The sequence below is a fragment of the Helianthus annuus genome, chromosome 17, assembly GCF_002127325.2.
Source record: "Helianthus annuus cultivar XRQ/B chromosome 17, HanXRQr2.0-SUNRISE, whole genome shotgun sequence".
Lineage (NCBI taxonomy): Eukaryota > Viridiplantae > Streptophyta > Magnoliopsida > Asterales > Asteraceae > Helianthus > Helianthus annuus.
The window spans coordinates 167,196,285-167,268,373 of NC_035449.2; the positions used below are offsets into that span (position 1 = coordinate 167,196,285).

Here is a 72,089-nt window from a genome sequence, read left to right on the forward strand (position 1 = left end):
AGGCATTAGCCTTCAGGGTTTAGTTTCTAGGGTTTAGTCTTTTTTTGTTTATTTCTTAGCATTTAGGGATTAGGGTTTAGAGCTTTCACATCCCTTCTACCAAATTGTGTGAGTGGGTTTTTATATTATAAAAAGTATAAAAAAGTGGTTGTAAGTGGAGGAGAGACAAAATGTTATTGTCCATCTATATATTTGACGGGACACTATTCACCCTCTATAATATTTTAATATATTTTGAAAGTGGTTATAAGTGGAGGAAAGAAAAAAATTATTGATAAAAATATAAAAATATATTATTAATTAAAAAAAGAGAAAAAATATAGTGTTTTTTAATGTAATATATGGTAAAAATTGTGGAACAGTTGCGAATGCTCTTAGTAATGATTCAATAGAGTTTTCTTATGATCCCCTATATACACATGTGTGTGAGAGAGAGGAGTTACTTTTATAGAGAAATAATATATCAAAAACCCACTCAAGTTTAAGAAACCCTTGAAAACTCTATCAAACAATAAAATAGTTTATATAGTTGTATATGTAATAATTGTAGTTGTTATCAAACAATGAAATAGTTTATATACATGTATATGTAATAATTTTAGTTATTACAAAAAAATAAATAATGATTAATTTTTAAAGATATGATAATTAATAAATCGTTAATTAATTGATTTTAAATAAATGGGTTTGATATTTAACAAATAAATTAAGATGAATAAATAGTAAATGGATTATATGATAGATATATAATTACTAGGTTATCACTCGGGATTGCTCCCCGAGTTAAAGAAAGTTACTTATATTAAAAACTATGTTTTACTAATACATAATTGTAATCATAGAAAAAGTATGGCAATTAATGTATTCACCATAAGAAAAGTTATAAAGTTTTCATAAACTTAATTAGAGGTTGTAACGTTGTAGACAAATTTATAAACTTATTGCCTTCTTATGATTCACGTTTACAAACTATAAGCTTCACGGGGTGGAGAATGTTATTTACCATAAGAAAAGTTATAAAGTATTAATGATTAATGATAAGTGTATTAATAAAACAAATGCAAATAAAGAGACATTAAAAAAATTAGGAATGTATTGTTTTTCAAAAGAGGTTAAATATCATGATACCAGAAAAGCCTAGTCTCATAACCATATTTACAATCCACCATGACACTAATAGTCCACCAAATTAACAGACAAACAGAGCCACATATTAATAAAAACTACAAAACTACGAGCCAGTTTGTGCAGTTTAATTCCATTCCCAAATCCCTTGTTTGGCTGCTTAGACATGTGCCAGACCCACATAAAACTCAGCGCATTGATGTCTTCTACTGTTTTTTTAACCGAGCACGGGACTTGTACAAACACAACAACGTTCCAAGCTTTCCATACACACCAAAAAGTCGTTAAACACACAACATGCAACCCTGTAGGACCGTGTTTCGGGACCGAAACCGTGATTAGTGTGAGATCGGTTCAAGACGGGAGAGATTAGAGAGATAAACAAACACTTCTTTGTATTAATCGGTAATAAAACATTACAAATCGGCCCGATTACTAGCTAACCGAACTTTGACTGTTTCACTAACTGTTACATATTCAACGTAAAATAAAATCTAATCTACTCGACAAGCATCGGACACAAAATCTGCATCAACAAATTCCCCCTTGTCCGTTGCTGTCGAATGCTGAAAATGCAACTGCAATCGATCTTCAGTCAAGTATTTATCTTCTATGTGTCAACAAATTCCCCCTTAACCGATGATCCAGGTAAGTAGTATCTTGACGCTCCTTGTATAATAGTCCCCCCTTAAAGTACGCGTATCCGTGTTGGGTGTTGTGCAATTTCCTCAATTGACCGATCTTTCGCTGATCTTCCAATACTCCAACCGACATTTGATAAGGGTTCCATTCTTTAAGAACTGCATCAAGTCTTGATCTGTCATAAGAACTCTATTTCATACAAGCATACTACATTGGTAGAGGTTTCTGGTGAACTGTCTTCTGTAAACCGTCTTTGTGGAATCGACCAAGTAATGCACTTTAATCTTCAGCATCAACACTCAGGAAGTCAGCTAGACCAAGTGTATCCCTTGCAAGCTCAACCAGCATGCTTAGTTGAACTACATCCAGATCTCTTGTCTCGCCTTTGTGAAGTTGACCACGTAATGCACTACGGATCTTCAGCATCAGTACTCAGGAAGTCAGCTAGACCAAGTACATCGTTTGCAAACTCAACGAATTGAGTTACCCCCAGATCCCTGTAAAATCCCAAAGAAACATCAAACCCAAAACCGAATCCTGCAGGTCTTCAATCTTGAACTATCAGCTTTCATAAAGATTCCCCAGGTCTTCAGTGAACAGCGCTTTTGTAACTACTGTAGACTTAAGAAACTTGTATTTTTCCGTGCAAAACCCTTCACGCTGGCTGGAGAATTAATTAAAATCCTCAAATATGTGTATGTGCAAAACATTCCACGCCGAACCGTTTGTATCACTAGAAAATCACAAACTCTACCACCTGTGATTGCGTTTAGAAATTTACCGAAGAAATTCAACATTTGAAAAATTTTTATCCCCCCATTTCTTTGGTAAAATCTCTAAACCTTAACAGATTCTCTCCACTTCAAGGAAACTGTCGTCAAATGTTCACCAATTCCCTCCACTGAGCGTAACTGTCGTCAATCTTCATTGAATGTTCTCGGTTCCGAAAAATCACGAAAACGACTTTCTTCTTTGCATATTCTAGTTGAATAAGAACGTCCCCTAGTACCCCGTAGGATCCGACTTGTATCCCTCCAAAGACTTTGTGAACTCGTTAGGACCGGTATTGACATTCTAGGTTCATTCATTCGTAACCAAATGCGAGAATATGACAATAAACAAAATGCTTTCGAACATTTACGAATAACCGATAACAATCATAAACATTGACGTGCGGAAGTGAACATACCGTTTTTGTTTTTGGCCCATAGTAGTCAAGTCACCAAAATTTGACGTTTGCATCGGTAACCGTGACTACCCCACATTTTTCAAAAATCAAGTTTTCACCATCTCTTGTTTTCATCATGCCGCATCATCCCGCGCGCTCCCAAATTCGTATGAATTTGATGTTGAGATTTGGAAGCCCGGTTCAAATAATCTTCGCGAACACCCGACCCCATGTGCATGTAGCTACCTTTGAATCTTGGCCCAAATAAAATATGTCATAAGAATGGATCCAATTTGTAAAAGAAGCCCAACTGCGACTTAATTATATTCAACATAAGTGAGCCCAACTAGAAATTGTAAGGGTAGATAAAGCATTCTTAAACATCAGTGGACCCTTACAACTTGTAGAAAGCCCAAAAAAAAATAATGCTCCATGTAGAACCGTACACCACCAAAAATTTCTAGGATCCATGTGGTCCAATAACAAATCAAATCATCAGCCCATGTAGTGATCATGTAGTCATGATGCCATCCAACCATTAGTGGAGCCCAGCCCATTTAAAACTTTCACTTTTCAAAAAATAAAACCTAGCTGTTGCAATTATCTTCAGCCGACAATATCATGGTCATCATTTATTTCTCTCTCTTCGATACACAGCAAGATCTACAACAGATATTCATGTCTCTCTCTCCTGTGATGCACACCTTAAACAACCATCCTCTACCTTCAATCATCGACACACTTAGCAGCCAGAAACTACCATTATCTTTCTTCGATACACAAACATCAATCCCCCAAAAATTGAGCTGCCGTAAAGACATCATCTGTCTTCCTCACTCTCTGCGATACCAGCCGATAATCAGCCGCTAATCAACATCATCTTCCTCATTTGAACAATCAGCAGCCGACGAAACAGATCTCTGGTCTACGAAACAGATTTGAAATGAGTTGAACGACGAAACGGATCTTGAATTCTTGTCGACGAAACAAGATGATGTCTGAAGTCGACGAAACAGGATCTGTTTCGCCAAAGGATTTCGTTTCGTCATGGGAAGTGGGGTTTCGTCGGAAACCCAAAAATTTCTTTAACAGCCGCCAAGAACATCAAGAACAGAGCCACTGTTTATTCCCAGATCTGACGAAAACTCTTTAGAAACAAGATGAAAACTTGATTTGTTTGGTGTAAAACAGAAAAACTAAACCTCGGGTGTGATTCGTTTCAGCACAGATCTGAATTTCGGGTCCAGATCTGGGTTTTTCTCCATTTTCACCATTTTTATATCTTGAACAAAAAGCACAAAAATCACAAATCTAGAGCACATGTGACTTAGTAAACGGTTAGATTTACTAAATCGAGCACCATGGCTCTGATACCAATTGTAGGACCGTGTTTCCGGTGGATCGATAACGTAAACCTATCCTTGTTTATCAAGAACACGGTAACGGGTGCGGAATCCCCGTGACGATGCAAACCAAACAAAGTTTAAAATAAGAACACGCGTAACCAAAAGATTCAATATCTATTGATTAGGGATGAGTACAACCCGAAACATATAGAAACAATGTTTACAGAGTTTCACTAAGTCTCACAGGTCTCTCATGTGCTCAAGAGTTTCACACAGAAACTGAGAGGGGTACTTATACTAAACAGACACAAATCAATGACGAAACGCAACGAAGCCACGACGAAACACTAAAGTTGACGAAACACTATCTGTTTCGTCGACAAACATATTAAATCCACTTCCTGTTTCGTCGATTGTAATTTGGCCCAAATTCAAGGAAGTTACGGCCCAAATGCAAGCCCACACGACATTTACATAACAAACTGATTGGCCTAGCACATGTTTCGTTCAACAATTTTCACAAATTCAATGACCATGACATCATCATGACATCACAATGATGATGTCATGGTGATGTGTCACCGGGACTTGGTTTGCGGCGCTCCGTGCTTCGCGTGTCGAACTCTGGGGCGCATGACGGAGGAATGTCGTGACGTCGGGCTTGAGCCGGACCTAACCGTGTCGAAACCAAGTCGAACCGAGCCGAGTCAAACCGAGCCGAGTCGCGTCCACACAAAGTGTATCAACAAACTCCCCCTTGGACGCTACTCGAGATGGTTCGTCTTCTGTGATTGTTCGTCTTCTGTGTCTTTCATGTCGGTGGATCTTCAAAGTCTTCACGCGTCGTAAGAAGAAAGTGTATCAACAAACTCCCCTTTTCATTTAGGAAGTGTGTTAACAAACTCCCCCTTAGAATGAACTCTCCATTGAGTTATGCTCGTGAATCTTTTGATCGTTAATTCTTCAGATCCTTGTGGTGTTGATGAAGGGTCATCGGTAACTCGATCATCTTTATCCTTTGAGTGCCTTCATGTCGTGTCTTCATTCCGAAGCTTGTTATCGAACATGTTCTCCTCGCCTTTAGCATCTGCACATGCAAGAAATCTAAACGCATAATGAGAACAACCGCTTGGAATATAGTTTCCATAAACAAACGACACATGTGAGATCAAATCTCAATCAAACGCCTACCGACAACAGTTTGAAAGTTTAAAAAATTGTTCAACTTTAATCCTTTAACTTTCAAAACTCGTTAACTTCGACTGTTTATGAAGATGCAATTGTTTTCCGGCTTAAAATCAGGATTTTGGGTAGGATAGACTCGAGTTCCAACATCGGTCAATCAAAAAATAAACTAGAAGCAAAATCTTTTTGGATTTTATAAAGTTTATATTAAAACACACCTAAAATCTATTTGGTATTTTTCATTTTTCAAATGTAAAGACGGAAAACAATAAATAAATATATACAAAGATGCAGAAACTAAAAGCAGTAAATAAATATTTACAGACATTCTTTTTGCGAGTTACGAGGGTAAGAGAATCATATCAGTGTACGGTCATGCCAAAACGCTCTTTTTGTTCAATTAGTTAACATTTAGATAAGCATCCTATAACAATTATCGGTATTGTTGTCCACTTAAGCTCAACTTATCAGATGTAATCATGTTTAGGGTATACGTTAAGGTATGATTTATACTTACCGACCGGTGTTCATCCACACACGACACATTCCCGTATCAAGGTATGCACGAGAGTTCATCTTACCGGTGAGTATACCGATTATCATCTGTTTGACCGTATAAAAGAATGTGAGAAACTCACTTATTTTTATTGAAAACAAGCCCTATGTGATAGAATCACTTATTGATGAGGAACTTGATTTTCGATGCATGAGGGCACAGGAGCAAGTCCGTGAACAGGTCAGTACTTTCGTACAGCAAAGAGACGAACTTGACTCCCGCAAGAAAGCTGTGATATATTATCACTTATTTTGTGGACATGTGATTGTTGATCACTTATTGAGGTCGTATGCAATATGTACACGTATGTATGGTATCATGGAAGATCTAGACTTCGTCTCCGTTTTGTTTCGGTTTGATACAACCATGATACACAGATGATAAGCAGCATAAAGACCGAATATCTCAGAACCTCGGCAATCTATCAAACGAAATTTCGGTACCAAGACCATATGCCAATGAATGGTTCCCACCTGACTTGAAGTCTGTTAGGTTTGTATCATCCTGCACATTTTTGTTTGATTGTGAGCCTACCGATACATCTTATATAGAGTTGCTTATCGTTCATTTTGCATTCAGTTCAAAGAGTTTTTGACAGACCACTGATGTACTATCATTTTCTCTTTTTCTCGCCAGGAAACTCATTTTTTATTTTCTATTGTTGTTGTGTTTTTGAAATTTTTCGATGTTTTTGGATTTTTAAAATTTGGATTTACTCCCCCTAAAATCAACAAACTAAGATAAATTTAAAAACACAAAGGTATTTACAAAAACGATTTCCCGATGTCGGTTAACTCATGTTTTACCTCAATGCCTGTTTACCAAAATTAATGTTTAATCAGAAATGATTTATCGAATTTTGGAAAAATCTGTTGGCACGTCGGTAAGCGGTGTGGACCATGACAACATTGACGAGTTTCATAGTGAAAAAAAAACAGGTGTGAGGTGATATTTGAGATCAACGTGTCAGGTCAAAGAGTGCTGTACGAGATGATAATTCATAAAGCAGCTTAAATATCGACAAGGATAGGAGAGATTAGAAATTCAAAACCGTATCCTGCAACTGCTTCATGCATTGCAAGAAATCTGAGTGCTCTCCCAAACTGGATATCCACCCGGTATGGACTGCAAAGTCGATTTTTGTTGCTACTTCAATTGACCGAGATAGCTCTATACACCAACAAGATCAGAAACCTCCAGGGCTGGCTGGTCTTCCATATTGCACTAGCGAAGGTCTTTGTCTTTCTCTTTGAGAAGTAGTGTGCGGTTGTTCAATCCAAGCCAAGGCATCCGCACACCCGGTTGGTTTGTTCAACGAACACATTTTCTTCAATCACACCGCGAAGAAATGTACACTGCACGTTCATCTTGTTGATTTTGAACTTCATACGTGCTGCAGGTGCTTACATTTTGATTTGAATCTATCCCTGGGGACCCGATCAAAGCCTTTAACAATCACACTTTTGGAATGATTTTTCATTTTGTCAAAGTTATCAATTTCTTTCAACAGACAACTCTGTTTCCCCTTTCTTTTTCTCTCCATCAAAGGCAACAATTTCTTTTGTCGCCTATCTTGTGCAAGGACGCTCCACTATCAACAATCCTATGACTATCGATAGTTCCTCCTGGAACTTCCTGCACACTCACTCAGAGATTAGTTGGAGAGGGGGACCCAAGCCTTCATAGACTTGGGTTGCCCCTGAGAATCAAGAAATGTAATTTCAATTTCCTGATGATTTTCAAACACAGCACCTCCCCCTGAACTTTCACCTGATTTAGGTCTCCAAGCTTGTTTCTGTTTACCAGATTGTGTATTATGTACAATTTCTGGTTTTAATGGTTGTGACAAACTAGGTTTCCTTTTAACCGTTTTGACTTCAGATTTTAAAGCCTTTTCAACAGCTCTGATGTTATGACGTTGTTGTTTCGTTTCTTGTTCCTTAACTGTAACATCTCGAAAATTTCCGTCCAATAATGTCTTGACACGTGTCATAAGGTTCCGGTATGTGAAAACATACTTTAGAGGGACTGAAAGTGACAAACAGTGAAAACTATGGAACGTAAGGGTCCAAAGTGTCAATAATGGATAAATAGACTCTAAGATAACCCAACATAATGTTTATAACCTTAAACGGATGGTTCATGGGTCATACGACGCGGAAATTGCACAAAAGTGAAGTATTGTAAACTATAGGGGCCAAAAGTGTCAACATGTTCAATTTATACCTCTGAGTGAACTTTTGGCAGACCCGAAGCTTTGTAAAGCTAAAATATACTCACTAGAATATGTGGTAAAAATTTCGTGAAGTTTCGTCAACGTATGAGAAAGTTATGGCCAAAACCGTACTTAAGGGACTAAAAGCGTCAACGTCGAATTTCGTGGCTTTTCGGTTGAGCGCAAAGTTATCCGAGGACATTACCATGTTGGTAAATGTCCTAAGGTTCTTACAAACCAAGTTTGGGGGTTTACGAGTCAAGAAAAGTGGCCAAAACCTCGTAACCAAAGTGCAGGGACCAAACTGCAACATTTAACAAAGTTTTGGGGATCAGACAAAGCCAGGCGGCCCGCCTGGCACCCCAAGCGGGCCGCGTGAGACCCCCAGTAACATAAATTCGCGAATTTTGCATTTCTGGTCCGAATTTGAAGTTGGTAACAGCTCATGGCACCTCCAAAAGCTCCAATAAACACCCTTGCATGCCTATGGCAATAGTAACCTATCCTCAAACCTCTGAATCCATCTTTAAATCAGATCAAAACCCCATTTCTTGGCATTTCCTTTTGTGATCAAGAACACTCTCAACTTGCAAAACTCTCTCAAGCATTTCTGGAGCATTTCTGATCATCAAGGCAGCATCCTAGTGTTATCTAAGCACCTATAGGACCTTTGTAAGCTTCCAATTCGTTCTCTAATCCGTTCTTGCTTTGATTATTGCTAAAAGTCAAACTGTTTGTTCATAAGCTTTGACCTTCTGATTAAACGGATTTCTTTCAGTCATTTCTCGAATTGAAACCTGATATATGTTGGTATTTATGTGGGAAACAAACCCTCTAAAGGGTACTATCTGAATCCCACTATATGCATGCTAATTGTCGAGTCAAACATGTTTCTAAAAAGTCAACAGAAGTGATTTTTGCGAAAATAAGCTTGAATGTTAATATAATAGACATGCAATCTGTTTGATCATCATAAATAACTTATAATAAATATAAGAATGTGTTTTATCATAATCAACTCGACAATCTTTAGTATAAACTCGGATCGGAACCGAAAGTCTTATAAAACGACTTTTTCGTAGACTATCGATTCGGATTCACACATGCATGTTCGAGATCTGTATTGGAAAGTATTTTTGACCATTTTTATTTTGGTTAAACTTTCTGGAATTTTTGTTGATTGAGTCTATACTTAGCCGAATCAAATGCATGTTTCCGATTTATACATAAAGTTGACTATTTTGCCCTTTTTGAGATAAAACGTGATTTTTGGAAAAGTGAAAGAGTAGAAATCTTTATTTCTAATATATAGACTTGCACCGAAAATTTCGGATCAGTTGGTGGTCCAGATTTTGAGTTATGGCGATTAGCGTAAAACTATATCTTAAAGTTACATAAACGGCCCTTTTCGCGTATAACCCATTTCTGGCCACGTTTTGATATAAAACTTTTTACCCACTGATGTATTATAATATTTTGGGATTTTTGATGATTTTTAATTAATTTTTGGCTGAACGTATCTTAGATCGCTTAGTCGATTCGGTTTATGTCGGTTTTAACCGTTAAAGCCATAAAATGAGTTTTATACCTTCTTTTGACCCGAAACCTTTTCCTACTGTTTTTATTTGTTGAATAAAGTATTTTAAGTATTCTGGAAATATAAAAATCTCAGCTTTTCTTTGAAAACCCGAAAACGCGCTTAAATCGCATTTTTAGCGTTTTAAGCGCATAGTAAGCGTTATACTCGTTTTAAACATATAAGACTTATACCTACTGATGTAATTAGTATATTTTCATATAATAACAGTAAGTATAAGTATATGAACTCAGATTTCCAGTTTTGGCATTTTTAGCCCTTGTGAAATTACTAAAATACCCCTACGGTGCATAGTTTGATTTTAAATGACAAGTTTGGCATATGGGTCATACCCTACTGTTATAATATGTTAAATGAAGTATATTTACTGTATAAACCAGACCCGTAACTCAGATTTACAATTTTGCTCATTTATAATCTTTTAAATAACCAAAATGCCCTTCTAAGGCATAAATTGAGTTTAAAATTATTCCGGGCAATATAGAACATAACTTACTAATATTATGTCATATTTAAAGCATATTATCTCAGGGAACTTGCATTTGACTTATTTGGCTACCCGTAACGCCCTTTTTGCGTTCGGTTCGAGTTACGTAACTAGTTTGCGTAAATTGACCGAAGCGGGTCAAACGTTATCATTTTTATCTCAAAATCCAGAATGTATTTAGTATACCCATATTATACAAGTATTCAAGCTTGTCGGGTCTAAATCACATTCCATCCGGTCTTTCGCTTAATCGTGCGTTTAACCGTATCATCCTTAAAACTAACCGGTCAAAGCTTAGGCTTAATTAAAGACCCGTTAGTATCCTAATTGGTTATTTATACCATCGTTCCAGACTAGAGCTTTCCGGTAAATTGTACCTACGCTTACTTAGGAATACGGCTGAGTTATTATTCTTGCTATTTAAGACAGGAGCTAGCTCAGGTAAATACTTTTAACTTATTTTCCCTTATACGGGCTTGGGATACGGTATTATAAAAATACCGCTTGGTCGGGTGTAGAAACCTTTTAATCGGAGATGATTAAATTGCATAATCCCGTTTTAATCTGTATTGATTGATAACAAATAACATTGGGGGTTAATGACCGTGTCCTGGATATCCTTGGCTCATTTTAAAAAGTGAATGGCCACGACGTAAGCACAAGGTGTAGACAGAACACCTCCTGTTGCATATGTATAACGTATACTCACTCGTGAGATTTTCTTCTTGTGAGATTATATTTGTGGTGTGTCGATTAATCTTGTCCGGCTTGTATTGTATAATCACCGGCCCTAAATGTTGGACAACCATGTAAATCGGATACAAGATTTTTATTAATAAAATTGTCCCAAGTATAAAGATTAATTTTGCCTCTGTGCATTTTAATCAATGTGTCAAAATAATTTGTGCCGTTTGCACTCAAATCACTTTTCAAACTCTTTTTCCAAAATGAGTCAGTTAATTGTATTTACCAGTGTAAACTGACGTATTTTTCCAAAAGGTTAAGTGACAGGTACTATGCGTAATTGGCTGGGAGCTCAGGGCGTCACTAAGGAGTCTTGCGAGTCCTAGATGCCTAAAGTCTATAGGACAGTTTTCTTTTATTGATCCGCCTGTGGATCCTCTACTTTCCGTTGTAATACTTGATATTACTTATATTCGGAATGTAATATATTTATTTTCTGCTTCCGCTGTGCATTTATATATATTGTGTTGTTTGTCTATGATGAGGCCAACTACGTCACTATACTCCCCACCGGGCCCACCGGTGACACGTGGAAAATTGGGGTGTGACAGGTTGGTATCAGAGCCAACATTGAGTGAATTAAACACTATCCTAATGTGTTTAATCTCAGTGACACAATTGCACATACTTGAGTCTAGACTTAACATAGGAATACTCCCGATTCTAATCTGGAATTTACTGCTTCCGATTATTTTTATTGGATACGTCGCCAAGCGAAGAAGCCGTAATAGGAGTTCTCCACACCGGAGCCCGAGATGCTGAGTCTTGTACCGCGGCTAAAATGGAACGAACATCCAAGGAGAAAGCATTCAGAAATAAGATGAAGAAGAAACTCCTTTTACTGAAAATCGTTTTCCTTATTAGTCCTTATAAGGACGTAATTATCTTTTAATGCCTACGGGCCAAACTTATTTAAAACATCCATTAGCGATGTAGTGCCTACGGGCCAAACTTATTTAAAACATCCATTAGTGATGTAGTGCCTACGGGCCAAACTTATTAAACATCCATTAGTGATGTAGTGCCTGCGGGCCAAACTTATTAAACATCCAATAGTGATGTAGCGCCTACGGGCCATACTAATTGTCATATAAGACAGAAGGCAGTGGTGGTCTATGACTCCCTGTCAAGAAAAGGTAATGAACTTTGATTCACACCTAAATGCCTTGATCCCAGACGATCATGGCTTATAAATTAAACTTGTCCGCGTGACTAAGCCTTTTGTGCTATTACTAAATGCCTTGATCCCAGACGATCATGGCTTATAAATTAAACTTGTCCGCGTGACTAAGCCTTTTGTGCTATTACTAAATGCCTTGATCCCAGACGATCATGGCTTATAAATTAAACTTGTCCGCGTGACTAAGCCTTTTGTGCTATTACTAAATGCCTTGATCCCAGACGATCATGGCTTATAAATTAAACTTGTCCGCGTGACTAAGCCTTTTGTGCTATTACTAAATGCCTTGATCCCGGACGATCATGGCTTATAAATTAAACTTGTCCGCGTGACTAAGCCTTTTGTGCTATTACTAAATGCCTTGATCCCGGACGATCATGGCTTATAAATTAAACTTGTCCGCGTGACTAAGCCTTTTGTGCTATTACTAAATGCCTTGATCCCAGACGATCATGGCTTATAAATTAAACTTGTCCGCGTGACTAAGCCTTTTGTGCTATTATTAACTTATAAATTAGGATTTATGATAAAATCCTGAATAAAATAAATATCCTTCCTTCCCTGCCAGTAGGCATTTTTAAAAAAAGAATCTTAAAGGTGAAATCTAGCCTACGCGGCCAAGATGGTGAAACCTACCCAAGGGATTCAGATCCTTGTTAACACCTAAGAACGTGTTAGCACTCCTGACAAAATGTGATTCGATAAATCACAACAATCAAACTTATATTGGATTCTTCCAATTTTCTTATCTAGCCTAGTGATTTAGAAATCATGGCTTGTGTCATCCTATAAGATGATCACATTATAAACATCCGATAGTGATGAAGTGCCTCCGGGCTAAACTTGTTGTCCGATAAGACAACGACGGTGGTGGTCTTTGACCTCCTGTCTAAAAGTGTTGGACCAGGTCCAAGCATAATAGTCGGTAGGATCCATACGATCTCGACAAATAGCATCTGATAAGATGATCATATTATAACCATCCCTCAGAAGGGGAACGCCCACGGGCTATACCTATTGTCATAAAAGACAAACGACAGTTGAAGTCTACAACTCCCTGTCAAGAGAAGGTAATGAACGTGATTCAAACCTTAATGCCTCGATTCTCTGAAATTATGGCTTACAAAAATTTAGAACTGTCCTTGTGACTAGGCCTTATGCGCCACTTTAATATCCTTAATGTTTTATAACTAGGATAAATCATAATGGAAAATATTAGTTAAATATAACTAACAAAGTTAACTAATATGGTTTATATTACCATGGTTGATAAATCGTCAAAGATGATGATTCCATAATAATCTCTGAATAAATCATTGTTAATAATTATGTAGCAATCAAGCTACATGGCTGGATTAGATGAAGTTAACAGTCGTTTGAAGGAAAGCAATGATACTACCAGAATTAGTGTAACTGGAGCAGAACTGCAGGCAATGATAGATTATGCTGTTACTCGAGCTCTTGATCGACAGAATGATGAATCAAATGATACCCACTCCAAAACTCTATCTATGGCTCATAGTAAGCCCCCTCCTGAAACACATGAGTCAAGGAAGGACGATGACCATAACTTGTCAAATCAAAGGAGTGTTCCGCCTAGACAAGTTTTGTTTCATCAAGAGGCACCAGTTAAGACCTGTTCGTATAAATATTTTATCTCCTGCAAGCCCAGAGACTTTACAGGAGAAAATGGGGCCATCGATTGCATGACATGGCTCGATGAGATGGACGCTGTGGTTGACATCAGCGGTTGTGCGGAGCAAGATGTTGTGAAATTTGTTTCACAATCATTTAAAGGAGAAGCGTTGGCATGGGGAGATCATTGCTCCAAGCCACGGGGAAAGTTCTACTCTACAACCTATCTTGGGGACAATTTGTTGCTTTAGTCAAGGAAAACTATTGCCCTCAGCATGAAGTAGAAAAGATAGAATCAGACTTTTTGACTTTGGTCATGAAAGATTTGAATTGTCCGGCATATGTGACAAGTTTCAACACTATGTCCCGCCTAGTTCCTTATCTAGTCACCCCTGAACCTAAACGCATAGCGCGCTTCATTGGAGGCCTAGCACCAGAGATAAAAGGAAATGTTAAAGCATCTAGGCCAACCACATATAGGTCCGCGGTGGACTTATCCTTATCTCTCACCTTAGATGCAATCAGACTTAAGTCTGTTAAGGCTCCTGGCGAGAGAAGAAGAGAAAGAGAGGAGGAAAACTCTCATCAAACTAACAAGAAGAAGAAGGGAAGCTCGGAGCGTGGGAAAGATTCCGAGTTTAGGAAGAACTCGAGTCAGTCTGATAACAGACCCAAATGCAATAACTGCAAAAAGCAGCATTTTGGAAAATGTACAATAGACCCACGCGCTAAACTGTGTGGAATTTGCAAGACCAAGGGCCACAAAACCTTAGATTGCAAGGGGTTAAAGAACGCCACATGCTACAACTGTAACGAGGAAGGGCACATCAAAACCAACTGCCCAAAACTTATAAAGAAGCCTGAGAGGCCAGGAAAATCAAATGCATGAGTCTTCCGGATGAATGCCAGGAAGGATAACTATATAGCAGGTACTTTTCCTTATCAAGCAGTTTATGCAGAAATTTAATTGATACTGACACATGTGATTCAATAATGAACAATCACTGTTGAGAACTGTTTTCTCCGTCTTAGTAGGACTTCGGTCATTTTATACGAAGAAGGAACTGGCCGATGATACTTTAGAAAATGCTTCAACAAACCTTAGGTGGATATTTTATATCTAAATAGGAATCACTCTTTTCTGATATTCCTATGGCAAGCTTTCAAGCTACCTAAATTCTTTAATATAATAAAGTCAGATGTGACGTTTTGATCCTCTGTCAGAAAGGTAATGGACTAGGTCCAAACCTTTAATGCCATTGATGGTCTTTTGCGACCTAGGCTAAATAATATTAATATATCTTAAATAACGTTCATTAAGAATGTTAGTGCTATAATAGCCTGTATAGGTGATTGACACCATGGTTAGTATATATTAAGGCCATCAGAGTAAAAATAGCAGTTGTGGATTTCAACTAAGAAATTGTTTTATTGGTATTAGGAACCAATATCGAGTATGGCAAACTCGGGTAAGATAACAGTCAATCGCGCCATTGATGACGCGACACATGCTAATGATGCTGAAATTGTAAACCTTAGAATTTCCAAAGATGTTCTTCAAAATATGATAGACGCAGCCGTTGGAAAAGCTGTGAAGAAGGCTGTGAAAAAGTTAAAGGAGCCCCATGCTGCTCGGTCCAAGTTTTATCTAGGACCACATTTCCTTGCTCCTGAGGAGGATCTCGTTCATGCCTCGGATGCAAAGGATGAACTAAAAAGGAAAAGGGAGATAGATAACTCCCAGAGTTCTAAGAAAAAGAACAAACAAAAGTCTGACAAGAAACCAGTATGTGAGACCTGCAAGAAGCGCCATTATGGGAAATGCAGGTTCGAACTAAGATCCAAATCACAGCCCAGGGTTTGTGGGATCTGCAAGTCTAAGGGGCATAAAGCATTGGACTGTAAGGACATGAAGAATGCAGTTTGTTTTGGCTGTAATGAGAAAGGCCACATCAAGACTACGTGCCCTAAATATGTCAAAGGAAATGCGGCGGAGGAAGTAAAGCCAAAAAGTGAAAGCGCTTAAGATGCCTAAGCTGGCCCATAAATAACGACATCAGGTACAATTCCTTGTCGTTTTATCAGTAATTTAAATGCTAAGAGTTTTATTTTGGTTCGGATACCAGTAAATCCTTCGTAAACTATAAGTATATCAGATTTTTAAAACTCTTCATAAGGACTCCATATATTAAATATGAGGTATAAATTACCAATGGAATCTGTAACGACCTCTCTCGCATCCTCGGAGAAAATCCCTTCATAAGAATCTGGAGTACTTTTCCCCAGAAAGAGTACGACAATATATATTATTTATTTTATTTTATTATTTTTCTCATTATTTTCTATCATCTGCGAATGCCAAACTATGTTTGATAAGAGTGCCATATGAGAATTGCGTATCCTAGTGCGTCCCATAGATTGCTTCCATGCCTGATCAGTATGGAGGTTTAGTGCATGGGATCCCCGAAGATATCCCAATAGTCATATTGTACTAAAGTCGACTAGTAGTATTCAAAGAAGATATCCAATATAAAAATGCCCTTATAAGTATCTCTACTTAGGCATCTTTGCAATGGTAAAGGGAATGTGTCAATTATCTGACACCGTCAGCAATAGATTAGCCAAAGCCTGAGAATACGGAAATCTCTGACATCTTTATGTGTCATAATTAGCTTCTTTATAAGAATTACCATGTTCACCTCTTGAGAGGCAAGTAGAGTTAAGATCTATATCCCATTTCGGGTTATTCTATTATGAAACCTTCAAGGTAGCTAGTACCATCATTGGAAGAATTGAAACCCCGATTAAGTAAGTTTTAAAATAAAGGATTCATATAGCCTAACTCGATATCCTGAAGGAATCGGTATTGTTAATTAAGAAAGACGGTTCATTCTGCTTATGCATTGAATACCACAACCCCAAATTAAGCAATAATTGAGAATTTCCATCAGCTGCCAGGATCGTCGATTGTTCGACTAACTGAGAGAATTAACTATCCCTTAAGATTAGTTTTAAGTAATGGTTGGAAGAACCATCTCACATTAAGATAAGCATTTCTATAATAGTGATGTATAAGTGTCAAGGCTACTCCTTTGGAGACCTTGCTTAGACGGAATGTTAATTATCTATTGCTGAATAGAAGATTGGTAAGTCCAATCATCTGGTATGATAGTTGCCTTGGAAACAACGAATAAGATCAGGCAAATCCATGATCACCTGTAAGATTGCCGGTCTTGGCAGAAAAATCAAAGAGTTGTGAAAATAGCAACCCTCCTAAGTCCTTGTTAAGAAATAAGGTTCATCAAAGACATCACTCTGGAAGGGTGTGCCAAATTAATAAGTATCAGGCTAGTTAAACTCTGATTATATATAAAAATCATTCAAAGGAATCGAATGTATCATAGATCATATAACTTATGAGCTAAAAGCTTATTTAAGGAGCTTGGTGGAACTCGCAATGTATTACACCCTAAGGATTAAGGGATATGTTTCGCCAATAAGCCAAGAAGCACTATCACATAACGGTTGGAAGACTTGTGATATAATGATAAACCCGTATCGAATACGGATCCAAGGCGCAAAGATTTTCACGTCAAAGTAGGTGGAAAAGTGTTACTTAAGGTATCGCCCCGGAAGGGGGTGATGCGAATTGGTAAGAAAGGCAAGCTAAGCCCAAGATACGAAGGACCTTTCGAGATTTGTCGAACGTGTCGGGTCAGTCGCTTATAAGTTGAACCTGCCTGAAGAACTTAGCGCTATTCATAATGTGTTTCACATCTGTAATTTGAAGAAGTGTTTCGCGGACGAATCACTGGATATACCGCACACCGATATGCACATAGATGAGAGTCTAAAGTTAGTGGAAAAACCTTTGTCGATTGAGGATCTACAGGTAAAGAAGCTTCGAAGGAAGCATGTGCCTATTGTTAAGGTCAAATGGGATGCCCGTAGAGGTCCCGAATATACGTGGGAAATGGAATCCACGATGAAAGAAAAATATCCCCATTTATTTCGGTAAATCTCGGGGACGAGATTTCTTTTAAGGGGGTGAGGATGTAACATCTCGAAAATTTCCATCCAATAATGTCTTGACACGTGTCATAAGGTTCCGGTATGTGAAAACATACTTTAGAGGGACTGAAAGTGACAAACAGTGAAAACTATGGAACGTAAGGGTCCAAAGTGTCAATAATGTATAAATAGACTCTAAGATAACCCAACATAATGTTTATAACCTTAAACGGATGGTTCATGGGTCATACGACGCGGAAATTGCACAAAAGTGAAGTATTGTAAACTATAGGGGCCAAAAGTGTCAACATGTTCAATTTATACCTCTGAGTGAACTTTTGGCAGACCCGAAGCTTTGTAAAGCTAAAATATACTCACTAGAATATGTGGTAAAAATTTCGTGAAGTTTCGTCAACGTATGAGAAAGTTATGGCCAAAACCGTACTTAAGGGACTAAAAGCGTCAACGTCGAATTTCGTGGCTTTTCGGTTGAGCGCAAAGTTATCCGAGGACATTACCATGTTGGTAAATGTCCTAAGGTTCTTAAAAACCAAGTTTGGGGGTTTACGAGTCAAGAAAAGTGGCCAAAACCTCGTAACCAAAGTGCAGGGACCAAACTGCAACATTTAACAAAGTTTTGGGGATCAGACAAAGCCAGGCGGCCCGCCTGGCACCCCAAGCGGGCCGCGTGAGACCCCCAGTAACATAAATTCGCGAATTTTGCATTTCTGGTCCGAATTTGAAGTTGGTAACAGCTCATGGCACCTCCAAAAGCTCCAATAAACACCCTTGCATGCCTATGGCAATAGTAACCTATCCTCAAACCTCTGAATCCATCTTTAAATCAGATCAAAACCCCATTTCTTGGCATTTCCTTTTGTGATCAAGAACACTCTCAACTTGCAAAACTCTCTCAAGCATTTCTGGAGCATTTCTGATCATCAAGGCAGCATCCTAGTGTTATCTAAGCACCTATAGGACCTTTGTAAGCTTCCAATTCGTTCTCTAATCCGTTCTTGCTTTGATTATTGCTAAAAGTCAAACTGTTTGTTCATAAGCTTTGACCTTCTGATTAAACGGATTTCTTTCAGTCATTTCTCGAATTGAAACCTGATATATGTTGGTATTTATGTGGGAAACAAACCCTCTAAAGGGTACTATCTGAATCCCACTATATGCATGCTAATTGTCGAGTCAAACATGTTTCTAAAAAGTCAACAGAAGTGATTTTTGCGAAAATAAGCTTGAATGTTAATATAATAGACATGCAATCTGTTTGATCATCATAAATAACTTATAATAAATATAAGAATGTGTTTTATCATAATCAACTCGACAATCTTTAGTATAAACTCGGATCGGAACCGAAAGTCTTATAAAACGACTTTTTCGTAGACTATCGATTCGGATTCACACATGCATGTTCGAGATCTGTATTGGAAAGTATTTTTTACCATTTTTATTTTGGTTAAACTTTCTGGAATTTTTGTTGATTGAGTTTATACTTAGCCGAATCAAATGCATGTTTCCGATTTATACATAAAGTTGACTATTTTGCCCTTTTTGAGATAAAACGTGATTTTTGGAAAAGTGAAAGAGTAGAAATCTTTATTTCTAATATATAGACTTGCACCGAAAATTTCGGATCAGTTGGTGGTCCAGATTTTGAGTTATGGCGATTAGCGTAAAACTATATCTTAAAGTTACATAAACGGCCCTTTTCGCGTATAACCCATTTCTGGCCACGTTTTGATATAAAACTTTTTACCCACTGATGTATTATAATATTTTGGGATTTTTGATGATTTTTAATTAATTTTTGGCTGAACGTATCTTAGATCGCTTAGTCGATTCGGTTTATGTCGGTTTTGACCGTTAAAGCCATAAAATGAGTTTTATACCTTCTTTTGACCCGAAACCTTTTCCTACTGTTTTTATTTGTTGAACAAAGTATTTTAAGTATTCTGGAAATATAAAAATCTCAGCTTTTCTTTGAAAACCCGAAAACGCGCTTAAATCGCATTTTTAGCGTTTTAAGCGCATAGTAAGCGTTATACTCGTTTTAAACATATAAGACTTATACCTACTGATGTAATTAGTATATTTTCATATAATAACAGTAAGTATAAGTATATGAACTCAGATTTCCAGTTTTGGCATTTTTAGCTCTTGTGAAATTACTAAAATACCCCTACGGTGCATAGTTTGATTTTAAATGACAAGTTTGGCATATGGGTCATACCCTACTGTTATAATATGTTAAATGAAGTATATTTACTGTATAAACCAGACCCGTAACTCAGATTTACAATTTTGCTCATTTATAATCTTTTAAATAACCAAAATGCCCTTCTAAGGCATAAATTGAGTTTAAAATTATTCCGGGCAATATAGAACATAACTTACTAATATTATGTCATATTTAAATCATATTATCTCAGGGAACTTGCATTTGACTTATTTGGCTACCCGTAACGCCCTTTTTGCGTTCGGTTCGAGTTACGTAACTAGTTTGCGTAAATTGACCGAAGCGGGTCAAACGTTATCATTTTTATCTCAAAATCCAGAATGTATTTAGTATACCCATATTATACAAGTATTCAAGCTTGTCGGGTCTAAATCACATTCCATCCGGTCTTTCGCTTAATCGTGCGTTTAACCGTATCATCCTTAAAACTAACCGGTCAAAGCTTAGGCTTAATTAAAGACCCGTTAGTATCCTAATTGGTTATTTATACCATCGTTCCAGACTAGAGCTTTCCGGTAAATTGTACCTACGCTTACTTAGGAATACGGCTGAGTTATTATTCTTGCTATTTAAGACAGGAGCTAGCTCAGGTAAATACTTTTAACTTATTTTCCCTTATACGGGCTTGGGATACGGTATTATAAAAATACCGCTTGGTCGGGTGTAGAAACCTTTTAATCGGAGATGATTAAATTGCATAATCCCGTTTTAATCTGTATTGATTGATAACAAATAACATTGGGGGTTAATGACCGTGTCCTGGATATCCTTGGCTCATTTTAAAAAGTGAATGGCCACGACGTAAGCACAAGGTGTAGACAGAACACCTCCTGTTGCATATGTATAACGTATACTCACTCGTGAGATTTTCTTCTTGTGAGATTATATTTGTGGTGTGTCGATTAATCTTGTCCGGCTTGTATTGTATAATCACCGGCCCTAAATGTTGGACAACCATGTAAATCGGATACAAGATTTTTATTAATAAAATTGTCCCAAGTATAAAGATTAATTTTGCCTCTGTGCATTTTAATCAATGTGTCAAAATAATTTGTGCCGTTTGCACTCAAATCACTTTTCAAACTCTTTTTCCAAAATGAGTCAGTTAATTGTATTTACCAGTGTAAACTGACGTATTTTTCCAAAAGGTTAAGTGACAGGTACTATGCGTAATTGGCTGGGAGCTCAGGGCGTCACTAAGGAGTCTTGCGAGTCCTAGATGCCTAAAGTCTATAGGACAGTTTTCTTTTATTGATCCGCCTGTGGATCCTCTACTTTCCGTTGTAATACTTGATATTACTTATATTCGGAATGTAATATATTTATTTTCTGCTTCCGCTGTGCATTTATATATATTGTGTTGTTTGTCTATGATGAGGCCAACTACGTCACTATACTCCCCACCGGGCCCACCGGTGACACGTGGAAAATTGGGGTGTGACATTAACAGTTCTTTTATCATGTTTTGGAGAAACAGGACGCTGTTGTGAGTGACCTTGTTCAGAAGGGGTTCTTTCAACAAAATTTGGTTTGGGCGAGTTTGTGCAGTCTTTAGTGATGTGCCCAAACTTCCCACATTTAAAACACGTTCTCCTTTCAACAAACTTAGGAGAATTTGATCAACTAGCAGATGTCGAACCTGTAGAACCTGAGGTACTTGCTCTTTCATCACACCCGTTTGTGTGTTGGGTGTAATTGTTATCACTATTACGTTTCAAAATCTTGACTTGTTGAACAAAATCGGTGTTTGATTTGTTTTCAAAAGTCTCAATTTTATCCGTACCATTTGATGCTACAAATTTAACATCTTTTGCTTTCTTCTTGTAACGAGCTCCTTTTGATTCAACCTTAGCCTTTGGCTTTGGAGCTCGTTGTTGTTGTTTACCCTTAAAAGCAATTGGTGGTTGCTTTGTCGGTGATTTCTGTTTTCCAAAATGTTTCCTGATTTCAGCTTTTGGAATTGGATCACATTGAGTTACGGTAACTCCCGGAATTGTCTTTGCCAAAAACTGGTTTGTAGTATCTTCAAACACTTTGTCAATCAAAGATTGATTGACGTTTTTGATTGGAAAATCTTTGTCTGAATAAATTTTACTATCACCGACTAAAGTATACAACAAGTTATTGCTCTTAACAGCAGACACGCATTCCTTGTCATCTTTGACATCCTTGACAGGATCTATCACTTGCTTGGCAACAGGTTGCACGGCAGGAGTAGGAGGATCACAAAGAATATGATTCTCAATTGGAATTTCTACTCCTTTCATCTCATCAAGTGATTCATCCTGGTCATTCATGTCTGATTCATCATCTGAAGAATCATAGTCCTCAATGGTTGGAGGACTTTGATTTGAAGCACATGATGACTTTTCTTTGTTATCAGATGAGCCCTCCGATGAATTGTCCGGTTTAAACCCTAGGCCAGTAGTAACTTCCTCATAATCAAGAGGCACACTGGGTTCATACCGAGGCATATCCTCTTCATCGGGCATTTTGGTATAGTTGCGTCTCAAAGGAGGTGGACACGCCTTATACCCTACGCCTTTTCTTTTCCCTTTTTGCTGTTGAACGTCAATGATGTGATCAAGCACAAATCGGGAGTTAGAATAACTCTCTAATTTTTGCTTGATAGCATCATGCTCGCATTTGGCAATGGCTAGTTCCTTTTTGGTTTCCTCAATGATGTTAATGTAATCATTAATACTAACTTGCTTATGATAAACAACTTTGTTCACTTCGGAAACACTTTTCTTTAAGGTTTCAATTAAAGATTTAAATTCCTTTTCGTTTCGAACTAAAGCCATGTTTGCCTCTTTGCACTTTGACAGTTCAATAACCAAACTCTGATTGTGACTATGAACCGTTTCAGATTCACGTTTCAAATCAACACATTTAAGTTTCATATCAGCACAATCACTACATATGCTATGAGTTTCAGATCTTACCTGACTCGTAGAGGCTGAGACATTTTCCATAAAGGCAGTTTGAGAAGAGAAAGATCCATCTTCAGTGAGAATCTTCTCCATTTCTTCTGATGTAGCATCAGCTTTCTTGATCAAGTCAGATTTCTTGTCAGAATCATTCGACAAATTATCAGCTTCAGAATCCATTCCCTCCTTCACGTCCGATTCTGAACTGTAATCACTCACACCTGAGCCATCTTCATCAGTACTGCCACTATATCCTGAACTGTCATCATTTCCCGAAGATTCACCATCATTGACATTCTTGACAATTTCAGCGTAAAACGCAGTTCTTGTTTGATCACCGTTTCCCAACTGTATGGCCGGATCACAATCGACACTTGGATTGAATTGAGGTTGTGTTGTGGAAACTTGAGGTTGAGGTTGGGGTTTAGATTGCGAAAGATAAGCACTTTGATTGAACTGTGGAAACGGAGATGAGCTTGTATTTGATACAAACGCCGTTTGAAGCTTCGGTTGCTCAATGGAACTAGAACTAGCTGAAGGACCAAAACCCTGCAAATACATTTCTGTGTTTTGAGGAGGTGCAATCCTTTTAGCTTTCCGAATTTCCTCTTCGTTCTTGTGCTCCAACTTCTGAATGAATTCATAGATATTAACATTGACAGCATCTAGAACGCCCGTATGCTTTAAAAGCTCAATGAATGGGCTCCACTTTGGAGGTAGAGCATCAGCAAACCGTGCTACCATTTCCTGTTGAGATGCAAGAACACCAAAATAATAAATTTCACTCATCAGCTGATAATAACGAGTAATTATATCATTTAGGGTTTCATTCTCTAAGAAATGAAATGATTCGAATTTCTTCTTCAACAGATCATGACGTGTCTTTCTAGTAGCTGCATATCCTTCTCCTCTTGCTACCAAAAGATTCTGTATGTTTTGATTTTGATTCGACAACAAAGCCCATTGACTTGCACTTATTGACTGTTCCTCGTTAAATATTCGGCCATCGAAGTCGGTTTTTGAACTGGTTGTGAGTCCGTACTCCAATCCCATGGGCTGGTACAAGTCATGATTGGTGTATGAAATTGAAAACCTAAATTTTTGATGAAACCGTGATTTTTAGAAGCGCGATTCAAATCAACTCCGCGAATACCCGACCCCTATCTGCATCTAAAACATTTGTTCCAATGGATCCCTTTTTTTATAACATTTGTCCAGAATTTCACACCAAATGGGCCCAATAGAAAACCCTAGTAAAATATAACTTTAGGTGCTAGATTTTCTTTTTGTAGATCCACCAAATAATTAATAGATGCATCCGGCTGCCCACATTAGAAACATCTTTGCCCACTAACATAGTCCATACTTAATCCCAAATCTTAACACCCATTAGAATTCCATCGTGATCCAATAAGGAATAAAATAAACACTTGAAACCCAATTATTCCATATTGTGCTACCAGGTGGGCCTAAGAGAATGTTCATACATAATAATTTGCCAATTCAAAGCCCAAGTCACTACATGCTCATGTTTATATGAATGGGTCTCATATGATATTCACGGCCCACCATATACCCAAGAATCAAACAACCCTATTTTAATTTTTAAGGGATTCAACAGATCTGATCTCTCTCTTCGATATACCACATAAAAAACCCCCCAAAAAAATGTAACTTGTGCAGCCACTTCCAAACTGAAATTTGAGAAGCCTTCACATACTTTCAAGTCCCTCTCTTATCTATCTAATATGTTGAAGTGAGCGACAAAACTGGCTGAGGTGAGTGACGAAACGAAACTGATTGAATTTTTTTTAATCGACGAAACTGATAAAGGTTTGATGTGAGTGACGAAACAGAAACAGATTGAAGTTTTGAATCAACGAAACTGATTATTATGACGACGAAACTGAAATGAATGATGTAGGCGACGAAACAGAAAGTTGGAGGTCCGACGAAAAAGAATTGATTAAATTAAAATCGACGAAACTGATGTAATCTTTTTTTTTAATCTACGACGAAACTGAAGTGTGAATGAGGCTCGACGAAACTCAATTCTTTTTGGTGGTCGACGAAAGTGATGAATTTTTTTTTTTTTTTGAAGTCGACGAAACCCAAATAAAAATGTGATCGACTAAACCCAAATTTAATGACGACGAAACCGAGTGGATGGATAAGATCCGGAGAAAGTTGGACGAAATCTATTAAATTTGGTTAGATATGGACGAAATTGGATAAACAATTGTGATGAAACTTGTTTGAATGTGATGAAGTCTTTGATTGACGAAAATGGGCGGTGACGAAATCAATTGGGTGATTTCATATCTTGTCACAAAGTCAACAAGGAGATAAGATCAGTTGGTGAGATAAAGTAAAGCTTATCTTGATGTTGTCTGACACACTCAACCTTACTTTCAAACTACCATCATGCTTTGAACACAATTTTCAAACAATATATAATTCTTTTTTTTAATTCACAAACAATTGAAATAGTAACTACACAAGATCAAAAAGTAAATATCATGAAGAAAACATATTAACTCTATGAAGGTTTGATGAAGATATGAAGTTTCCGGTGCCGGAGAGTTTTGTCGAACACGAATTTGCTTAAACTTTCAATAAAAACTAAACTCTAAACATGCACACATGTAATATAACAAGGTTTTCAATGAAACTTATAGTAAAATAACAAGGTTTTTACTGATTTTTTTAATAAAATTTCCAGAAAAGATAATTTTTCAAATAAGAAAAATTTCTGAAAAGATGAACACACTTGTTTCAAACAATCACAATGTTTGGTTTTAAACAAGGAAAAGAGCCAATGCTCTGATACCAATTGTAGGACCGTGTTTCGGGACCAAAACCGTGATTAGTGTGAGATCGGTTCAAGACGGGAGAGATTAGAGAGATAAACAAACACTTCTTTGTATTAATCGGTAATAAAACATTACAAATCGGCCCGATTACTAGCTAACCGAACTAATACCAAAGGAGTATACATTCGGGGAGAAACCAAGTGGTGATCTCTCCCCCAAACCATAAAGCTCACAGGGAACTCACACAATGAGCTCACCCTTTCTCTAACACTCTCTAGTGCAAATGAAAGACAAGGGTGGTATTTATACCCACACCCATTTCACTTGCACACACACACGGTCAAACACATTACCCTCTCGTTTGACCACTTCAAACGAGCGGGTCAAAACACATTCGTTTGACCGTTTCACTAACTGTTACATATTCAACGTAAAATAAAATCTAATCTATTTGACAAGCATCGGACACAAAATCTGCATCAACAAACCCCTTCTTGTATTTAATCGACCCATTGGCGTAAATATTCAAGTCCAACAGGTCATTGATGTTGAAGGCGAAAATGGGACAGGGTGACACCATTGTGCGACTACCACCCAAACCGCTTGCGAAATCCACACCACAAAAATAAGCTCAGCCATCTTTGATGCTTCCCTACACACAGGGCAGATCGTGGAAGCCAGATTAACGTTTCGACATCTTAAAGCACACCTCCTTGGAAGCCTTTGCCCTCCAAGACAAAATGCCCACTTTCATAGGAACCCATTTGTTCCAACGAATAGCATTACCCGACTGCCCAAACCTTTTTAGTACAAATCGTTGTTTTAAGATGAGAACCAAAAATGTACCCGAATAATCAAGAAGCCAAGACCCCCGATCTCATGAATTAGAAACTAAATGAGATCCCGGAATACCAAAAACCAGACCACAATCTGTTCCTTCGACTCCATCCCCAGGATTTTGCTTCCGGTTCCAGTTAGAGGTGTACAAAAAACCGGTTATAAAACCGAAATCGCAAAAAAAAAAAAATAATAATAACTAAAACGGTTAATTTAAAAACTGGTTTTTCTATATCCGGTTCGGTTCGAAACCTGTCCTGCCGGTTTGATACCCGGTTCTGGGTCACTGATTAAAAACTGATATTTAAACTGAATGAGAAGAAAACCAGTCCGGTTAACCTATAACGTTCTTATTTAAAAAACATGTTTTTCTTTTCATTTTTTAAGCAATAAAACCCCAAGACGACAACTTTTTTTCAACAAAAAAAACCTCAAAAAAACTGTAGTTTTTTTCTACGAAAAAATGACCAAAAAACAACTTTTTTCAGCAAACAAACCCCCAAAACTGCTGGTTTTTTCTGCACAAAACCCTAAAAAAAACTGCAGTTTTTTTCGACGAAAAAATGCCCAAAAAAGAGCAGCTTTTTTCAGCAAACAAACCCCCAACACTGCACGTTTTTCAGCCCGAAAACATCAAAAAACTGCAGGTTTTTTCGACGAAAAATGCCCAAAATACAACAGCCTTTTTCAGCACCTAACCCCCCAAAACTGCACGTTTTTTCCGGCACAAACTTAAAAAAATTGTGTGTTTTTATGCAAAAAAACCCCACAACTCCGCAGGTTTTTTCAGCGAACAAAACATCTAAAACTATAGTTTTTTAAACCAAAAATAACAAACAGCTTGCGTTTAACAGAAATGAAATCATTAACATAATAAGTGTACCAAGAATTCTGATGTGAGTGATCAAACAAACTTATAAAAAGACATCCTCCCGGTTGTAATGTTCTATCTGAAAAACAAACAAACATTCATAAGGAAGCAATGTAATTGATTAACAAATAAAAAACCCTAAAAACAAAGAAACCAACTTAGGAACGTTACAAAATAGTTAAGAACAAAAACCATAAAATCGATTTCTTAATAGGAAAAATTATCAACGATGTGGACTCATAATTCGCTTCATCTAGGGGCAATTTTTAGGTTGTATTATCTACTTGAGATGTATCCAATGCTTCCCTCTAGCTTACCCTTTTGGGTACATCTCTAGTTCCAACCTTGAAACCAAAACATAAGAAATAAAAGAAATCATTTGCTCTTGCTCAGATGTTATTTGAGTTTATCTTAAGATATGTACATGGATGTAATTTCTAAATGCACTTACTCTGGGTCTTTACCTTGACAGCTTTGGTGGTGCCGAATGTTGAAGGAACCCGTTATTCCACTCCAGACCTTTCTAGAAGGACAAAGAAAAACAAAAGAGTTAATTAATGTTTTCATCCATGTGGTTTGTCAAAAATCATTAGTTCAGTCCATTAGTTTAAAAATTGCGATTTCAAGTCCCTGTGGTTTCACTTTTGTAACCATTTCAGTCCACCTCGTAACCATTTCAGTCCATGTACTTACAGAATAAATAGATTGAAATGGTTACAAAAGTTAAACCATAGGGACTTAAATGGTTACGAAAGTTAAACAACAGGGACTGAAATCACAATTTTTAAACTAATGGACTGAAATAGTGATTTTTGACAAACCACAGGGACAAAAACAGTACTTAACTCAAAACAAAAAACGTCAAGATCAAAAAGCCCCAAGTCAACTAATTAACTAATAATCTTATAATTCTTGACTAACACACTTCCAATCAAGAACAAAGGAAAACAAAACCCCCAAAAAAAATCAATATCATGGCTTAGAATGTGACAGTCTTTGCATTTGTTCATAATTCTAATATCTAAATGCCGATTTAACTTAACACTTACCAGCAAACTTGTAAGACAACACCACCACGAGTTGAACCTAATCAGCATCTCCCGATTCACCAATTCTGGAAACCAAAATGGAAATTAGCGGTCTGTTTCTCCCAAATCCTCTCTTTCTTTCTCTGGCTCTCATTCTCTGGATGTGTAAGTGAAAAGATAAGAAGGTAGGGTGGGGAATGGACACATATAAAATGAAAGACACAATCGAAGAAAGGCCAAACCAAAATCCATATCACTGAAGATTGAATGGTACAGAGGATTGAAGAAAGAAGGTGTGAATGAGAAGATTGTGAATTCTAGGGTTTGAGGAAAGAAGGTGAGACGTTATATATGGATCCGTATTAATTTTCGGAGTAAATAAAGGATCCAATATAGAATAACAATATAAAAAGGAAAAGGGTTAAGATTAGCACTTACAGTTGATCGATGAATATATATGATTCAAGGACTCCTTTGCATCCTGTCTTGCATCTTCAGATATGTCATTAACATCAAACCCTAACATCCATGGCACCAATTTTTAGTATTATTACATAAAGGTTTATAATACATAGCGATTTGTATTGAATCTGAATTGGAATCGAATAAATGATGCATCTAACTGAGAAAATTAGGTTAACAATAAAAATCATAGAGGAATGAAACTAAAAACATACCTTCTACTAGATGATTGTAGAGTCTAAATCGTTGAACAATGAAAAATAAGATGAAGAAGAGCAGAGTATTGAGAGAGTAGGGGAACGACCGTGAAAGAAAAATAGGGTTTGCAAACTTATATAGTGGATCCGTTTTCATGAGATGGTGACCCGACTTCACATTCAAGCTAAAAAATATAAACGGATCCTGCATCAAGATGGCTAATATGTTTTCCCGCCAAAATCACAAAAAAGCTTGCACTACAACGTGACACGTGGCCCAAAATCAATTCATTTATTATATATAACTAGCGGTAAGACACGTGTGCAAACACTGGTGGTTTATTAGAAAACCATGCATAACACATATTAATAGAAAGTATAGATAGGTATATAGATATTGTACCAAAACGTGTCATCTATTATAGCTAAAAGACAACTATAAACATAGATCATTTTTACATATGATTATTTCCATTCTCTTATTCAAAAAAGAGAGTATCCACCCCCATTGACAATGTAAACTTCTATAAACATAAGTACATATAAAAGATGTCTAACAAACTTAATAAAATTAGAATACAACTTAAGTTTTAACAAACATTAACTAAGAACATACGATCACCTGCCTAAACAACATTCATTAAACCTCAATCAAGAATTTGTTACGCAGCAACATGTCCTTTGCTACATGTTGTGATCTGGTTAAATATGCTACTGGAGACAATGTCACAGCTGCTGATCCAACAATCTTCCTATACAACAGATGATACTAAAACCCTTCTTTATTACTGATTTTTATTTCTCATCAACATCTTTCTGATTTGTCCTTTGAATTGTAGTTCAAAGTCCAGGGAGAACATGTCTTGTTCATCATCCCTTTCAAGTTGAAGGTCCAATAAATCTTCGAGATCGTATGCATTCAGATTATATGCACTATCCATTTTAATCTCTTCAACACTACCACCTGATCTGATCAAAGTCAATACTTGGGTTTTTGAGCATGACTTCCACTTTACTATCTTTGGATCAGTTGGCTTTCTTGGGAAAAGAATTATTGAATATGAGTTTGGTGATTGTGGTCTGCTAACTAAATTTGCAATGGATTCAGATAAAGCAGATGATGAGAGAAGGTTTTTCAGAGTATGGATCTTTAGAGACAGAGCAGCAGTTGTAGGATAGCCTGAGTTTTGAAGAACATTTGGATCGTCAGCTCTAAGTTCTTCCAGCTTTTTTGTAGGTCTCAACTATCTTTAGTTTAGACCATTTGGCAATGGATCTATCTAGACCATAACCAGCAGCCACAAGCTCTGCTTTCATTCTTTTAAACTTCAATGCCTCAGCTGAATCCACTATTTTGACTTTCTTCCAACTAGGTGGAGTTGGCTTTACCAGAGGATCATAGCGCATTTTGCGATTCTGTCGATCCTTCTCTAAGAGCATCTGCTGACCAGTTTTTGAATTGATCTTCGGTTGCATTATATGGTGTGTACTTCATAATGTGTCCAACATAATCATCCCTTAGTTGCATCTGAAGTTCAAGAATTACTGGCCTCTCAGACATAGATTTACTCAGGTCCCTAGCATAGTCTTCAAGTTTTACGACTTTGCTAAGCTGAAATGATAAGAACCTCTGGTATTCCCTGTTATCCATCCCTATGCTATTCTCTCTTGCTATAACCCCAGCCTGTGATACTTTTAATTTCAGATACTTATCTAAGTTTTGAGGCTTCTTATAGAGATAAAGGAGATGGGAAGGATCTTTTAGATGGATCCTCTATTGTGAAAAATGATTCAATTTCACCTTTAACAATGACTAACTCCAAAGGATATTGAGCTTCCAGAGAAATGACTGATCGTAGTGTAGCAATTGGAAGAGATGAAATAGGTTCTCTGGGTGGAAATGATGAGCATGGACTGTTTTAAATGGAGGCAGATGATACAGGGATTTCTGATTTAATCTCCTCATCATCTTCTAACACAATATGAGTTTTTCTCTTACGTGTGGATATGATTTCTGGTGAAGGAGAACGTTTTGGCAGTGAAGATGAATGTATGGGAAATCTTTGTGACGTTGGAGGTGGTTGGATTGTGGTTGGTGTAGTGAAAATGATCGTGGCAGATGTTTGACAAACTTTTGCTGAAACAACTGGTGTCTCAGTAGCTGTTTGGCTAACATCTGCTGATACTTTTGTTATATCAGCATCTATTGACAAAATGGGTGATGATGGTGTTGAAGCTATTTTCTCCTTCTTTTGTGGTGGTTTTTTTTTTTTTGGAGAAGGTTTGGATTTAGGTTCAGCAAAGGATACAACTTCTGTAGGATTAGCTTTTGAATCTGGTGGCAAATTTCTCAGTGAATCTTTCTCCCCCTTTTTGGCATCATCATCATCATCTTTCTCAAAGATTTATGTAGGGGTGGAGCAAGTAAGTTTCAACAGATGTTCCTTAATGTTCATAACGTCTGCTTGTGTGTCTTTATACCTAGCATCAACCAAATTTCTGATAAATTCCAAACTGAAATTGTAGTTACTTTTAGCCAAATTCCTCTAAGCTTGAAGGATGGGTTCCATAGAATTCCAAAGCTCTTTGGCAATTTCCTGTGTGGTAGGTTGACTTTTAAAAAGCTCTATCATCTGCTTAATCAATTCTTTCATTTCAGCAACATCTGTTTCAATGGTAGACACTCTAACCGTCAAATCCTTATAACTTAATTCATCACCTACTTTAATAGGATCATCTGAATTCCCACCTGTAGTGGTTGTATTTGTTTTGATAATGGGAGAAGACTCCATATCATCAGAAACATATGCCCCTTTTTCTTGGTTCTGGGGACTTCCCACTGAATCAGAGATTACAGTTGTAACCTCATTAGTGGTTGCCTTCAAGGGAGTCTTAATGATGTAACCACTGTCCAACTGATCACCAATGGGTTCAACAGTTGTAGTGGCTGCTCCACTTGAACTACCACCAAGAGTTTCGTAAAACTCAACGGGGATAACCTCCTCAACTGTTTGTAGGATAGCAGATTGAATTGGTTCAGACATAGTCATTTGTTGGGCTCTACTCTCAGTAATGTGTGGATGAGAGGAACTGTTTTGTTCTTGAATTTCAATTGCTTCAAACAGAGGTAATATTGTTAATGGAACTTGAGAAGAGGGTTGTGGTGTAGAAAGCGAGATTGCCCTGGGAGAGGGGCTTTTAAACATACTTTCATAAGAAAGGTCTACTTCATGTTGTAGTGTCCCGGTACTTACAACATGATCCTTTTGTGAGGATACATGAGGAGTATGGATGGGTTGAGATCTTTCCAACAACTGTGATGAAGTAGCAGCAGTGGTTTCAAGTGACATTTGTGTTGTCACTGGATTAACCTTTTGGATCTCATCTTCCAGAGGAACCTTTTTATTTTGTTTGTTTTTTGGTGAACTTTTTAGATGTGGCGGGTTTCTTTTTGCGTTTTGCTGGTGTGTGTTTCACAACACCGGTTGTGGTGTCATGATCACCAGGAGCAGTTGGCCTAACAACAGAGGTTTGAGCAACAGATGTGGACTCATCTAAAACAGGCTCATCCTCCTTTGTTTCTGTTTTTGAAACTTTTGACTCTTTATGGTAAAAGTTTTACATGTAAGACTATTTATTTGAAAAGCTACACCTTGTTCAAAATCTTTTTGTGACACTTATTTTCATAGATAGTAGCTTAGAAGTCTTGGATACAACAGAAAAGCATTATTATGAACACCTTTTTTCAATTTTTTCACATTTTTCACATTAGTCAACAAATTAGAAAATAGTGTTTGTGATAAATTGTAATCAGATTTTGTTAAAATAACATAACCCAAATACTGAATGTTTAAAGGTATCTCATTAAATGCGGTGGTCTTGGCTGAGAGGCAAGTTAAAAGAGTCTGAAACAAAAATTTCATTGGCGGAGGGAAGTTTGGTTTGTACATAGTAACTTCCTTTAATTGTGCATCATACCATCTTTCAATGAACTCTGTATGAAGTTCAGGTTTTTCAAAGTTGTTCTTACCTCCCAAGTCGTCCAAATCGAATGTAGTGGAAATTGTAGATGGAGAAATTCGTACCACACTTTTCCTGACCTTAGATGTGATGGCAACTGGATTATTATCTTCAGACTCTATTTTAGCATTAAACCAAAATTGTCAGAGTGTTTCCGTATGAACCGGAGAATCAACAGTAAGGATTGATTTGTATTTTAATGACGTTAAAAGGTCAATTATTGAGTGAAAGCTGGTATTTTTGCTGGTTTTCTCGAAGATAGGGAGGTAGTTGTGAGGGTTTTTGATGTTCAGAGATATGATCGGAGAAGAAGGTGATTTGGGGATGAAACAGGGTTTAAGTTGGAGGGTTTTTAATATGTTGGAAACTGCTTTTGAGAATTTTGTATTCGAGACGGCAGTGGTAGAAGCTCGATTTAGGGATGAAACAATGTTTATATAGAGAGAAAAAGTGAAGGCTGACGTTGCAGTAGTTACAAATATCTGATGGCTAAGATCTGTCCACGTCAGAACCTCTCTTGTAACAACCGATGACACTTGTTTGGAAACCTCTGTTGCCCGACTACAGAAGTTGGGAACAGTGTGAGTCAAACAGTCAATAGATAAACATAAGTTATGAGAACAAATGATAACTTCAGCAGTGTTTTTATTTTTAGCTAACATCTGTCCACGTCAGAACCTCTCTTGTGACAACCAATGACAGTTGTTTGGAAACCTCTGTTGGCCGACTACAGAAGTTGGGAACAGTGTGAGTCAAATAGTCGTTAGATAAACAATAGTTATGAGAACAGATGATAACTTTCAGCAGTGGTTTTATTTTTAGCTAACATCTGTCCATGTCAGAACCTCTCTTGTGATAATGGATGACAGTCAGCAGTGTAGTAAATCAACAGTCATTAGGATAAAAAGAAGTTATGACAACAGACGGTACCTTTCAGCGGTGGATGTATTTTTAGGCAAGCAGAGGTTTCAAAAACAGTTGTTTTCAACAGTCGTTAGTCTAACATATGCTATTAGCCTAACCACTATTAGTATCAAAACCTCTGTTGAGCATTTTAAGTTTGAATATCTGTTGTTCGTTAACATCTGTTGGACCATAGTAGACCTTTGTATCTTCAGACATTTATTCATCAGCAGATGCTCTCTTTTATCAGACTTTAGCTACAACAGACCTTTTACAACAGCAAATATTGACTCTTTGTAATTTGGTCTTACCGCAAATTCTTCCAAAAAACTGTTGTTGATGAACAAATATTCTAGTTTATTTTGTCTTTACAATCATCTGTTCAGCCTTAAACCAACCTTTAATCCTTTTAAACCTCTGTTGACTAACAAACATCTGTTCAGACACAATTCAACATCAACATAATCTAAATCAAACCCAGAGACAATTACACATCAACATCAATATTAGTCTGCAATCCTTAGATGTTATTCAAAATTATATAATAATACTTAGGAATGACTGAAATAATTATCATGAAGATGCGACAACAAAGATTAATAGTATTAAAATTTATTCATTTATTCAGCAGTGGTAAATCAACAGTCATTAGGATACACAGTTGTTTCATAAGAATATTCGAATAAATGATAACAGTAGCATGCTTATACAAAGGTCTATAATTACAATTTCGCATACTGTGCAACATCTAATCTAATGGACTAACAAACTCCCGACATCTGCTAAAACCTTTTGTTGGCTCAACATATTTTGAATATCATCTGTTGTTCTTTAACAACTGGTCTCCCATACAGACCTTTCCTTCTTCAATCTTTCATCATCAGCAGATATTCTCTTTTACCAGACTTTAACTACAACAGACCTTTTACAACTCCAAATATCGACTCTCTGTAATTTGCATGAGCAAATTCTTCAAAAACTGATATCAATCATCAAATTTTATACCTTGTTTTATCTTTGCACTCATCTGTTCACCATTAAACCAACCCTTGATCCTATTAAACCTCTGTTGACTTACCAAACATCTGTTCACACACAATTCAACATCAACATAATCTAAATCAAACTCAAACACTAAATAAGTAAAAGTAAAATGCAACAACATAGATTCATAAGATTAAAATTTATTCATTTATTCATGACATTAAAAGACCAATTATTACATAACATACTGAACAACTAAACTTTCAAATCTAACAATAACAGCAATAATTAAGAAATTTTAGCTTCAACTCCATCGATTGCTGAACCTCTCGATGTATGTCCTTCAGCATCGCCATGAACTCCACGTCTCTATCACCGCACTCTATATTACTAACAACACAAAGCTCACGAATAGAATTTGAAGGCATCCGCATCAGATTTCTGGAAACCTAGTCTCTCGTGAACAGGCCAACTTGTAGTCCATCAAAACATCTCTTCAGCTCTCGAAGAGTAGCCCTATCCTCATACACATGTTCCTTAATTTGCCTGATCAAATGATGCTTTAAATCATCTAATTTTGCAGAAGTGTATGACACCATTTCAATAAACTGTACTACTCGACTTTCCTGAAAGTATGATATCTTCATAGGAAAATGTGATGAAAAACAGGTGAAGTGCAATGAGTTTATATACTGAAATATCTAACAGTAAAAGAAATCACACTTAAACACATTGCACATTTAATAATCTAATCAATCAAAACATGTAGATTTAATATAAACATATTAATGTATATTTCAAAACAACAGTCTTTTAATGCAAAAACCTTTTCAAACCCACTACAACTTTTATGGGAAAACTATAAAATTAAATATCAAGAAACTCAAGGGGCAAATTTTAGAACATCAAAGATCAAAAGCAGATTATCATAATTACAATTAACCTTTTCACTTACCATATAGACGTGTTTTTAAACTCTATAAAAGACCGATGATTACTTTTGATTCACCCCATCAACAAATTGTCTTACAAATCACTGTCTGTCAAAAATTGTTCCAAATCAGAAAATCCAACAAAAATCTACATAGCAAACTTCAGCTTCTACCACTGGTCAGACACCAGCGATGTTAAAACACAATTCTCGATGTGGTCACTTAAAGAAAAAAGAACAGACGAAGAACTAAACAACCTGGAACAGCATAGCATTACTCGATGAAGTCCTCCACTCTCCTCCATCAGATTTCCAGAAGAATGCAAAAGAGTTTCTGACACAACTACTAAAATAGGATCAGAAAATCTGCAACATGCTAACTAATCTGAAAAACAAAAGAAAGCATGAAATCACATGGAGAAAGGCCAGAGTCTACAAAATCTTAGCAAGTATTAACTCTAGTGTGTAATAGTTTTTGAATATTTCAGTAAATTTTTATTTTTCTATGTATGTTTATTTAATTTCATAATCTCAATATGCATCTTAACATCATCGCTAAATGTCACACTGTCAATAAAAACTATCAACATTATCAACACTTGTTTCTTCATAATCAAATTAAACTACAGGTAATCAAAATAAGAAACAAACCTAAAATGCAAAGGTCTCCTCTCAACGAAGGTAGCACATATAACTTTTCACGATATTGCACCAATCTACACTTTGTATAAAAGAAGAAAATCTCACTGACATAATAAAAGCTGAGTTTTGATTTAACAATGTGTGAACAATACAACTCTCTCATCAAAGAAGGTAGCACATGTAACTTTTCATGATGTTGCAACAATGATACTGCAACATCGATGTTGAAAGGCTGATGTGTAAAGGGAAGCTTCATTGAAACGACGATGTTGGAACAAGATACTGGAATGATAATATGTAAACAGAATCAACAAATGTTTGAACAAAGAAGTGTAATCGGAGATTAGCCGGCTTAATCATGAGAGCTATGCATTTGAGAGAGAGAGAGAGAGATACGCTCGCAGATATGAGCGAGAGAGATAGAGTTGAAATTTGAATGTGGAGCCAGATTCATATATCTTATTTATAGGGTTCAAATATATGGTTTGAATTTTGAATCTTGAATCTAGCGCCAGAATTTTGAATCTGGCCAGAGGTTTACTTTGTTTACGATGAACAGGGGTTTGAATGTAAAGTGAAGAGCAGATGTTTTAATTGTGAATGAAGTATAGATGTTATTGGCAGAGGTTTGAGTTAATTTTAAATGATTTTATATATTAGATTTTATGATGCAGTAATGACATAAGAAAAGCATTGTTGGACAGCCTCTCTAGCTGCCACATCAGCTTTTCTTATGTCATCGATTTTTCTCCTTTTATAGAAAGTACTAGCGGTAAGACCCGTGAGCAAACACGGGTGGCTTTTAGAAAACCATGCATACCATATTTTATTAGTCGACGAATGATTATACATTTTTTAAGGTTTAATTAAAAATGGATTATAAAGAAAGGGAACATCAATTAAATAACAAATAAAGGATACTTTACGGACTGAAAGAAGAACTTTATGTCATAACTCTATTAATGAACTTTGTGATACTTTGGGTTAGTATCTTTAATTTCAAAAGATTCATTAGTGATCGTTTCGTTAACTATATATTGAAAGAGGGTACATTTTTTTCTCCATGATCAATTTTCACCATGGTGTATTCTATGTTCTTTTTGACATATATTTAGCGATAACTAATTACGATTCGCTTTTTCCTAAAGTGATCATCAATAATCTTAAAGATAAAAAGAGAAAAGTTGTTGGTTCAAAACTTATTTAAACCTAAAAATGAAACAGGTCAAAATGGTTTAAAAAAACAAAACCTTTAAAAAGAAAAAAATAGGAACTTGGAACAAATTCTTTCTCATCACTTGTCTTCTTCTAGTTCTTTGGCAAATAGCATCTAAGAATACCAATATCTGAAAGTGAAACATGAAAAGCTAGTAATTATATAGTCGAATCGATAAGGATAATATCTATTGTTTTTATGAATTTAAACGATAGAACAAAACAGAGAAGTAAATTAACATTTGCTTAAATACAAATATAGATCATGTTATTTTTTCATTTTTAATTCTCTCTTAGATACATATACCAAGAAAAAATCAATCACAGTTGCCAGAAGTACCAGTATAGCATTACCCACAAATAAACAACTATGTTTTCAAGTTAACCAGTTCAGTCTTAATATTTAATAAAATAGCAGATGATATATTCATGAACCAAATGTCTTTGTTAACTTACAGAGCCAAATATTTCAAATCCAAGGTCAACACTACACATGCTGAATTTTAAAAGGTCTTTTGAACTCAATTCTATCCCACCGAATACACATGTGAATTGCACAGTGAATAGCGCTAATGAACGTAAACATGAAAAACTAAGGGCAATCGGATCAAATACTCAAAAATGGTAAAAAAAAATTGTAACGAATTACAAACATTCTAATGATCATAAGCATGATATTTACCTTTTCTCTTCACTTTTGCCAGCCGTCATTATATGATTAAGACCAAATCTGAGGTAACTAATCTTGGCTGATTGGTAATTAAAAAAAACCACTGTTGGGCTTGGAGAAAACACTGTTGGGTAATTTTTTATTGGATTAAAACAGTGTTTTGTGGAGAAAACAGTAATTGAAACCACTGTTAGGTTAAAACTGTGGTTCAGTGGTTTCAACCATTGTTTTCTTCACAAAACACTGTTTTAGCCGAACAGCGGTTTCAAACCACAGTTTTAACCCAACAGTGGTTTCAACCACTATTTTCTCCAAAAAAAAAACACTATTTTAACCCAATAAAATATTACCCAATAGTGGTTTCAACCATTGTTTTCTCCAAGCCCAATATGATTACAACAGTGATTTCAACCACTGTTTTCAAACCTTATAAAATATTACCTCAGCTTCAAAATCCACTTCTCCAATGCTTACGACGTTGCACCGTTTTCGACATCGAACAGATTCATTGCACCGCTTTCGACATCGAACTTAATCAGTCTTAAACTACAAGTAACAACTATTATCAATATGCTTAGGATTGAAATTTGTAATGATAACAAAGTAAAGGATCAACTTATAGAATACAGAGCAACGCTGGCCCTCGATCAAAATCTGTGAACTTGTAAACTAACCAAAATACTACAAACTTGTATGTATACAATGGTTGATGAACAACAGTTAGTGTATGTCAATTGAAGATTTCTTCTCAGCCTATCCTAATTCAATGTGGTTCAAAGCTTGGTATTTATTGCCCAAACAAAATCATCTTGAGCATATTTTGTTTTACAACTAAAAACGATTGATGGTAATAATCTTTATACATCAAACCATTTTTAAGAGCATTATGTCAGAAGAATTTAACACTACCTTGGCTTTAAAAAGCGCGTTTGAGGGCATAGTTGAACAACATCCCTTTGCACCAACAGCCAACAGCAAGGTAGCCTATCTCAAGTGGTCGGTTATTGTAATCCACTGGTGTGATCGCAGCTTGAATCAAATACCTTTTCCAATAACATCAGTTTCGCTTCTGGAGGTATGCCTATCAACACTCAACCAAATAAAACTTTTGTACACATTTAATAAAAAAAAAAAAAAAAAAATCACACAGTCACTCTCCAACTTTTAATAACTTGAAACCATTAGTCAAAAGCCGAAACTGCATCAAGTAGAATCTGAATAATTAATATAAGCAAAAAGATGATATTAAAACAAAGTTATCATGCTGTTAGCCTAAAGCGAAGGTTACCTAACAAGATTTTAAATTTCCACCACAAGCAACATAATGCAAAGGAGTGCTTCCAGCTCCTACAAAGCAGCGTATGTTAGGATACAAAAATGGCACACATAGAACGAAAAATTTGGTTTTAAAAAGCGTATGGCGCTCAGATGTGTTTTGATCCTAAAAGCCGATGTGATGCGTGAGGCTGGCGTATCACATATGTGAGGCATTCATTATTAAGAAAATATTATCTATAATTTAGCTTGTTAGCTTTTAAACACTGAAATATGTAATATTCTCATTATCTATGCCTCTCTGGTCAAAAATTATTTATAGATAAAATGTTCACTTGTTAACTTTTAACCACTAAAATATAAGATATTCTCATCATTTGTGGTCAAATTTGTTCAATCCATGGTCTAAATAGTCAAACCAATTGCTCGATCGATAGTAAGATTGTTCAATCAAATTTGAAACACTCATACCCATTGCAATCAATGGTCTAATTTGTTCCAATACTGGTTAACTGCATAACGCACCGCATCAGCCGTATCACATGCGCGTCATATGATTCATGCATCAAATGCAGCGATGCGATCTCATCGACGCATCATGTGATGCACGCATTTAAAACCAAGATCCAAATTGACCCATTAATATGTAAATCGGTTGAATGATAACGTCTAGTGACAAACATTATTATTTGGATCTCGAACGACCGACGTACCTATCAAATCCATTGATGTTCCATAATGGAACGTGATATTCGAACAACCGACATACCTATCAAATCCATTGAAGTTCCATAATGGAACGTGAGAACTGATGTATCTGCATGCAGATCGAGAAGCAGCTGTACACAATCAGCATACCCATTTAATGCCGCCATGTGAAGACCAGTTATACCACCATCCACATCTTTATTAACAAACTTCACCAATGCACTACAGGGACCATAAAGATGATACTATTTAATCACTGAAAGATAACTAAATGTTCACGAATAAATACACTGAAGTGTAATAATGATAGTCTACAGAGATCTTTGGATCCCATATTTAGAAAATAACTATGTGAAAAAGAACAATCACAATCAGATAATCAGTAAAATGTGTGGCAGGGGACAACAAACTTTAGCTTAAACCAAAAGAGAAACTCTGACAACAAAAAAACATACCTTATCATAATCGTATAGTGAGATCTCAGGAGTTGAAACAATTTTAAACAAATCGGTTTTACTCAACCCAACAACCCTAAAATGCCGCCCATAAATATCAGTTCCGGGTCTTGATTCAACTGCACCGAGCCCTTTTCCCGTTCTTTAATTGTCTTTTTTCTTTCCTTATACGGCTTCCTAGATGTCAACTTCTTGTATAAAAACTCATCTCCTTTTATGTCGAATTCCTTGTTCACTACAAAAAACACAAATTCAAACAAAGAGATAACCACACAATTTAAATATTTCAAAAATAAAGAACAGGAACTATGACAAGATTTTGATGTCGGAATCGACATGGATCGGGACGAGAGAAAATTCAGCTCGTTAGCGACAAAGAGAGCAATGATCACCATGTAAGTATTTCTGGACCAGAGTTCTACAAGCGGCTAATCGGTGTCTTGCCATATCGGCACCGGTTACGAAACCTGAGTTTCCAAGCAGTTCTAATATCATGCAAAGTTTAGCACCTGTGGACGGATTAAGTGATAGAATAAGATAACCGCAATGAAAATGAAACAACGATTCATAAGAGGTAATTGACGGTATTGTTTACCTGGAGCAGCACAAAGATCAAGAACGTGATCTTATCAATTGTTAACAAAAAATATGAAAATTATCTCTACAAAATTGAGGTTCAGCTGATTCAAATATCGCTAAAAAATGTCTAGAATCATATCAAATATCTCTCGTCCATAGTCTTGTCCATGTCAACAATATTCCTACATACCAAAAATAATAAAAATATAACAGAAACGTAAGTACGAAGCTCTAGGTCATCGATCCTTACCTTGCCATCAGGTAATAGCATCGTCGCCGTCCAAAGTTGTGACCGATCCCTAGTCATTGTTGAATCTTCACCGCTAAACTCACTTCATCGTTGCCTGTAATTATCTTCATCCGCTCATCCATTGTTACACACATTAGGATCCTATATATTTCCATCTCAGAACTATTATATCTCCAATGTAGACTTTAACATATTTTCCATCAATTAGCACTTGTGTTCAGTTAAAAGCCTTAGTCCCTATGTTGTGTATCATAGATGCAAGAGGTGAGACTTCTTTTAATAAAACAAATATTGCTCAAAAGAAATTGTTTTACAAATAACTTGCACGATTGGAAAGAGAAACAAAATACTCACAGCCACTATGGAATATGCTAATCAAGGTTAGAAACAGGATTCGAAGATTTGATTCATGCTTCAAATCACTGTCTAAATGTCTACATGTGCAGAGATTCAAACCAAACCATATTCATCATCACCATCATCATCAATTTGACTTAGTCAACAAACTCAACTAACTCTTAATGGGAAAAATAAACAATTTGAGAAGTGAATTCTAAAACTTACAGCCATAACTATAGCACTGAATCAGCGAAACATTGATTTACAACTACAAATCAACATATCTCATGAGATCAACAATTGACCTAGTCATCAAACTCAACTAACGCATAATTCCATTTCACAATCACAAAGCTCCACAATCCGATTCCACAAATTACTTCTAAATCAAATAAAACCACAAATTACAACTGCAATTGAAGAAACAAAACGCACCTGAAAGTTGATTGAAATCAAACACAAAGACGAATGAAGACTAACAAATAAGGTGATCGAAATTAAATAAAAAAAACTTGTGGAGAATTTGGATTATTTAGAGAAAATGTTTGGAGCATACCTGTGATATGTGCAAAAAAAACTGGTCAACCCCATGTTCACCATGCATTCTAGAATTAAACTGTTTTGTTTGTTTATTTTCTTTTGTTATTCCTATTTATTTGTAGTTAGTTATTTCATTATCTTTCTTTGTAAGCCTTTATAAGTGGCATCGTGGGTCTATGAGAGGTTATCAATGAAGAAATGAATTAGTAAATTTGGTTTCCCTCTAATTTGCTTTCTGGCTTCTCTCTATAATTTCTTGGATCATTTGATTACGACTCGGTTCGTAACAATTGGTATCAGAGCGGTCTTGATCCACATCAATGGACGCTCAAACTCTATCCAAACACGAGTTGTTCGATCGAATCAAGTCGAGTATTGCTCGGATGGTCGATATCCTCAAAAATCGACCTCGATTCCCTACCCTTGCTCCAAAACCCATTCCTACAGCCACACCGTCACCACCCATTTCTGCCACTGAACCACCGGTTACTGCTACCACACCACCATCCTTGTCAACCGCTTCTGCCACACCGCCACAAATTAGTCCCCAACCTCCTTATGTTCTTCACACCAATGTTCTTCACGTCATACTGAGACCCACACAACACAAAGCCCATTTCAACTCTATCAATAACCATTTCAGCAACCAAAATGACATCCTTCCCACCCTTGTCAACTCCCCCACCAAACCAATTGCAATCCCCACGTCCCCGACACCGTCACGAAATCCAATTCCGAAGCTAGATCTATTATTATTTCCTCGAAACTTGAAGGATGAAGAACCGCACGCCACCGGAAGACATGAGTGGCGACCACCGTGGCGGTTCACTCCGACTGGTCAGAATGCTGCCGGAAGAATTGAATGGCGACCACCATTGCAAACTCATTACGTTCTTGAGGGTAAGAACGTTTTCAAGGGTGCGGGAATGATATGTGCAAAAAACTGGTCAACCCCATGTTCACCATGCATTCTAGAATTAAACTATTTTGTTTGTTTATTTTCTTTTGTTATTCCTATTTATTTGTAGGGTAGTGGGTCCATGATCATGTTAGTTATTTCATTATCTTTCTTTGTAAGCCTTTATAAGATGGCATCGTGAGTTTATGAGAGGTTATCAATGAAGAAATGAATTAGTAAATCTGGTTTCCCTCTAATTTGCTTTCTGGCTTCTCTCTATGATTTCTTGGATCATTTGATTACCACTCGGTTCGTAACAACCTGACGGTTTTTGTGATGCTGAAGTCGCCACAGATGGAAGGTAGTTTTAGAGAGAGAGAGAGAGAGAGAGAGAGAGAGTTGAGAGAGAAATGGATTGAATTTTGAAAGTGAACCCAGATTTTGAATTTTTGATTAGTGAACTCAACTTATATATGTACATGTTTTGAATTTTGAATTTGAAGCCAAGATTTTGAATATGGGCAGTGGTTGAAGAGGTTTGAATTTACAACATAGGTTGAATTTTTTAGATGGGCAGTGGTTTGCCCTTTTGAATATGGGCCAGACCTTTGAAATTCGAATATAGGGAAGTGGTTTGAAATTATATGTATTTTAAAGTGATTTATATATTCCGATCTATGATGTAGTAATGACATAAGAAAAGCCTTGTTGGACAGCCTCTATGGCTGCCACCTCAGCTTTTCTTATGTCACTTGGTTTTCTCCTTTTATAGAAAGTATAGATAGATAGATAATAGATAATAGATAATAAATTTATTTGGTTGTTAATTAAAGAGTTATTTTATTTATTTATCTGATTTTTAGATAAATAAATATGAAATTAGAAATATTTATTTATTTAACAATTATTTCAGAAAAATGAAAATAAAGCCCATGTGATAAACGTGTTACAAATTTGCATAATCACAGTCATATGCTTACACCAACATCACATGCTTACACCAACATAACATATGTAAAATCATGTGTAAAACTTTACAGGAACATATCTTTACAAGAACGGTAATAGTTATGTGGCTAAAGTTTTTTCATTCATTTGTTTGGTATCTATAATAACATATACTACTAAATAGAAAGATTTCATTATTTGATAGGTTTTTATGAGTTTTCTCAGCTCAAGTGTGTTTTCAATTTATCTATACTCTATAAAAGAAGAAAACAAGGAAATTTAATATTAAATTAATTATGCATTTTTAAATAACTTACTTTATAATTAAAATTTACCATTTTGAGGTCCAAAGTTAGGATTTTCTTAAGTCACTTTTGCTACTTTAGTCCAAATTTGAAACCTTTTCGTATGGGTCCCTATAGTTTCATTTTTTTGCCATTTTGGTCCAAAAATGAAATCAGCTCATATTTCTCAAATTAAATAAATCCTGATATTTTGTCCTTTTCCTCGGTGGTAAAATGGTCATTATAATTTGATTATAACACATTATTAATTAAAATTATAGAATTAATTAACCCCTTTGACATGAAGCATAGACTTATCCCCCAAACTCAAACCCTAATTCATCCTCTTCTTCAAACCCCATTCTCCTGCAACCATCATCTGCTCCAAACCCCATTATCCTGCAAATGAAGATCGACAATAGTGGTATGCGCATGTGGAGCCCCAACCCAACTGAGAACAAAAGCAACATAATTCCACACAACAACAACAAATCTTCGAATCAAAACAAACAGAGACACAATCAGAATGATAGATCAAATGAGATGATTACCGATCATAGAGAGATTGTGATGAAACCGATCCAGAATAGGAGAAGCAGCAGTCCGGATCTAAGAACTCAACAAAGCCGGAGACCTCCAATCAATGTCATGGCCCCACAGTGAGCGAACGGAGAGGAAAGCGGCCGATGCGGCGGTGTGAGAGCGGAACTGCGACGCAACTGGAGACTGGCGACGGTGACGGTGATAGAGATGACGGTGGCGAAGGAGATTTAGCGAAGATGATGAGAGAGAGGGGACGAACAGTTGTACGAGATGAAATAGAGAGCTTGAAATCGGGAGGTTTGATTGTGTGAAAGGGGTGTAGTTTGCTAAACAAATTATTATTGAAATTACTGTAGGAGTTGGAAACAAGTTTGAGGTATGAAGAAAAATCCATAACTGCTTCCATTTGTTGTTCAGTGTAGGTGAAGGTATAGAGATAAAAGGGTTGTAAGACCCTTACAATAAATACTCATTAATTCATATAAGATAATGTACATTTATATACAAAAACGCCATTTTATAAAAACATCAGCGTAACGATGTATACATAAAGTTTAAAACATTCAACTATGTTTATAAAAGTTTTACACGAGTTCTTAGTAACAAAAGAAAGTACTATAGATGCAGAAGATTCATTTGTATGTGTGTTCGGTTCTTGAGCAAGCTTGATCATCATCCAAAAGTATTGCAGTTACTACCTATATCAAAACCATCATAAACATTAGTTATGAAGAGTTATAACATGTACAAACAAGTTCATAAGACCAAAACAAACAAATAACAAGTTTTTGCCATATATATGGTCCGTCGCGGGCCGCGACATTATCGAGAAAAACCTTCGCGGGGCGCGAAGACCTCTGGCGGGCTGCGACCGAATCAACTAAAACCCGTCGCGGGGCGCGACACCCTAATTTCGATAGAAAGTTCTTAAGCTGGAGCTGCATATTCCCAGCTTTGCAAATTTCTACCAATTTGGTCATAACTTTCTAAGTTTTTGTCTGTTTTACGATTTGTTTCTTCCTACGTGATCGTAATTCAATTCTCCATCATATGGAGTCAAAATCTGACATCTAAATTGACAAAATTCTTGATTCTAAGCTTTCGGTTTACATTTAATTTCAACTTATTTTGACCCATTCATGTTATAAACATCAAACTCATCTAATTACTTTCAGTTTCGAACTTACATCACAACTATGGATGTTTCCTATTACTCGAGGCTTTATCCATGAGATTTATGCTCCCACTATCCGTTATGTATTTTGTTTAATTGGCCCATTCAACTACAACTAGTCGAATATAATTAACACAATTACCATATGCGGAATTGTGCATTTCTTATCATACTTAACACCTGAGTTTTTGACTTTTAAACCGCGTTCCCGATTCTCGGATAACACGTATAATGAATTTCTACCCATAATCCGGGTATCACTTCGAAGTTATTAATTATGCAACCTTCCCAGTTTGCATTAAAACTTCAATTCGACCCATGCGGCCTTCTTAGCGACGTCCATCGCTTTTATACAACTAAAGTTTCGTTACTTTAGTTATTTTGACCCGTTTGGTTTTCTTAGCAAAATCTATTGCTTTATACTAACAAACCTTTGTTATCCTGGTCATTTTGACCTGTTTGAATATTATAGTGAAATCCATCACTTTCACATTTAAACTTATAGTGTCACACCCCGACCACGTAAAACATCAAATCGTGGCGGAAACGTCGGGGAGTATTGTAACAGAATTATTGTTTCAAAACCATGGCATTCAAAGTTATATTTTATTTATCAAACAAACGAGATACATTGTCTTAAAACAACTGAAACAAAGAGTACATAACATGTTTTAACTAGTCTAGCTTCATTTTATTGTCACTAAGGCCCAAGTCCACCCTAGCATGTCATGAACGTCCTATGCATTAGCTCCTAAAACAAATATGAAAATAGGTACGTCAACATAAAAATGCCTGTGAGATACATAGGTTTTGTGAAAATAGGATTCATAACTTAAGTTTAAGAAAATGTTTAATAAAATTTAGTCATGAACCTTGTAAATTGTTTTGTTTTGTAAATCATTTGAAAAGCGATAAAATCAGATGATATGTATAAGTAAAAGAATAATGTATGTTTAAAAGAATAACCAAGTAAAATAAGTTGTATAAAATTAACTGTTTCGTAAAACAATGTCTTGTGAAAAATATGTTATTTGTAAAAATGTATAACTCCAAATTGAATGATTTAAATAACGCTACGACATGTAATACGATACAAGCACTTATATATAGGAAGTACCAGCGGCGTATCCACCGTGCTTGTATCACATTACACACGTCTCGTTACCTAAATCACTTACCCAAACAAACCACCAATGTAAATTGCCCATGTCTAAACCATTTGTCAAATGTCTTTGTGAAAACCATGTCAAAATGTTTATGTCAAAATGTAGTCCATGAAATGTGTATATCAATATCAAAATGTCTATGTCAAATGTCAATCAAGTAATGTGTGAACAAAATGTCATGTATGGCAAGTGGAATATGTATCAACTAAACCATAGGTAAAAATGCACAAAACAATGTATTGAAGTAAAACGTGGTTTAAATCAACGTTATGTTTTGTGGAAATGCATGCTTTACTGATAGAAACATTTATGTGGTATTGTGAAAATGCATACATTCAAGCCTTGCGACTGTGGTGATAAACCTTTAAATAAATTAAAGGTCTATCTGTGTTATGTTTTATCGAATTCGGTCATTCCTTCCATCCAAACATACCTAGGATGTCAGGAATGGGAGTTGTCAATTCCTATGTACCATTACCTACTAAAGAGCGGCGTGATCAAAGTTAATGAATGTATATGGTCCCACTTAAACAAACCAAATGTCATACCCAAAATGTAAGCATGTAATGAAAATGTACTAAGCATGATGAACATACATAGCATGAAAAGGATAATGTAAAACAATGCACTAGGTATATGTCATGTAAAACGATGTACGAAGTATGCTACAAAGGACATACATAGCAAAAACATAATGAAATCATGTACAAATAGTGTACTAATGAACATAGCAAGTATATGATATGAAAACATGGAAAGCACGAAAGTAACAAGTAGGCACATGTGTTTCACCCCAAAATGTTTGAAAAACAGTAAAAGAGGGGTACTATGTACTCACATGATATTGCTCAATAGACTTTAGATATCCACCAAGCAAGCTAGAAGATCGCGGATTCAAACGGCACCTAATATAGGTATCTACATTAATAAACGGACCTATCGGAGGATCGGGTAGTACGAGGGTTCCTAAACCAAAGCCTACATACTAAAACGAAACCTATCCTAAGTGCTTTTGACCCGTTACGACCCGTTTAGGTAGCTTATGCCACTTTAAGGCGTCGTTCGCGTAAAACGCGTTCAGGATGCCTAACTAGTCCTATGACAAGTAAGATATGCCTTAACATGTTTAATATTGTTGCTAAATCAGTTTAGATATCAAAAATTTAGTTACATAGGCTTAAAATGAATTTTAGCGTGAAAAGGATATTTTGGTAATTTACCTAAGGCATAAGAACTACTTATCATACAACTATTTAAACGATGTGACCATAAGGTATAACCTCGGAAGGTTATTCCCTATATAACTATGGTCACCTAAAGTATTTGGTCGGATCCTAAAGATCGACCAAGTGGGTCGGGTTCGAAAGTATAAGCGATGGTTTAGATCGCTTACCTTTACGACCCTAGACAAGCACAATTCTAAAAATGACGAGCTAAACATGCTAGGACATGTTTAGTTAAGTTAGAAAACAGGTTTGGTATCAAAACAAACGGTTTTGATACCCTAGAGTAGTTTGGTTACAAAATACGCGAGAAAACGCATTTTGGCCGAAACTACGACTCATCACTGAGCCTAGATAACGTGGTAATCAGTAGATATAGTCACTAGGGACTATAACCACCGTGATTACGCTCACGTTATGAAGTTCAAACGAACTTCGCGTTGACCATAAACTGGTCAATGCAGAAAATCAAACACAGTTTGACTTTAACGCTAAAACGAACGAAAAGCACGAAAGAATACTTACTGAAGGTCCCCGCAAGATTGATTTCCAAGTATTTCTCAGGTATGAAGTGATAACCACTCCAACTTAGAGAAAATCTCAGAAATCAAGTGGGTTGGAAGTGAATTCATGGAGGGTATTTATAAATTTCGTAGAACCGTTAGGATCGTTTCTAGAAATCCGAGCTTCGATCTCAACCCTCCATGTGTGCCCATTGTTTTACAAACATAGAGGCATCCAAAACCAGCCCACAAGATGCAAGAGACCATGGGTAAAGGTGGGTAACAGCTGGAAATGGCTGGAAAGCACATTCTACTGATCTGGGGGTGCTTTACGGACCGTATGAGGTCCCTTACGGTCCGTAAGGACCCTGCAGACCAGCAAAGTTTTAGTTTTGGCAGTTTTGGTCCCTGTGCGCGTATGGTCGTGTTTTGGCACTTCTAACACCCGTCAAACCCATTTTTAAGCTTCACAAGGATGTTAAAGTATAGGGAACATGAAACATGCTCAAAAATATGTCGGATGTCGGTTCGTTTGGCCGTATGATTGCGTTGGTTAATTACGACGGAAGTCGTAACGGACGCAAAAACGGTCCAAATTGCGCGACGAATGGATTTTTGACAAGACAATCACTAAAACATAATATTTTAATGATTACATAAATTTTTGGATGTCCGGATGTATTCAGAACGTAAGTTATGCGCGAAAATGCAAACTTATGCACTTTTTGACGCTTTTAGTCCCTGAATGAGCATAAAGTTTATTTTAGCACACCGAACCCTTCAAAGCTTTTAGTCCCTGAATGAGCAAACTTATGCACTTTTTGACACTATTAGGGTGTGTTTAACTTATGATCATGTTCCGGAATGTTCGTTAATGTAACACCCCAAAAATAATTAATAGCTAAAACACCATATAATAAAAGCATGAAAGAAAATGATAGTTTTAACATTAGTCAACTAAAGTAAACTAGAGGGACTAATTCAGCAAAAGTGGGAAACTTGGTTTTTAGTAAAATAAATAAAAGATCAAGAAAAATCACACACACACACATACGTGCGTGGGTGTGTGCGACCAGAGGAAGAAAACAGGGACTAAAACCCTAGTTCTTGAGCTTGCCCATCAAATTCAACCTTTAAATCACATGATTCTGAGTTGCATGTTGCTGAATTAGAGTGCTTAACAATTTCTCTTCATAAGGTATGTTGGGAATTGATGCATACTTGTGTATTGAATTCTTGATGAAGTTTATGATGCATAATTGAGTAATAATCTGCTGAAATTATGTTAAAAATAGTATAATCTACATGATTTCAAGCAAGATTTTGATAAATATGAGTAGAACATTTGCTATGACTAGGCAATCGGTTGAATGCACAAGTAGAAACAATTGGGTTTTTGATGTATAATCGGAGCTTATGAAATCAGAAGGTAAATAATGATATCAAAACAAATTACAATCAGAAATTAGGTGTAAAAAGGAAATAGTAAACATTCTACTTGTTAATTAGGGGTTTTATGGTTACAAAACTTCAATGACAAGAATAATATGACTAATTGTGAAGTATGCACACAAGATGCTTGATAAAACGCCTAAAAGAAGTTGATAAACCCTAATTGTGGTGTTTGGCTAGGTTAACAAGCTTAAGCCGTGAGCCGAAAGGTTCTAATGATAATTGGCTTGTGTATTTTAGGCAACACGAGTGAGGCGTCGGGAAGTCAAGCCGGTGCGGACACTCGCTTGAAAGGGAAGCTTTAAGGTACGTGGCTAACGCTTCGATATTATCGTTAATTAGTCTTCCTTATTAATGTTTGATGACAGTATAGAATATTAGGTTGTAATAGTTTGGTTGCTTGAATGATGGACCTCATGATGGTAAACCAAACGGGTTATCAAGGGTGGGTACAAACCGGGTAACGGGAGTACCTTATCCGTAGACTATAAGCTCGGGTGCTGGGTAATTATGTATTAAACATGCAAACCGGAAATGGGAGCGTGGGTATTGAACATAAAGAATACCCAAGATGGGTTACTTGTTACGAAATAATGTTCCGTGATGTGCCTTGTTGTTTGAAAAATGTGCAAAATTGGAACATACGGGTCAAAACAGCAAAACAGGAAGATATGCAGAAGCTACCATAGTTACGGTAGCTACCGTAACTTACGGTAGAGGGGATGTTGTTACGGCAGTTCTCTACTGTCTTACGGCAGATCATTGTTGTCCAGTGGCTACCGTAACTTACGGTGCCCACCGTAAGTTACGGTGGAGCCCAGTCATTTTTGTTAAATTTATGTATATCATAGCAAAACGATTATGTTTTTATGCATAATTTCGATTATGAGTATTTTCTAATATAATCTAATACTAACATATGTCAAAATTTCCAGCTTTTAGGTATTGCAAGTACGTGGATTATGATCAAGTCGATGCTTCCGAACCGAACACATTTAAGAATCTAGTTCCGCAACTTTTGTTATCAATAGCTATGGTTAAGACTTATGTAAAAGATGGAATACTTATGTATCCTAATGTATTTGGAACAAATGTTAATCTCTTAAGTACTAAGTTAAGGTCAATATTAATGTTTTGGTTTAATGTTATAATTAATATTCTAACATGTCGGTAAGAATTTATAAAAAATAGTAGAGTGTTACAAGTTGGTAATCAGAGCTAAGGTTAAAGACAAAGGTGTTCGGTTCAAGGCTTGATCAACATCCGGTAAGAATTTATTTAAATCAAATTTAATTTAAAAAGATAAAAAGGAATAATGATTTATTGTGTATGGGAGGAGTATAGTAATATACTCGAACCCGGGAAGTACACTTAATATAAATGGTTAAGGCAAAGTTATATACTTGGCCGAATAGCGAGTATGAATTCTCATGTAAAGGCATGAGAGTGATTGAATAAGATTATTTATCGAATTATTTTAACATTTCAGTAAGAAGATGTCGGGAGGTGCTAGTGACAATGTCCTATCCCTCACTGCCGACGAGTGGAAAGAGAGGATTGCCGAGGAAGTCGGAAGGGCAATTGAAGTTAGCCTACCAATATTTATGGAAAGGATGCAAAACACCTTACTTTCGACTATGGAGGAAAAGATTGGTGAACTAAGAGAAGACCTTACCAATGATAGAGGCAAGGCTAAAGAAAAGAAAGGTTGTTCTTACAACAAGTTTATGGAGAGGTGGATACAATTGCTTGTCAAAGGTGGATAAGCGATATCGAGGGTGTTTTCGAATGAACGCATTGTGATGAAAGTGATTTTGTGGCTTATGGAACTGGCCAACTTAGAGGCCAAGCCAAGGATTGGTGGGACAACCTCAGGAATGAAAGGGGTGTCAAAGCAACAAGGGCAATGACTTGGGAGGATTTTAAAACACCATTCCTCAAACATCATAGCCCCAAGGCGGTAATCAATAAGATAAAAGAAGAATTCATGCAATTGAGGCAAAAGGGTGAAACCGTCGATAAAATTACGGGGATATTTTTGGATAAGCTCAAGTTTTGTGATGAGTTGGTTAAAACTGAAGAACAGAAAATATATTAGTATCATACCATGCTGAGGGCTGAATATAGGGAGTTTATGACTCCCTCACATTACCAAAGCCTTACCGATATAATCAATGCAGCGCGGGAACGCGAGATTGAACTAAAAAGGCAAGTTGAAAGAGGTGAGAGAAGGGCCTTGGATGAAAACCCGAGTCCCACAAAGAAGTCAAAGGTAGCTGAATCTTCGAAGAAAGGAAGTGCAAAAGGAGGTTCTCCGAGTTGCAAAATATGTGGGCGCGCTCATAAAGGTGAATGTTACTTTAAGAACAAGCCTTGCGGTGCATGTGGCAAGACGGGGCATGGGGTTTTATACTGCCCAGACAAAGTGACGGTGTGTTATAAGTGCTATCAACCGGGTCACAAAAAGTCAGAACGTCCGGAACTAACGGGAAAGAAAGAGACTGCTGACTCCAAAAATGAAACCCCAAAATCTAAGGCAAGGTCGTTCCAAATCACCACTGCTGAAGCAAAGATGGAACCGGATGTGGTTACAGGTATATTCACTGTAAATTCTGTCCTTGCACGTGTTTTGTTTGATACGGGTGCGAATAAGTCTTTTGTTTCTCATAGATTTATCCAAAACCCTTTGTTTACATTAACTAAATTGCCTATGCCAATGGTAGTAGAAGTAGGTAATAACAAAAGTTTCATTGTTTGTGATATATGTCGGGAATGCAAACTGGACATCGATGGCGAAGAATACTCCATTGATCTAATACCCATGTCCATGGGTGAATTTAAAGTAGTAGTCGGAATGGACTGGTTGTCTCGATACCACGCTAAGGTGATATGCTTACGTAAGGAGATACATTTAACGTCTCCAAGCGGGAAGCGTGTCATCATCTATGGGGAGAAGACTTGTAATCCCGTGATATGTTCTATGATAGAAGCTCACAAGTTTATACTACACGGGTGTAAGGCATATTTAACTTATGTACGCGATGTGGAAAAAGAGACACCAAGAATTGAAGACGTACCTGTGGTGTGTGAATACAAAGACGTCTTTCCCGAGGATCTTCCGGGAATGCCGCCAGAGCGCGAAATAGAGTTCGGTATGGAACTGACTCCGGGTGCTAAACCAGTTGCTAAGGCACCTTATAGATTGGAACCGTCGAAACTGCAAGAATTAATGTCCCAATTACAAGATTTACTCAAAAAGGGATTCATCCGGCCTAGCGTATCTCCTTGGGGAGCGCCAGTGCTATTTGTAAAGAAGAAGGACGGGAGCATGCGGATGTGTATTGATTACCTGGAGTTAAATAAACTCACGGTAAAGAATCGATACCCGCTCCCGAGAATCGACGACTTGTTCTATCAATTACAAGGCGCTAGCTGGTTTTCAAAAATCGATTTGAGATCGGGTTACCACCAATTAAGGGTAAAGGAAAACGATGTACCAAAAACGGCGTTCCGAACGCGATACGGACATTTCGAATTCCTCGTAATGTCTTTCGGATTAACGAATGCGCCCGCGGCTTTCATGGACCTCATGAACCGGGTTTGCAAGCCGATGCTCGATAGATCGGTGATTGTCTTTATAGACGACATCCTCGTTTATTCAAGAAACGAGGCGGATCACGTTAACCAATTACGAGAAGTGTTGGAGGTATTAAGGAGGGAAAGATTATATGCTAAATTCTCAAAATGCGCCTTCTGGTTACGAGAGGTGCAATTCTTAGGGCACGTCATAAGTGCCGAGGGAATATTGGTGGATCCGTCGAAGGTGGAAGCGGTGTCAAAATGGAACCCTCCAAAGAATCCATCCGAAATTAGAAGTTTCTTGGGGTTGGCAGGTTACTATCGGAGATTCATTCAGGATTTCTCCAAAATTGCAGCGCCATTGACCAAGTTGACCTGCAAGAACTAGAAGTTCGTCTGGGGAAGCGATCAAGAAAAGGCATTTTAGACATTAAAAGAAAAGTTAACCCGTGCACCGGTGTTGACTTTACCAGATGGTACGGAGGATATGGTAGTGTATTCGGATGCATCACACCTAGGTCTTGGGTGCGTGCTAATGCAAAGGGGAAGGGTGATCGCATATGCCTCTAGGCAACTGAAGCCGCATGAAACAAAGTACCCGACTCATGATCTTGAGTTGGCGGCCGTAGTTTTTGCCTTAAAAATCTGGAGGCATTACTTGTATGGTGTGAAAAGTACTATTTTCACTGACCATAAGAGTTTGAAGTACTTCTTCGATCAGAAGGAGTTAAATATGAGGCAGAGGCGTTGGTTAGAAGTGGTGAAGGACTATGACTGCGATATCCACTATCACCCCAGGAAGGCTAATGTGGTAGCGGATGCCCTTAGCCGAAAAGATGAATACGCCCCAATTCGAGTACGGTCTATGCAGCTGGTAGTAACCTCAGGCTTGCTTGAACGAATTCGAGGGGCCCAGATTGAAGAAGTAAGGGAAGAAAATTGGAGGAAAGAACGTATAAAAGGGATGATAAAAGATCTTGTGGAAGGGAGTAATGGGATAAAATACCGGAATGGTAGGATTTGGGTCCCAAACACATGTGGTGTTAAGGATCTTCTACTTGACGAGGCTCATAAGTCTCGCTATTCAATCCATCCTGGAGCAACCAAGATGTATAGAGATTTGAAACAAGATTATTGGTGGCCAGGGATGAAAAGAGATGTGGCTAATACGTGGATAAGTGCATGACTTGTCTGCAAGTCAAAGCGGAGCATCAAAAACCTTACGGCAAACTCCAACCACTAGATATTCCGATTTGGAAATGGGAACACGTTACCATGGACCTGCTGACGAAACTGCCGAGAACGGCTCGGGGATTTGACGCCATTTGGGTAGTTGTAGATAGACTAACCAAAAGCGCCCACTTTATCCCTATTCGGGAAACCTACACCTCTGAGAAGATGTCGGAAGTATACGTGAACGAGATCATAGCGCGTCACGGAGTGCCGGTAACTATCGTGTCCGATAGAGATACCCGGTTTACTTCGAATTTCTAGCGCGAATTTCAAGAACAAATGGGTACCAAGCTGTTGATTAGTACCGCATACCACCCGCAAACCGACGGGCAAAGTGAGCGAACAACACAGACGCTAGAAGATATGCTTCGAGCGTGTATAATAGATTTCGGTGGTAGTTGGGATGTGTATCTGCCATTAGTGGAATTTTCATACAACAACAGCTACCATTCAAGCATTGATGGAGCCCCATATGAAATGCTTTACGGGAGGAAATGTAGGACGCCGATATGCTGGGGAGAAGTAGGCCCTCGAGAGCTTGCTCATAAAGATGTGCTTCGGGTTACGAACGAGAAAATTGATAAGATCCGGGCCCATTTGAAGGCTGCTCAGGAACGGCAAAAATCATATGCAGATAAGAGGCGAAGACCAATCGAATTTCAAATTGGCGATAGGGTGATGCTCAAGGTATCCCCATGGAAAGGGATTATCCGGTTCAGAAAACGAGGAAAGTTGAGTCCACGATTTATAGGGCCTTTTAAAATCTTGGAGCAAGTGGGTAAGGTGGCTTACCGACTAGAATTACCGGAGGAGCTAAGAGGGATACACAACACGTTCCATGTTTCGCATCTGCGGAAGTGTTTAGCGGACGATACGGCCTATGTTTCCCTCAAAGATGTAGAGATTGATGATAAACTCAGTTATATAGCAAGGCCTATCGCAATCCTAGACCGTAAAGTCAAGAATTTAAGGAACAAAGAATTTGACCAAGTAAAGGTCAAATGGGAAGACCGGAAAGGATCAGATACCACTTGGGAGTCTGAAGAAGAAACGAGACGACTCTACCCTTCACTTTTCGGTACGTGTATACGTTAGAATTCTTATACGTAAAGGGGTTTCGGGGATGAAACCCTCTTTAAGGAGGGTGGACTTGTAACACCCCAAAAATAATTAATAGCTAAAACACCATATAATAAAAGCATGAAAGAAAATGATAGTTTTAACATTAGTCAACTAAAGTAAACTAGAGGGACTAATTCAGCAAAAGTGGGAAACTTGGTTTTTAGTAAAATAAATAAAAGATCAAGAAAAATCACACACACACATACGTGCTTGGGTGTGTACGACCAGAGGAAGAAAACAGGGACTAAAACCCTAGTTCTTGAGCTTGCCCATCAAATTCAGCCTTTAAATCACATGATTCTGAGTTGCATGTTGCTGAATTAGAGTGCCTAACAATTTCTCTTCATAAGGTATGTTGGGAATTGATGCATACTTGTGTATTGAATTCTTGATGAAGTTTATGATGCATAATTGAGTAATAATATGCTGAAATTATGTTAAAAATAGTATAATCTACATGATTTCAAGCAAGATTTTTATAAATATGAGTAGAACATTTGCTATGACTAGGTAATCGGTTGAATCCACAAGTAGAAACAATTGGGTTTTTGATGTATAATCGGAGCTCATGAAATAAGAAGGTAAATAATGATATCAAAACAAATTACAATCAGAAATTAGGTGTAAAAAGGACATAGTAAACATTCTACTTGTTACTTAGGGGTTTTATGGTTACAAAACTTCAATGACAAGAATAATATGACTAATTGTGAAGTATGCACACAAGATGCTTGATAAAACGCCTAAAAGAAGTTGATATACCCTAATTGTGGTGTTTGGCTAGGTTAACAAGCTTAAGTCATGAGCCGAAAGGTTCTAATGATAATTGGCTTGTGTATTTTAGGCAACACGAGTGAGGCGTCGGGAAGTCAAGTCGGTGCGGACACTCGCTTGAAAGGGAAGCTTTAAGGTACGTGGCTAACGCTTCGATGTTATCGTTAATTAGTCTTCATTATTAATGTTTGATGACAATATAGAATATGAGGTTGTAATTGTTTGGTTGCTTGAATGATGGACCCCATGATGGTAAACCAAACGGGTTATCAAGGGTGGGTACAAACCGGGTAACGGGAGTACCTTATCCGTAGACTATAAGCTCGGGTGCCGGGTAATTATGTATTAAACACGCAAACCGGAAATGGGAGCGTGGGTATTGAACATAAAGAATACCCAAGATGGGTTACTTGTTACAAAATAATGTTCCGTGATGTGCATTGTTGTTTGAAAAATGTGCAAAATTGGAACATACGGGTCAAAACAGCAAAACAGGAAGATATGCAGAAGCTACCGTAAGTTACGGTAGCTACCGTAACTTACGGTAGGGGGGATGTTGTTACGGCAGTTCTCTACTGTCTTACGGCAGATCATTGTTGTCCGGTGGCTACCGTAACTTACGGTGGGCTACGGTGCCCACCGTAAGTTACGGTGGAGCCCAGTCATTTTTGTTAAATTTATGTATATCATAGCAAAACGATTATGTTTTTATGCATAATTTCGATTATGAGTATTTTCTAATATAATCTAATACTAACATATGCCAAAATTTCCAGCTTTTAGGTATTGCAAGTACGCAGATTATGATCAAGTCGACGCTTCCGAACCGAACACATTTAAGAATCTAGTTCCGCAACTTTTGTTATCAATAGCTATGGTTAAGACTTATGTAAAAGATGGAATACTTATGTATCCTAATGTATTTTGAACAAATGTTAATCTCTTAAGTACTAAGTTAAGGTCAATATCAATGTTTTGGTTTAATGTTATAATTAATATTCTAACATGTCGGTAAGAATTTATAAAAAATAGTAGAGTGTTACAGTTACAGTTCAACTTGGCATACTTTCGCAGTTTGTTAATTTTAGTCCTTGTAAGCGAATAGACTTGATTTTGCCATACCAAAGCCTTCAAAACTTATTTCTATGTTATGTAAAGGTTATTTGAGGTATGTTAAGCATAAATTGATGTTCCAGAGTATTTGTCGCGTTTAACTGATTACGTTTACGCACCAGTTTGCGTATAATTTTCCAGAAAGCGATATAGAGTTTGAAATTGAACAAAAGTCAAAACATGAAAACATCAAACATAAACAAACAAACATTGGGATCAAATAACTTTATTTCATTGATAACTGAATTGTTCATAATGATTACAAGCACAAATGTCACATATAGCTAGACTCTTATTCTTCCATTCGGTTTATTCGCACGGAATCCACCGTTTATGAATCAACCGAACTTCATGACATATCATTTAGCATTCAATATTTATAAACACAATTACTAACGGAAATCTACAAAGCATGTAGCTGCATACCTTTAAAACTTTCCCTTTAAGCGGTTATCCGTTCCGTCTTGACCACTCGACGATTCGCCCAATTTTCCTATAGAGTTGAATTTGAATTTATCATTTAAAACTCATTTTACAATATTTTACACGCAATGCTTCTAACTAGTCAATTAAGCGGTCCTTTCATATTTTTCAATATTTCAAGATCACTTAGACATTTTTTCGAACATCTTATGGGCGAGATTATTTTACAAACACTATCAAGTTCATGATTGATTATTTAACCATGTTTAAACATCATTCACATATGTCTAGTATGCATAAACAACACATAGACTTGCATCATAACAATCAAGTAACACCAATTTATCACTATAATTCAAGTGTTCATGATTTCATTACAAAACCCATTAAGCACATATATGGTTAATCATTCAATCACTAGGTTATGACACATAATCACTAAATTCTTATCTAGGGTTTGTTCATAGACTTGTAATCATCTCAAGTTTGCTATAACATCAAACATTCACTCTAGAATTACATCTATGAGTGTTCATCGCTAATCATATCATCACCAAATATCAAAATTAGACATACCTTGTGATCTCCTAACTTGGGTGATCACGATTTTAGCTTGGAATTGATTTCTAATCCTTTTCCTTCTTTGATTTTGAGAGATTTTGGTGAAGTTGCGGTTTTGAAGATGAGCTCTCTTGGCTCTGTGGTTTTATTCGACTAGAAACACACACAAATGAGCGTTTTTGTGTCTAATTGTTATTTTATTAAATCAGTTTCAAGTTTGCCCCTTTTAGTCCCTCTACTTTTAAGATTTGTAAAATGGGTTAGAATCCCTTGATTCTTCATCATTCCATAACATATAATATACTAGGTTAAATATTCCTAGTTTTATTTTTGCAAAGTTATTAACAATACTACTAATTATACATATATACAAATATATATAATTTAATATTTTTGGGGTGTTACAAGGGTGATTGGAGGTCTCCCTGCAAGTGAAGATCGACAATGGTTTAGAGAAGATGATGGATTAGGGTTTGAGGTAAGATGATGTCTGAGCTTTTTTATGGTCAAAAGGGGATTATTTAATTTTATAATTTTAATTGATAATGTATTATAATAAAATTATAATGACATTTTTTCCATGAGGAAAAGGATAAAATACCATGATTTAATTTGAGAAATATGAGCTAATTTCATTTTTAGACCAAAATAGCAAAAAAATAAAATAAATAAATAAATAAAACCACAGGGACCAAGATGCAAAAGGTTTCAAATTTGGACTAAAGTGGAAAAAGTGACCAAACCTCCAGGACCAAAATGTCAGTTTACTCTTTTTTTAAAGTTTCAAACATGTTTATCTTGCTTTATCTTTGGAACATCTTCAAGTTGCCATTAAATCCCTATGTTGGATAGGTTTAGATTTGTAACATCTGTCGAAATCGGGTTTCCGAAACCCGACCCGGATTGTAAAATCGAACCCTCTTTGAACTATATAAAACTAAAATTTTAATAATTTTTGTAATTTAATTTTCGTCACGTAACACATTCGACTAAAAACCGGAATAAAAATGTTAATTCTATAAGCCATTTCAGTTAGCTCAGTTAGTTGTATAATAAGGAAGCATTAACGGGGTTAACTAAGTTAGTTAATAAAAGTTATAAGTGTTGGGTTGTATTGTAATTAATGGGAACTATAAATTGAAGCAACTCAATGAACTAAGTTAATTAGTTAGTTAAATTTATAACAGAAATACTCTAACTACGTTAGTGTTATAAGTTAATCAAGTTAAATAACTAAATAAGGAACCTTTTAACAAAGTTAAACCTTGTTAGCTGTTAACTACAAGGGGCCTTAGAGTCAATAGCCGAAACTTTAAAGTAATAATGCTTTAACTAGGTTAGTTATAAGTTAAACCAAGTTAATGATGTTTTGTGAAATAAGGGGACTGAACTGTCATTTATTGGAAGTGTTTTAAGTGAAAAGAAATAAATATAAAAAGCACAGGGACTGAACTGTCATTTATTTAAAAGTGTTTAATGAAAAGAAATAAATAGGAAAACAACGCCACAGCCGAGACTCAAACCTAAGACTAGGCGTTTAACAAACGCAACCTAACCCGCTGAGCTAGATAACTTATTGTAGAAGAATAACGAACTATCTTTTGTGGAGTTGAACTCGGGTATACCCCACTCAACAAACGCCCTGTCAACCATCTGAACTGCATGAAATTGGTTATTATCCTCAACGCGCTTATATTAACACATTAACTAGAACTTGGATTTTCTCTATTTCTTCATCGTAGAAGAAGCTGAAAGACATGTCTATAACTTTCCCCAAAACCCAAAACGTTTTATCCCTTAAGTGACCTAATAAACACATACTTTTATGATAATTAAGTTGTAATTATGTGCATTAACATAACCAAGGTACAATCGAATTTTTAATCACCCACAAACTTGATGAGAATAACCATCCTATTAGTCACCATTAAACTACATGAACTCACTTTTGGGATTTCTTTGGTTACATAAAACTGGGTGACCAAACTTTACCCTACGAATGCTCTTATGACTCCAAGTGAAACCCCACTGGAATCGTCCCATTTCATCCCCTACATCTCACAAATTCGATCGAAGAACATTCTAGGGCTCCAAACTTCAAGTGATGATATCTCCTTCAATTCTCCTCCTTTTTTAAGACCCTTAATTTATTTATCGAAAATTCATATAAGTTTCGCATTTAAATGTGTATGTACAAATACACATACATTTGAAAATACGAGTATCATTAAACATCCTGAAGTTAAAACATTTCAACATAATATCGTTGTTTAATCGTGTAATGATGAAACGTAATGCGGAAGCTTAAATTTGATTGTGTTCGGTTCTTTATTGAGCTACATCGTCTTCCGGTGCTTCAAGGTATACCTACATTTCATAAATCATGAAATATGTTAGTTATGAGAGGTTTATAACGTGTCTAAACGAGTCCGTAAGATAAAACAAGCAAAACAACAATTTTCGCCAGCTTTATAGCCTGTCGCGGGCCGCGACAGGATTTGTTGAAGCTATCGCGGGGCGCGAGGGCCTGTGGCGGGGCGCGACAGAAAAGTGTAATACCCGTTGCGGGGTGCGACGGCCCATTTTTCACAGAAAGTTTATTAGCTGGAGCTGCATATTCCCAGCATTGCCATTTTTCACTTAAATGGTCATAACTTCCTCAATTTTTATCCATTTTACTTCAAACTTGTTTCTAATTGACCGTAAAACCATGGCCTATATATTTAGCCCAAAATATTTAACCCGGATTCATAACTTTTATGAATTACGCAGTCATTACTCAATTTATGCGCATAATTCATTTTGACCCGTTAAGGGAATTTTAGCACTTAAGCTTAAACCTTACTCCTTCTTTCTTACCTCCTATTTCCACACTAAGACTTCTTTTATTTTCCACCACAACAATAATTGTGGTGGATTTCTTATGGTAAAAATCATATTTTCCAAATTTTACCCTTCTGTTTTGTAATTTACGAAAGAGACTCATTACGAGGCATTAGGCCAAAAAGGCTAACACCTTTCACTTTCACACTTATCCACATGATTTACTCAATCATAAAACTTATTTTCAAACTACCCTTAAGGGTCGTTTGCCTGGTTATTCATTCAAGGGCATTTTGGTCAACCTTAGCCCCTTCTTTTAGGACAAAGGATTTTCAATAACATGTTTGACCAATATCACACATTTTAGCTATAATCTTATTTAAAATCATTATGTTTCTAAGAACGCAATGACTACAATTTAAATTATTAGGTTTAGCTATTAAGGTAACCCAATGTTCATTCTTGACTTCGTTTAACTCTCATCGAACCTTAAGTTCTCAAGGAGAGTTTGACCCATTACACATACCTGGCTCGGGTCAAAGCATTGATCCATTTTAATACCTTGCCTTAATAAATTGCCATCTTATAGAAACACAATTTCCATACACTATTCACCCCTGTGAACATAAGACTCGACAAATAATCATTAGTCGTTATTATCAAATGGTGATAACATCACCATTTGACCCGTTTGGTCTAAAAGACCAAACATTTTATATTTATAACAAAATGGTATTTATTTACCATTTCACTCATTTGACCCATTACATATTTTCACCATAAGGTCATATTTCTTAAATCCTTTTCTTACGCATTTAACCCATCATGGCTTACGCCATAGTGTGTCAGTTAAACTTCAACTTTTAATCAACTACACGTGACTAAGTTACCGTTTTACCCTTGTTATTCATTATGGCTTTCACCATAAGGTAACCATTCAAAAACTCAGTATATGTTCATCATTTCATGACCGAATTACGTTATACCCCTTTTTACCATCAAAATATGATTTTTCATCATTTTGGCTTGTTCCGACCCATATCACTTCGCGTTGGAACATTATATTTCAAATATTAATTTATCGTATTCATAACCCATACAATACATAGATATTCTACAAGAAGGGTGTAAGCTTTACTTACCTTGTATCCAAATATGCTTTTTCTACATACTTGATCCGTTTGACCCGCTTCTTTCCCAAGCTTCCACCTAGCTTGCCAAGCGTCAAACTATCATTTATCATTCGCAAGATGGTTAGATTAGTCATCATTTATTACAACTATTCCATATTACGAAGTTTATATCAAAATTGTCACTCGATCTTATTATAGGTCAGTTTGACTTTTAAAAGTCAACTGCCTATTAACACATACTAACCCACAAATAAGTTCAGCAACTCATTTTTGTATTTCGTTAATTACTCGATAGGCACTATTCTTAGGCCACCATTATAACCACGTTCCCTAACTAAGTTCACGCAATTGATAACATCAGTTTAACATAATTTCAATCATTATATGCTATTCTATCAATCTCATACAAAAACTAGGAATTGTTTCATCTTCATGAAATAACCCATTGCTTCACATGTATGAAATTTAACCGTTTATCAAACTTAGCCAAAAGCTTAATGTATTCATATACACATTCATGATTTCAAACAATCCATGAACATACATATAACACCAATTTCATCACATCATACAAAACCCATTCTGTGGCAAGTACGAACATATACCCAAATTCATAGATTATTCAACCATCTTCTTATGAATATCATGTATGATGATTCTAAACATAATTATATCATCAATTTCATCATATTTTAAAAACCCACTTATCTATGTGTGGTAAATCATCTAAACACTGAAATCATAGCAAGACATGTATATTTTCACTTAGGGTTTTGTTCCTAAGCAAGTATATACCTCATCTCTTACATCAATTTCCGATATTCATACATGGATTGAAATCCATGCAAACTACCTACTTTCATAACATCACCAAATTAAGATTTTTGATATACCTTATGATCCCCTAGTTAGGGTGATCACTAATTCATGTTCATTCATGAATTTGAGCTCCAATTCGCCCTTCAATTTGATGATATTGGATGCACTAGGGTTACACCCTTTTTTCCACCTCCTAATGATCAACCTACTACACACATACTATGTGTATGTGTAGTGTTTTAATTCATGTATTTTAAAAACTAAAGTTTTCTCTTTGGCAAGTTTGGTCCCTCAAGTCTAGTTTTGACTAAATAAGGCTACAACTCTTTGTTTATCACTTATTTATGTATTACTAACTAAGTTAATTTGTTTCTAGTTATTTTGTTTACGGGTTAACTTTTACCATTACCGGTACTTTACATGTTCCTTTATTTTCACCGGGTTTAAATTACCAAACCCGTTTTTGGGGGGGTTACACCTTTTCAGGTGATTCCAAAGCCTGATATTATTTATTTCTCATCCTCTACAAAAGTCTTCTATCAATTTCAGTAATAGAAGGTTGAATTATTCGAATTTAATTATATTGGAAATTAGGGTTCTTCGTTCATACAATTTGAGGCTTGTAGGTTTAGACTTGCGTTTTGTTGAAATTGAAAGTAGAGTATTTTTATATATCATATTAGAATATTCTGTGGAAATTTTGGTGATTTTTAGATATCTTATGGATTTTTGATGATTATTCATGTTTTAATTAATTGCTAAATGAAATAAAAATACAAAGTAATCATAAGTAAATTCCTCAAATATTTTTTTACTGATTATTTCATATTATATGAACATTATAAATTTTTTAGGGAATTTTTCCATAACATTTGGGAATTTACAGATTTCATTTGGGTTATTGCATATATATATATATATATATATATATATATATATATATATATATATATATATATATGTATATATATATATATGTATATATATCGGGTGGGGTTTTAGAGTAAACGCTAGTGTATTTGCGAACTGAGTGAACAAATCTTGTCCATTGATTTACACACGTGGATGGCTAGGATTTCATCATCAAATCGTAAAATACACTAGTGTATTTTATCATCAAATCCTTGCCATTGATCTACACACATGTATGGCCAGGATTAGTTCGCTCAGTTCGCAAACTACACTAGTTTTCACTCTAGAACCTAATCCTATATATATATATATATATATATATATATATATATATATATATATATATATATATATATATATATATATATATATATATATACGGTTAATTACAACGTTAGTCCCTGTGGTTTATGGAATATAACAACCTTAGATATTGATAGTTTAAAGTAACAATATAAGGTTTTAACTTTTGATTTTGTAACATCCTAGGGTCTTAAGGCTAACGTGTGTTAAATACTAACTGAAAACTTAGGGTATCTTTGTCAATTAAGAACTAAGTACCCAATCTTGTTACTTTGGAGAAACCACAGGGACTAACCCCGCAACTAACTCTGATAGTATTTAAAACACAAATTTTATTTTTTTTCTCATTTTCTTTAACTAAGTTTTTTTACTATGTAACTAAAAAAATAAAAAAAAATGAGGACAAACCAAAGCATGCTAATTTATAAAATCCAAAATGGTCAATATGAGTTATAAAAAAAGTTCTTGAAACCATGGAATAAGTCACCTTTCATTCTAAGCCTTTTTACACATAATTCAATTTAGTAAAAAAATTAAACTTTATATCCATCAAGAACTAAATTCAACTTTATTAAAAAAGCTTAACATGGTTGGTCAATATGAAGTTTAATTTGAAGGTGGTTGTAATACCCAAAAGTTTGAAAACCCTAAATTAATAAATATCTTTTTAATTATGTTGGTTTTAAGAGGAGTTACACATTTTACAATCGATTAGATGATTATGGTTTCTAATCAAACATTTATTGATTAATTATTACCCAATAATGTTGTGTTTTTTATTTATTTCTATAACAAATAAAAATAATACTATCCGAATAAAAGTTTAATTACAAGTCTTGATTTTCATGTTAAATAAAATATAATATTTTTTTATTAAACAAACATACATATGCATGCCTTTCTAGGTTAGAAAGAAAAAAAAAAGAGATTTATTATATAAATATATCTAACTATGGAAATAGATTGCCATAAACTAGACTTTCAAAGTTCTGATATTCTTTCTATCCGTTTAGCCGCAAATCTTTCAGTTCAACTTCATCCATATGATTCAAACTTGATTGAAAATTTTAACTAACCGACCGATACGTGGGTGATGACGGGGGTAGCTCAAGCCCCAATAATGTGACTAAAACACATAACAGCTTAAAAGGTTAAATGGTTAAAATGTTCAAAACCCGCGAGTTATAGTGAGCAGCAAAAAGAACAAGCATAGTAATCGGTCACATCGGATCACTGATGACCCGCCAACTCTTCTTTCAGCCACAAAAGTGGCATGTGCAAAAGAGAACACGTTTTTACCCGCAGGTCCGAAGCCTTCAACCCCTAAATGGGTAAGTCCCCTACTGCAGCTGAGGTTCACTAAACAAAGGTTTCCCCTTTGGGAAGAAGCTTTCTCTATAAATGACAAACCATGTCATTCATTCCAAACATTCCGATCAGCTCAGATCTTCCTTGATCTCTGATTTTTCTTCTTCTCCCACGAGAACTTGCTCCATGCATGCTTCTCTTTTTCACTTCAAGTAACACAACTTCACTAACATAAACATCCGAGGCTGAATCTCTTTCGGTCAAGGATTTCAAGTGAATAACATCAAAAACTAGTGAACCTCCTCCTACGTCTAGCAAACGTAGGGGACCCCATTACCTGCGTTAGGCAAACTTCAACCCTTGAATCCTTTTGCCTAACATGTCCGTCCACTACCCTTGGTCTCGTATTTGTTGTAACAACAAGTTGGCGCTCACTGTAGGGCTACGCCGCTTATTTATCTCAAAAAGACCAGTAGTGTAGCTCCATTCTCTCTGAAATCATCATGTCTGAAGGAGAATCTTCGGGAGAGGTAAATCAAATTCCACGTACCTCTACTCCCAGCACTAGCCAAACTTTTGTGGCTGTACCTACCTTGTTTTTGACTCCGGGAAGCACTCCAACAGGAGCAACATACCCCGAGTTCCACTCCTTCCAGACACCAACCCTGTCACGTTCGGGAGACCCGTCTCCCAACATCGGTGCATCAAACACTCCAACACGCATCGACCTCACACCAGAAGGGGTTGCGAACAATTTCCTACAGGTCTCTCCTTAACCAAGACGTGAATAGGGAAAGGGATAAAGGGGTAAGAATCAGGCTTGACTATGATGAACCAGAACCATCATTGTCACCAGGGCCACCCATTCTTCCTTTCATAAGCTCACAGCCTGCCGTGTCCAGAAATGAAGCTGGTCCTAGCCATCCTCCTCCTAATCCCAGTCCGTATACATTTACAAGGTCGTGTCCAACATCGTTTCCTTTATTTTCTTCTCAACCAATGGCAACTGGTGCACCATTGGGGCACGAATTAACATTGGATCAGTTGTTACAATCTCCTATCGCAACTCTTCCACCTCCAACAACTACCACATGGGAACAGGCCTTATCCGTCCTCCCCTTGGCATGAAGTGCCATCATAAGTGCTCCTACGGGGGTAAACTATACAACTGCACCTGAAAGCCTTCAAGGCTTCAACTTCATGCCACGGATGATGGCCCAAATGATCGCAAGCTTCCCTTGGCAGCACTTCATCAATCAGGTGCTGGCCACCCAAGGGAATGCTAACAACAACCTGGGTACAAGAGTAGAAGAAGATTTGGCTAAACCATACAAACCAAGCAATTTGTCATGTTTTTCTTAGCAAATTGCTGATTACGATTTCCAAAACAGGATAAAAATGCCTTCTCACATGTGAACATACGACAGAATGGAAGATCCGGAAGATCACCTCCAAATCTTCATCGGGGCAGCAAGGATAGAGAAATGGTCTAACGCTGAATGTTGCTTGATGTTCATGCAAACCCTCATAGGGTCCGCTCGAATCTGGTTCAATGACCTGCCAGCCTGAAGCATTCGAACCTTCGACGACTTAAGCAAGGGTTTATTGGCCAATTTCTCACAACAAAGGAGGTATGTGAAGGATGCCACACTGATCTTCTAAATTCAACAAAGGGATGATGAAAGCCTCAGGGATTTCATTGAGAGGTACAAAAAAGAAGGTTTGACATATGTGGGGGCCGACGAGAAAATGAGGGTTGTAGGCTTCATGAATGCAATCACCTCTAAGTATCTCACCAGGGACTTTGATGTATTGTAAAATACATCTTTTATTCACGTTCGTTTTTAGTCGTTTATTATTCGTTTTAGTTTCGTTTTAGATAGATTGTACATACTATTGATATATTTTCGTTTTCCAGGTCTTTTTAGCTAAAATATGCAGAAACAAGTTAATATTTGACAAAACAAAGTGTCGGATCAGAAAACGGAAACTCGGGAGCTGAAACGGATCGAAAAACTGAATTTGGAGCCTTCTGGCGGGCCGCGAAGACATACAAGCAACTCTTTCGCACCCCTCTAAGGAAATAAAATATGTTTTTGTATTAGGGCGTGTCGCGGGCCGCGTAAGGTCATACCTTAAGCTCTCGCTGGCCGCAAGAACGTAAAAAAGTCACCGACTTCGTTTTTCTTCAACGACTATAGGGTTTGAACATTATAAAATCACATAAGTTGACAACAGCCGGGGAACATACATACTTTGGACTTCTTGGAGGTGAATTGAAGGCTGATTGAAGGTTCGTGAAGCATTGGAAGGCTAGGAATCATCGGGTAACGATTGGGAGCACTCGAGAGTGAAGCATTCGGGTTTATTCTTCTCGTTTTCTTTATTGTTTTGATTGTTTTAGTTGTTTCACGATGAATTCAGATCTGATTATGTTGATTATTATGTTTTTAGACATGTTTAGCGGCTAAATACCTTTAACTACCTAGGCTATGACGATTGTTTGATAAAGACTGGATTTTTATTCGTTAATAATGTTGGTTATGGATTTTCTTGAAAAGTAAACGAATTTGGAACTTTAATTTGGTGTATAATCGTATCTTGTGTTCATTCTCGATTATTTACTCGTTTCACATGAATCTTGATGAATGTCTTTCATAGAATAGGTTTGTGTTAATTATCTAATCTTTGCGGTTTGGGTAATTTTTGGGTGAATCGGCGGATAACCTTTGTGACACTCTAGGTTTTCCCGAGAAACCCTCTTGTATTAGCAATGTGTACGTACGAATTATTAAATGAAAGTTGTGATTATCTTGTTATGCTATGTGTTGTATGTATGCATAAAATATGTATGTGTGTATAATAGTGAACCGAGACCACAACGTACCCAACACGAGACCACTCGGTCTCGAGTAAACAGTAAATAGTTGGGGCCGGTTGGTCCGCAAACTCCCTTAGCCCACTCGGAAACCCACTTGGGGTGCACCGCCTAGTATAAAAGCCTAAAACCCTCACACACTCTCCTCTACCCTCTCTCTCCCACCTCATCTTCTCTCTAAAAACCTTAAACCCTAGCAACACCACTCTCTCCTCTTGTCTCAGATCAAGTGTAGCAAAGATCAAGCTCTTGTCCTAGCTCGAAGGTCCTCCTTTCGGCTGATTCCACACTATTCTCAGACCAAACACCATTCGGTTAGCATTTCACACTTTTAGAATTTGTGAAGCTTGATTGATAAATGATATGCATGCTTTGTTTAAAAGTTTTCCGTGAATAATTTGTATGAGTAAATAATGTAGATGATCGGTTAAGGATGTCGAGTGATTATATGTTCTTGGTTGGAAATGATCTACATGTTGGTTATGCGTTAAATTGAATAAGAATGTTGTTAAAAATGGTGTGCAAGATTCTTATGACGAATGCATAAATACACTTGAATCTAAGGATGAACCGGTGGCTATGTGCTAGATTTAGGACAGATGATGATGATGATTGAATTGTGACCCGGTTTGGGGTTATGTTGGAATGAATGAACATAGGTTTATAGGATGAACATGTTTGATTTAAAATGATGAATTGTTTGAATGTGATATGAATATGATATGAAGATTTGAATTGTTTTGTTTGATCCATTTGATTAAGGTTTTAGACAAGAAAACATGTTTGTGTGATCTAATTGGTTAGTACACAAAATCATGGAAACAAACTCTGTTGGATAGTACAATACGGGCAGAAGTATCAGAATCAGCAGGCAAACGAGTCGAGACCACTGGTCTCGACTCAAGACCATGGAGCTACAACTCGAGACCGCAACGGTTGCGACTCGAGACCTATACCAAGCAACTCAAAAACGGACTTCAGGGACTCGAGACCATCAAGGTCACGACTCGAGACCTCTGAGGTTGCGAGTCATGCCTGCACCACTCGAGACCAGCCATTACAACTCGAGACCTCCTGGTTGCGACTCGAGACCGCATGTTCTCGAGTCGAGACCACCTTGTCTCGACTGGGCTGCTTACTTTAGTCATTGGGCGACAACGTGATTTGTTCGGGCTGCCTGTTTAACTGGACTATGTGTTAGTTGTTATTGTTTACTGATCCAATAGTAGAGCAGGCCTAATAACTCAACATGTAACTGTATGCATGCTATGTGTTAGATTATGTGTAAAATATACGTGACATATCTGCACCCAAACCTGACCTATACTGGTAACCATGCTAGGACGTGGTGACCAGCATGCTTGACCAAGTAACCTAATCTGCCGAGCAACCCATGGTGAGTTCACACACTAAGAGCATGCGTCCCAGGGAGGGACACGGACAAACTGCCAACTGTGGGGAAAAATACTTTTGAACTATTATTTCCAGGGGAAATCTGAATGGGTACTTACTATCTCCGGGGGAGGTACATTTGGATATTATTTATAAATCACAACTAGCCAAGCTAAACGAAACTCTATCACCTTAAGTCCCTGCTTACAGTACCGATTAATCGCCGGGGGCGAACGGGTTATTAGTTGATAGCGCTATTAGGTTTGACAACCTCACACCATGACCGGGGGGATCGGGCGTGAACTAGTAGACCTTGCATCTTGGTTAATGATGATAGACATTGACTCGGGGCACAACAACTTTCCGTCAACAGTTTCGGTATCTACAGTTTATTGAGCTTACAGATGGGGTAGCTCCCCACAACGTGATTATAAATGCTTTATCTAAACAACTTACGTTTTCGAAAACTAAAACTTAACACCCCGTGGACTTGCCAACATTATGTTGATACCCTACTGCATGCTTTGCAGGTACCCAGTGATTCAGGAGCTTGCAGCTTGCGGATGTGTAGTGGTCGTCTAACCCGTGTGTTGGGTTCTAAACAAACTTGAACTAAGAACCTTGTTTTAAACTATTTTGTCTATGCTTCCGCTACTTATCTGAACTATTACTTAAAGTTAATACTTTTGAACTTTGACTATGATATTTGCTAACCTTGTGGTTGGTAAGTATTACTT

General features: G+C 36.7%; 2 protein-coding genes and 1 long non-coding RNA gene across 6 annotated transcripts; 1 reads left to right on the top strand and 2 right to left on the bottom strand.

Moving 5' to 3' along the window:
* Positions 1-26,372: 26,372 nt before the first annotated feature.
* On the bottom strand, positions 26,373-29,195 carry LOC118489230. Of its 4 annotated transcripts, none has more exons than XR_004886827.1 (5): positions 29,057-29,195; positions 28,640-28,775; positions 28,055-28,113; positions 27,603-27,669; positions 26,373-26,843 (listed from the first exon to the last, which is right to left on the bottom strand). It is a non-coding gene; the product is annotated as an uncharacterized LOC118489230 (long non-coding RNA). The 4 variants fall into 4 exon arrangements; XR_004886826.1 differs by having other exon boundaries at positions 28,042-28,113; XR_004886824.1 differs by lacking the exon at positions 26,373-26,843 and having other exon boundaries at positions 27,193-27,669.
* An 11,334-nt stretch (positions 29,196-40,529) lies between these two features.
* Positions 40,530-41,966, bottom strand: LOC110925137. Its single transcript, XM_035986356.1, has 5 exons — positions 41,885-41,966; positions 41,676-41,705; positions 41,473-41,589; positions 41,081-41,199; positions 40,530-40,847 (listed from the first exon to the last, which is right to left on the bottom strand). Exons 1-5 carry the CDS (start codon positions 41,964-41,966, stop codon positions 40,827-40,829), a joined length of 369 nt encoding a protein of 122 aa, XP_035842249.1. The 3' UTR covers positions 40,530-40,826.
* A 14,302-nt stretch (positions 41,967-56,268) lies between these two features.
* Positions 56,269-57,822, top strand: LOC110925136. The gene is made up of 2 exons (XM_022169108.2): positions 56,269-56,869; positions 57,758-57,822. Exons 1-2 carry the CDS (start codon positions 56,269-56,271, stop codon positions 57,820-57,822), a joined length of 666 nt encoding a protein of 221 aa, XP_022024800.2.
* Positions 57,823-72,089: the final 14,267 nt, after the last annotated feature.

Excerpts from the sequence above, each read along its gene's own strand:
- LOC110925137 (XM_035986356.1), bottom strand. The coding sequence starts at position 41,966 with ATGACTAGGGATCGGTCACAACTTTGGACGGCGACGATGCTATTACCT. Across the intron at positions 41,706-41,884 it reads GATCGATGACCTAGAGCTTC|ATCACGTTCTTGATCTTTGT; the intron begins GTACTTACGTTT and ends ACAATTGATAAG. Across the intron at positions 40,848-41,080 it reads CACTATACGATTATGATAAG|TGCATTGGTGAAGTTTGTTA; the intron begins GTATGTTTTTTT and ends TGGTCCCTGTAG.
- LOC110925136 (XM_022169108.2), top strand. The coding sequence starts at position 56,269 with ATGCTTTACGGGAGGAAATGTAGGACGCCGATATGCTGGGGAGAAGTA. Across the intron at positions 56,870-57,757 it reads ACTCTACCCTTCACTTTTCG|GCAACACGAGTGAGGCGTCG; the intron begins GTACGTGTATAC and ends TGTGTATTTTAG.